At 43.4% G+C, this 72,089-nt stretch overlaps 2 protein-coding genes across 6 annotated transcripts; one reads left to right on the forward strand and one right to left on the reverse strand.

Annotated features, from left to right (window-relative positions):
- Positions 1-2,225: 2,225 nt before the first annotated feature.
- NFE2L1 (NFE2 like bZIP transcription factor 1) lies at positions 2,226-9,383 on the reverse strand. 4 transcript variants are annotated; one of them, XM_088474560.1, is made up of 6 exons: positions 9,204-9,383; positions 7,806-8,374; positions 5,594-5,785; positions 4,864-4,938; positions 4,626-4,784; positions 2,226-4,512 (listed from the first exon to the last, which is right to left on the reverse strand). In XM_088474560.1, exons 2-6 carry the CDS (start codon positions 8,298-8,300, stop codon positions 3,256-3,258), a joined length of 2,178 nt encoding a protein of 725 aa, XP_088330686.1. In that variant the 5' UTR covers positions 8,301-8,374; positions 9,204-9,383; the 3' UTR covers positions 2,226-3,255. The 4 variants fall into 4 exon arrangements, with proteins under 4 accessions (XP_088330686.1, XP_088330688.1, XP_088330689.1 ...); XM_088474562.1 differs by lacking the exon at positions 9,204-9,383 and adding an exon at positions 8,766-8,918; XM_088474563.1 differs by lacking the exon at positions 9,204-9,383 and adding an exon at positions 8,756-8,918.
- A 685-nt stretch (positions 9,384-10,068) lies between these two features.
- COPZ2 (coat protein complex I subunit zeta 2) lies at positions 10,069-41,745 on the forward strand. Of its 2 annotated transcripts, XM_088474695.1 has the most exons (9): positions 10,069-10,139; positions 16,092-16,160; positions 21,518-21,599; positions 23,050-23,141; positions 26,180-26,235; positions 30,462-30,650; positions 31,630-31,707; positions 34,541-34,592; positions 41,316-41,745. In XM_088474695.1, exons 1-9 carry the CDS (start codon positions 10,125-10,127, stop codon positions 41,409-41,411), a joined length of 729 nt encoding a protein of 242 aa, XP_088330821.1. In that variant the 5' UTR covers positions 10,069-10,124; the 3' UTR covers positions 41,412-41,745. The 2 variants fall into 2 exon arrangements, with proteins under 2 accessions (XP_088330821.1, XP_088330822.1); XM_088474696.1 differs by lacking the exon at positions 30,462-30,650.
- Positions 41,746-72,089: the final 30,344 nt, after the last annotated feature.

The following is a 72,089-nucleotide window of genomic DNA, read 5'->3' on the forward strand; positions in this document are numbered from 1 at the left end:
TTCAGAGACGCTCACAAGAAGCGAGTGCTCGTTCTGAATGAGGGCGGCCGCTTCTATTTTTAAGTGCGGCCTCCTGGTCGCTAGCTAAGCTGTGGGTTACCACCCACAGCTTTAGCGAACGACCAGGTTGATGTTCGCGATGGTCAAGACCATCGCGGCTTGCGACGAGACCCTAAGGTTGGGTCTCGGCAGCCGCAAGCCCCACGGAGCTTCCTGCTCTGATCGAGCAGGAAGCCCCCCACTGACATCACTGCTGAGGTCAGTGCGGCCGCCCGCAAAATGGCAGGCGTTCCTTAAGGAACGCCTCAGTTTGTGAAAGCACACCCCCCCCGCCCACAAAACGGGCCGAGCTGTCGATCAACATCGACAGCCGGCCCTTTTGTAGTGAGCTCCGGAGCGAGAGTTTCATGCGCAGGGCCTGAACATCGACCCGGTTGCGAGCGCTCAGCGCTTGCAACCAGGTCTGAATGAGGACCTATATCTTATAAACAGAAATTTGAGTGAGTGGGACTCACCCTCTATATGCCCTCATCAAATAGTAGAAGACATACTTCTAATACAGGAGAAAGTACAGCTAAAACAACATTTAGATGGTACCCACCCATGGGTGCTAAAGGAACCAAGGGCCTATTTCAGTAATGCACACAATGCTAATGTTCACACAGTTGAGCAATTATCAATAAACCATATATGGTTTAAGTCACATAGCATATGCACTAAGGTACAATATCGTAGTCGCTCGCAGCAACAATTTACTTGCAGTGCGATTGATAATCAGGAGCGTTTAGGCAAAGTAACCTGAAGTGGTGATAAAGAACGCAGACATGTCGTGACCATTTCTTGGGGATGACACCCTGTGACCCCGTCCTACTACAGCCTAGATCCGTGGTCTAAGCCTGTGTCCCCTATGACATGAAGAAGAAATGGCTTCGGCGTCTCAGTTCCAACGAGCATTCTAGGGCTAGACCATAGGCTTACTCAGGAGTGAGACAATCAAATGATCTTCAACCAATAATGTGTATTTGGTATGCAGATGCTTGGATTTGCAAAACTGCAGGTGGGAGTCTCAATACATTTCCCAGCCACTGCGACATTTCCATATTTTTGAATAGCGGCCGTGGCATTAGCGTTCAACGCTGAATCAGGACCCAAGTCCAGTAACATACCACTGTTTATGGGTTCCTCATAACTGGGTCAGTGACACAGTTATCAAAAAGAAAATGTAGTACCAATCTTTAATAAAAAAAAAAAAGGAACCAGAAATTTTTTACTTAATACATTGGCAAAGACTTGTTTAATACAAGGACCGTACTGAGAACCAGGGTTCTTTAATTGTGAATAGAAGAAGGTTTCACCATTAGCATCAGAAGAGGTACTTTACTATAAATATGGTTAAGATAGTAAAATTCTTACCAAAGTGATTACGGTAAACATTAATTGAAAAATTAATTAAATGCAATATATGTAGTTATTACCATAGGTTCTTATATTGTTTATTATTCATATTTTCCCAATTGCTCGTCTGGTCTCTGAAACATGAAAAAAAAAAAAAGGCCAAGTGGTAGGGTGGTTCTGTGTTTCTTTTCTCCTAGGAAATTTGTCTTTATTGGGTTGGGGGTAGAAACAACCCAGAAGTATATTTGTCACTGTATTAGGTATACATGACAAGAGTCAGAGTATCTATTGCATTCATTCATCAGATTAACACATAGACATGCAGGAGATCTTCTCTATAAACCATTTTTACCAACAAGATATTTGTAATAAAATATTAAGTTAATTTTACAGTAAATATTTGACAAACAAATTCTACAGTATACTCCGTATATCTATTCAGTGCCATTCTCATTTAATTCTGTCAGCTAAATAGGTAATTTATAGATACTTAGCAGCAGGTAATTTTGTGTATTGGTCTATACAGTCACTGGTCCTAAACATTAATTGAATGTGATTTGAGAATGTTGTAGGAACCGGCTATTCAGTGTCTCAAGTCAGCCTGAACTTTCCAATTTGTCTACATCTTAGTGGCAAAAATAATTGTTTCAGTGTGGTTGTATATGCAACTATGTATAGACAGAAAGATGGAAGTAAAATATACTTAACTTTACTTTTAAAATAACTTTTCCCATTATGTCAAACACAATATATTTTCAGCACTTTTTTTTCCTCCTTGACAATACACATGCAAAAACTGGCAATCAAATAATTGTATTGGGTTTATGGAATCTATTGTAAAATCATTTTATTTCAAATAAAAAATTAAATACAAAAGAAAAGAGAAAAAAAAAAAAAAAAAAAAAAACTTTCCATACATTGATGATCTAGTTCCAGCATGATGTATTATGGAACGTGCATAGTTATCACTCTGCAAACTCTAAACCTAACTCATCACATTAATTTTATAGAAGTAATTTAGGATCCAGTTAATAACTGCTAATCCCTTAATTAACAAAATTCTTGCTACTCAACATAGTAGTCCAAAGTACACACACACACCACCCTATCCATTTTACAGGATTCTCTGTGTGTTGCTATAACTGGTACATAGACCATGTGTGATTGGGTCATGCCCTGTCTGGCAGTTTGGGGCTCATGACAATCTTTAACATGGGAAATTGCTGGATTGATTAATTAGAATTAAACCACTACACTTTCTATGTTGCGGACAACAATCTGACATTGCATTGCCTGAGATTACAGAGCCCCATAAAACTGAGCATATTAAAGAGGATGTTGTATATTATGTGGCAACCACTTACAGAAAGCTCTGCTATGAAGAAGTGGAAATCAATACTAAGCTTATTGAGGCTCTCTACCAGTTACTTCACTGATCCCAAACCGCTTATACACTACAAAAACCCTCCTAGACCACAGTGCCCAGATGTCTGCTCAGAAAGAGCCACACTGTGACACCACTCACCCTCATGCATGTTGACTGTTCAATTGCCTACATTTTAGACATTAAGAATTAAAACAAAACATAAAAGTAGTTGTCACCCTCCCTTTGTCGGCTTCTTTAGTTTACGATTCCTGGGCATTCCTCCGCCTTTAGGCCCGACTGGCAACCTCCTCATTCTTGGACAAACGGGGCCCCGACACAGACAGGACACAGCCCCTGGCCCTCAGTATGTGTAGACATCTACCTCATCACTCACTGGGGTCAGTCTTGTGTGAAAGGTTTGATACGGAGGCCTGAATGAAAGCACAGCCCACATCCCCTGTCCTGTAATATTCCAGAATTCAAATGCAGATATATCACTTCCTCCTGTCCTTTCTCTCTGGACGCTGGCTTTGCTGTCCCTCAGCATTGCGTGGCATGAGTACTACATTGCCATTGCTGGTGTAGTGCAAGGCATATCGTTGAGGAGAGTATGCCCGACCTTCCTGGTCTCTTAGCTGGCTAAACACTTCCTGATACAGGTTCTCCACTTCCTGTTTCATCCTCTGTAGTGATCTCAAGTTTTCTCCTTTTACGCGCAACTGAGAGTTACGTTCTCTGCTTAAACGTTTCACCTCATGCTCCAGGTTCAGAATGGTGTCCAACTTTCTTTTCCGGCAGTTCTGAGCTGCCATCTTGTTCTTTCCACGTCTGCGAATATCACGCACTAAGCAAAGCTGTGCATCGCTCAGTTGGTACTTCGTAAGAAGCTCATTAAACTCCTCAACAGGCAGATTAATGATTTTTTCATTACTGAATGGTATCTTCATAGCTCTAGCCCTTTGTTCATCTCGGCCTGCCTGCCTATCTAAGAAGCCTGTTTGTCTTCGACTGTCCCTACCCATCATAGATTGTTGCTGCTCCTCTGGTTCCTCAGGCATCATATTGTAGGTATGATTGTGCCCAACATGTTCAAGAAAAGGTAAGCGCTGAAATCGTCCAGGATTTTGTGAGCTCATTCGACAAAACTTGCTGTATTCTGGCTGGTAACCACTGGCTTCTTCAGACTCCTCAGGCTCAACCATCTCAGAGTCTGAACTGTATCCCACTGCTCCCTCTTCTGAGAATGAGGATGATGAGCAGGAGGAAGAAGAGGATGAAGAAGTCTCAGACCCACTAGGAGATACTGGGCTACGGTGGGAATCAAGAGAGAGGCCAGAATCTGAATCCAACTCTTCCTGGAGTTGTGAAGCTTGTACCTGGGTGAAGCCTTCTTCTAGTGCCAGCTCCATTAGGCTGATTTCATCCAGCAAAGCCTCACCCAGGATTCCACCAAGTGGGTCCTGTAGAATAGTGCTTGATGTTTCATTGGCTGTGCTATTTAGCTGTGACGGGAAAAGAATTCCTGTTATATTGGTAAATCCAAAAGTGGAATTGAGGTCAGTAGAGTTGTGGGAGGAGAGTTGAGGCAGTGGGGACTCAGAAATTGGAAATGGATCCATAGTGGGCGTGTAGAGAGAGACGTTTTGAGAACAGCCTTGAAGAGACACCTGGTCTAGGGTCTCATTCTGCTGGAGTGAGGGGTCCAAGTTCAGGTATAAGGGATCGTCAGCTGAACTGTTGATATCCATGGGCTAAGAAAACCAAACAAGATGAGATTCACATTCAGAATATAGTGTGAAATGCAGAGCACATAGTAGTATCCAAATTAAATATTGTTTTATTAATTGTTAAAAGCACTTTGTACCTGCATATCCATAATAGACATAAGGTCCTGCCACTGCTCCTCCAGATCCAGAGGCATCTCCAAATTTGGGAGAAAAGGGGACAGGAGACCATCCGTCTGATCTATAGCCACAGGACATGGATCCACATCCAATATACTTTGGGGGGCAGGAGCTGGAAACTGCATAAAGCAGAGGTCAACCTGTATTGTTCAAGAGGTCATTAGGCACAAAAGTGAACTAATTAGAGGACACAATTACCTCAGGAGAATCAGCAAACTGGAAAGTGTCCTCCAGAAGACTTAAGCATTCTACCAAAGACATAGCTGTCTGACCCTGAAAAGACAAGAAGTATCAGTACTGAAATAACAGACAGTATGGTCACAGCAATGTCTTCGGATGGAACATTCCATCTTTGATCCATTTTTGACAGCTGAATGGAGGAGGAGAACTTACATTCTAATGCAGATGATGTAACAAAGATGGGGGAAAGTAGTGTGTACGCCATTATACCTGCTATCAGCCATCTTGCTAAGATGGCCATATACACTGCATAAGCATCTCCCAATAGAGAACAATTATCTATATGAGCTTCTGTCTCCTTTCAACTGTCCAACATATAATGGAGAAGTAGAATTAACACTTGTGTGCACATAGCCTTAAGGTGCGTACACACGTAAAGATTTTCTGTCCAACCATCCAACTAGTTGATTGGTTGGAATGAAAATCTGGTAAGGAATGGGAGTAACTGATGAGCAATATGCTCCTAAATGCCAGAAAACATATGTAAATGGACGTTCAGACAAGTTTGTTAAATGTTTGATCTAAACAATTTGTTCAAACAGTTTTTGTCCATTTTCTGGTGTTTGGGAGCAAATTGCTGATTGTCATTTGCTTTCATACCTTACCAGATTTTTATTCCAACCAACCAACTAGTTGGATGGTTGGACAGAAAATCTTTACGTCTGTATGCAGCATTAGTCTCATTTACCTCCTGGGGTACATTTTCCCCAGTCTCTCCATCCACTTGCACTCTGGAGTCCACAGATTCACTTCCTGGGTCATCACCCAAGGACTCCCAAACATCTTCATTGTCTTTCTGATGCTGGCGACTTTCAAAATCTTCACGCCCCGCTCCAAGGTCAATGTCCTGTAGCCATAGAATATCTATTGGATCAACTTCCTGAAAAATGGGAAACATAGAAACATTTTAGCAACCTCTTTGGAGATCGATGTAAATCAGGGATCCACAGCTAGTGAAAAAAGCTAACAAGTCTAGACAAAAACACACCCTGTTTATGCTTCAGTGTAATTCAATAACTGGAACATACCAGGTTGTGCCTTCACACAACCACATGATATCTGACCAAAGCATTAGGAGAAAGAAAGCCACTTATGATACAAAGTCTGATTCATAGTCCCATATTTCAGGTTATATACTCCGTGGCTAATTTGCTGTTCAATGCACTGAAGAAAAACCCCTTGTGAAGATAATAAATAAATCACTGAATGCTCCCTCTAAGAAACTCACTGCACAGAATTTCAAGGTCACTCAAGTTTACAATTTATCAAGATGTCATCAAGTCACAGTCATGTCAGCAGCATTAAATCAGCATGAACAAAATCTGAAGCAAGCTCAAAACATTAAAGCATGCAAACAAAGCACACTGGAAATGGGACATGATTTGGATATGTACAGTGAACAAAGTAATTGTTTGTAACCATGGCAAATACACATGAACACTGTAATGCCACTCAGTGTTGCCAACATGCACATAAAGTCATATGACTGTTCTGTCGTGTGACACAGATAAGCTCTGTATCAGTACTACAAGATGGGTTGTAAACAGGTTATATGACTGTCCCTTGCTCTATATTGTGCAAGTGTGGACCAGACACCTGTCACCTCTGGTCATGCTGTAAGTGTGACACAAATAACAGCTGCCGTTCCCTTCATCATTATCATATCTCTCATCGGAGGCTGCAGTTTTATTCCGTCTATCCATTCACATTAAATTTAATTTAAAGAGCAAGTAAAGCTAGAAACCGTCTGCTCCTGTATGTAAAACAGAAATACAAATGTAATAACACAAAACTATACTATAGCGTGAAAAAGCTCAAATGTATCCAACACTATTTTTAGCTACTCTCGAATGCCAAGTCCATCTAGAGTTCACATTAAAAGTTACACAAAGGCAGCTGTATTATTGAATGCTACTAAACATACAAGTACATTGGTTTACAGACAAGTACAGTAAATAGAAAACACTGTAAAAATTAGAACAAAATACAAATTTACCTCAATTTCTATAGGCTAGTTTTCTCAAAAGTAGATGTGAAAGAAATACGGCCTAAATACTTTGCAACCAGAAAAAAACAATTTACCTCCATATTTAGAGGTATTTTACACAATTCTGCTCCTTTTAATACATTTGTTGGTTTTTCCAAGTATTTTACACCATTTTCTATGTCCTCTACTTTTGAGAATATAATCCATAGAATCGGCTCATTCATTTAAGTTTTCATCCATTTTCTCTGCTCTCCCCTTTTGAGAATATTGTCCAATACAAAACCTGTCCTACAAAAGATACACAAAACTCAGTACAGGTAAGCACATTAGAGCTTACACTGTGTCAGAGAAAAGCAAGCACACTAAGCAACCATTATAAATGGGACTGAGTGACCAAGTTACACAACAAATGCCTCACACAGTCAGACAGATCAAGTGCAGCTTTAATCCCTCACACAACACTGAGACAGAGGGATCACACCCTATAGTGAGGCTCTCTCAGGGTTGTGAAACTATTTCTGTTGAAGGTTTGCTCCGCTATGCAGGAGTAAAATGTTGATAATCACACCTCAGGCCTCTGCAGAATGTGCACACCATGCCTGACGGCAGCTTCTAACTATTGTGTTCTTTGAGTATGCTGTCTTTGTACAAGAAAAAGGCTCCTGTGTTCTATGCTTAAGGTTAGATCACCATATGCTCAGACTTTGGAGTAAAGTAAGGTGACACTAATCATGTCTGCATTGCAGAATGCTCACGTTTCACGTCATACCAGCTGAACAACAACTTCTATCCCCCTGCTTTAAGTCCTGTGCAAAAACACAGCAGAGCTTATAAACGTGATTCTGCTGTGCAATTATCTGACAAGAAAACATGCTATGTGTATTAACATTGCTTTAAACCATGATTTCCTTACCTCCTTGTTTAGCTCAGAACTCTCAGACTGTGCAGTTGCTCCTAACTCCTCACCACGTCCTTGTTCTGTCTCTATACTGTCTCTGAGGCTGCTCTCTGATGTTGGGAGATCCTGGGGGCTGTCTGGAGATCTGCTAGAGCCAGTCTGAACACTGGACACGGAGCTCTCTGCGTCCTTGTGTACAAGCCATGCATCAAGCTCTGTGCTGGGCACTTGCAGCCTATCAAGTTCTCGCATACGACTTAGCAGTCTACGGGAAGTAAAAAACTGGTCCAAGTCCACACTCTTCGGGTGTACTCCATAGCCATCAGAGGTCCCGCGGAGACTGTGGAACTGAGTCTGTGTATACGCTGAGGTGGGCCCCAGGATGATCTCATGCAGTGGGGGCAAGTGAGAGGGCAGATAGGAGTCTAGGTCTACACGCACACCCATTAGGCTCAACAGAATGGTGAACTGGATTAGACCCTCCGTCAGATACTTCTTCAAAGACAGCATGTCTGGGAGCCCCGGGAAGCAGGGACCCCCAACACTCACACTTCCCAACACTTGGTGATCTGCTCAGATTTTTCCTGGAGAGAAAAAAAAAAGTGTAAAGACATATTAGAGACAGACCCATCAGCTTCTTGATGTTTCTTCACCCCCACACTGCAGGAATTGAAATTAGGTGCTTTAAAAACACTATTAGCATTAGGGCAATGATCACTGGCACTGCAGTACATGTAACAAAACCACCTTCACCCAGTAAGCTGCTAGCCTCCAGGTATCATTCACAAACCACACTTTGCTGTCTGACCTAGAACAATTAAATAATTGTCCTTCAATGATCAAAGATCGTTAAACAAAACCTGGTACAAGAAGAAGGGAAAGGGGGAGGGGGCACCCTACAGTATACACTAAAATCACCAGAAGCTCATGTAAGCTATCCGCCATCACTGTATCAGGTCTTGTACATCGGTCTACCTCTCACTCCACAGCTCGCACAGGAATATTATACTGGAGTAGTCTGCTACACTGCAGTGGCCTAGCCTCGCTGATACCCCTCTCGCCCACCAGTATTTATATATAGGAGCCGAACTCAGCAGCTTCTTCTGCTGCCCCCTGACCAAGGCAGGAACGGAAGATGGTGCAATGTGTGGGCGTGTGGCAGCATACCTTCGTGGGGTGTGCGGGTATCGGGTCACAGGCACGTTAAGGTGTGTCCCGGTATCATGCACTGTATTACCCACAGCTCAGGGACTGCGGCACGCCGGTGTGTAACCCGCTCTCCCAGCAGCATTGTTGTCCGATACATTGAAACCCAGCGAACCGTTTTCTACTTCACTGCCTCCACGCACAGGTCTCGGTCCCCTCCCACCCGGTACACGGGATCGGCGTGCCAGGTGGCCGGTATGTACGTACCTGCTCACTCTCGATAAACTCCCCGGTAACGCTCCTCTCCCCCCTCGTGTATCCACCACCCGTGCTGCACCCGCTGTCTCGACTATCACACACACTTCCGCATCACCCGGCAACACAGACATTCCGAGCACCCACCCACCAATCATACACCTGTGTACACAGACTGGCGGCTAAGTGGCACCAAGGACGGCCAATCAGAGCAGAGCCATGCCATAGGCGCGCAGTGAGAGGCTGGAGGGAGACCACACCACCCAACCGTCACTGACAGCTGAGCGGCAAATCACACTCCGCAGCGCCAACTGGCCAGCGGCGACGTCACTGACTGACTCTGCCCTACACCAATCGGCTGTCAGGCCTGCTTTCCCCTCTTTCAGCCCTACTCTGTCTCCCGGACCCGGGCCGCAATACACTGGTCACTTGTTAGCCTCTGCCGCAGCTCTGTACATAGGGGAGAAGAAGAGAGTGGACATAAACGCGCACAGGCCCTCACAGTGACTTGCAAAAAAAAATTACGTCTCACGTCACACGTTCTAGAAATTTCGGTGCGCCCAACGTCGCTTCGTAAACAGCATCCGTACGTCATAGAGCTCAGGTATTGCAGGAGGTGGAGCAGGGGCGGAGTAAGTGTCACTCACAGGCAGCAGCGTCACATGGCTCATGTGTAGTGTCCGACATTAACGTCTGCTTGAAGACCAATCCTGAGCGAGTCCTATGCAGGTGGCTCTGCCAAAATGGCTGCCGCAGGGAACCTAAAAGATTATACTGGGAACGAGCACGTTAGTCTATACCAGAGACTAGAGTCTCTCCCCTACGCCACAGCCTGTGTGACCAATAAGATGACAGATTAAGTGTAGCCGCAGACACTTAGGGGGCGGGGCCTTTGTTACAGGGATTTCTAGACAGGATCCAGTCGTGAGCAACATGGAGAATATACCGGTACTAGAACAACTAACCCGCATCCTACTCGATGTGTGATTCTTATGTATATAACAGTCCAGAACTAGTTCACACGCTAATGCACCAACAACTTTTTTAGCCTATTAATGTATTGATTTATTTTACATTTTAGAGTCATTGTCCAAGACAGTACATTATTATTATTATCATTTAATATATATAGCGCCCAGGGCAGTTTCTAGCCAATCTGGCTCCCAGTGCGAGCATTCAAAATGCGCCCCCCCCCCCCCCTGTTATAATATTTTCACTAAAACTGTCAAAAGCTTTTAGTTGCTGCGTGTGCGTGTGTCTGTATATATATATATATATCTATATATACACAGTATATATATATATATATATATATATATATATACACACATACACAGTGGTTGAAGTGGATATTTTCATGTAGGGGTATAGAGAACTAATATGTGTGCGTGCAGAAGGTGCACTCCCAAAAAAGCCCCCTCCCTCACCAGACACTACCAGCCCCCTCCCTCACCAGACACTACCAGCCCCCTCCCTCACCAGACACTAACAGCCCCCTCCCTCACCAGACGCTTCCAGCCCCCTCCCTCACCAGACATTACCATCCCCCTCCCTCACCAGACACTACCATCCCCCTCCCTCACCTGACACTTCCTTCTGTAAGGAGACAGCGTGGGTGAGGCTACGGCGGCACTTCCTCCTCCTCCGGTTGTAGGTAACCAAGTTAAAACATCTTCCTCCGCTCCTCACTGACACGCGAGCGCGCATGGTCCGACGTCGTCGTCACCGCGCGCTCGTGCACCAGACACCGGAGGGTTGATTCGATTGGTGCTACACAGGGAAGGCGGAGCTACATACTGTGAAGGTTCTCCGCTCCCTGTCAGTCTGAGCAGCATTACCGCCGCCCTGATTCCCGGCCAATACAGCTGCAAAATGGCGGCCGAGGCAGTTTCGCCTAAGCAGAAGAGGTCAGGGCGGAGCGCCCCGTGCGATTGCACGGGTCGCCCGCCCCTAGAAACGGCCCTGATAGCGCCACAAGTGTTCCGCAGCGTCTTACAAAGTACATGAACAAATAAATAACCAGTGATTTACAATACAAAGCAGGACATGGACATGTATAATAAACATTGCTATATTAGCGATCTTTACACCCACATAAGCAGCCGAGTGTTAGTTGCCCTAGTGGGGAGTAAGAGATACATTAAATTACAGTAGGGAGAAGCACAAGAGGGTAGAGGGTCCTGCTCGAAAGAGCTTACATTCTAAAAGGGAGGGGCAGACAAACAGGAGTGACACAGATGGGGTAGGCAGGGAGGAAGGAACGTTAAGTAGCAAGTTAGGATGAGAGCTGGAAGGCTTTAATGAATTGGTTGCTGCTATTTCATATGTGGCTAAAGGACCTCTGTGACGTATCCACCACGTGACTGCTGCAGGAGGCTGGACCGATCCTGCGTTACCATCCACTAGGGCATAGAGGGGGAATAAATATTTGTGGCGAGCCACCGTGCCCGAAGCGTGGCGAGCGGCCACTTTTGCTCCCCCGTTAGCATCCCCGCCCCTCCCCCTTTCAGGCCGGGTCATGTGAGTGTGACGTCACAGGTCCATCAGCCTTGTATAGTCTAGACCTAACCTTAATGAATTAGTGGGTCTTAAGAGCTTGTTTGAATGATTGTAGAAAGGTGCAGAGTCTGATGGAGAGTGGGAGATAGTTCCAAAGTATTTGTTATTCAATCAATGTTCACTGTGTATAAATATTTGTTTAATTTTACAGTTAGTTGAAAAATGTTAAGCTAACCAAAGCGGTACGGCTACAGCAACTGAGTTCCAGATTCAAATTCAAAGGGGCAGATGGATAGAGATAAAGTGGAGAGAGATAAAGTACCAACCAATCAGCTTCCAACTGTCACGTTACAGGCTGTGCTATAAAAATGACAGCAGCTGATTTGTTGGTACTTTATCTCTCTCAAAGGCTTGATACATCTCCCCTTGGAACCCTCCTCCAATCTAATTTGAGCTCCATCTCTGAGACATACAGTAGTTAAAAATTGATTGGCTCCCTGCCAGGGCTAACTTATCATGCATAACCTACCATGTATGCTGTAAATGTGTACTATGGCAGCCGAAGATAGGGTTGCCACCTCACCCCTTTAAAATTTTCGATTCTGTGGCTGGTAAGTCTCCATTTCACCTGATGTTAATCAGCTACAGAACCTGTGTAATTCACGTGTCCAGTTTTAAAGGGATGAGGTGGCAACCCTAGCCATTGTACAGGTAATTACTGACATGCCTGAATTAAAAATGTCAGCAACACCCCAGAAACACAACAGAAGCGAGATATCTATCAGCAATACTTCTCTCAATGACTTCTTCATCAGCAGTGTTTCCAATGCAAATGTGGGTAAGCGAGAGACTGGTATGAAGTGTATAGTGTACATATATTGTATATAGTTAAAGTTACCATTGTTACATTGTGTGCTGTGTAAAATAAAAGTATTGTTTCTTTGCTATTGTGACTTTCCTGTGCGATCTGAGTTTCATGATGTACTATGTTAATGAGCCCTCTATAAACAAGACACACATAAATCCAGTGTCCTCACAGCCAGGACTATAATGTTGTCATGAAGACTGGTATTTGTCAAGAGGATTCAGAGTTCATGTCAACTGTAATATACCTGATACTAAGTAACCCTCTTTTGTATTACTATTCACATTTGTGTACAATTTTTCTAAGCACCAATTTACCTACAGTATCTAATGCAGCTGCACTGCATGTTCAGAAATAAATGCTGATTCAGACCTGTCGCATAGTTGCATATATCTATGTGACCACACCGTCCATATCCATTCGCTTGTGGAAGTAGCTGGCAGTACTATCAGTGCAGACTTGCACCAGCGCTATACCTGGTGAAATAGACCCATCTGCAATCAGACGGTTCTATCCATATACAGTACATAATTCTCAATAGCCCACAATTCTGTGTACACACCCTCAGAACTCATCCTATGTATGAATGCCCTTTTGCCACATAGTAACACTACTCAGCTTCAAGTGGTTGTTCTACTTTCGTATGCTCAGCTACAGGGCATGCACAGTGTAAGCTCCATCAAGAAGGTGGACGTGTATGCAATCCTGAATCAAGCTCAGGGTGTGAAGATATTTCATAAACTCTCTTGAGTGGAGAGAGTATCGGTGAACTCTGTTATTTCATTATATTCATGGTAAATAAAGCGCTTACTCTAGCTAAAACATAAAAGATCTTCTTTAACCACTACCATACCAAGCTGATAGCTGCGGCTTCCCTTCTTTCCCCGGCCACAGTCACTTGCGGGCGGCGTCTGCAATCGATGATCCTGATAGGATAACAACAGTCTGGGTTGACTGTACTGCAGCCCTGCCTCCCTCTGGTCTCTCCCAGCCAGCAGTAGTGGATGATGCTCAGGAATGCCCACCCCATTGCTGGCTGTTCTTCTTGCAGGACTGTTAAGTACTGCAAGAAGTGTAAATAAACTGAGATTTTAAAAATAAGGCCTCTGTGGCTGATTGAGAATCGCAATCTTCTGCGACAGCATATTTTGCAGAAGTCGCATCTGCAACTTTATGCTAATGCTAGTATTAGCCCTTCTCATGTACAAGCATGTGTCTGAATGTGCAAGGACTGAGATGCCCACTTTGTGCTTCTTTAGACACAACTATCCTGTTTGGTGCGTCTTTAGGTACTACCATTGGGCACACCATTGAGTCTTGCACCTGCCCCTTGCTTGGTGTAGATTCTCTGTCAGTATGGCCTCTAATGTAAGCAATTATGCGTCTTAAGTTTGCAGCCACTGCTGTGACAGGCCCACCCCGATCCCAAAACAAACCCATAAGACGGTACATCTCCATGCGTCTGAATAGACCTTTCTCAGGAACACCCAATACTATTCCCATACATTTCCGAGAAAGTGCATCTCATTTGCAACCTTTATATACTAATAAAGGGACCTGTGTCACCTCAGTCTGCCCCGGGCTCTGCTCCTCTCCCCGCTCTGTCTGGCCTTTTCCTATCTGCTTCTCCACTCACCTCTCTGCTGCTCTGACCCACTCTTCATGCCTCGCGTCTGCTCCATCCTAACACCCCTGTGTACACTCCCTATGTCTCCAGATATCATACTTACCCAGTTCCTGGTGGCCAGCCAGGTCCTACACGTAGGCTAGGTCTGTGTGTCACATTTTCATAGCAGCGGAAGCCATTAGGGTGCATATTCCGAGTCCCCTGAGTGTCTGCCTGTCTCTTGCCCAACCCCTCAGTCCCACTCCCTGTCTTCACCCCCAAACCCCACAGCACCCCGCATTGTCCCAGCAGTGTGTTCCTCCCTCCTCTCCTGCTAGACTAAGGTTTGTCCCATCCCCCTAGCAATGGATCTGCTGGGCATGCACATGTTGGAGACAGGACAGACCTTAGAAAATTATTATATACACTAGTAAAGAGACGTGGGTCACCTCAGACTGCCTCGCTCCACACCGTCCAGCTTCCCCAACCAACCTCCCTGCGCGCCCTTCTCATCTTGTCTATCCTGCTCAATCTTGCCCCCATACTTACTCTCACCGCCCGCAGGTTCTCCTCCTTTCCTAGGTCTGGCCCATCTCCCTAGCAGTGGGAACCGTTGGGCGCCCTGGCTACCACTGCATATGCATGGTGAAGACTGGACAGACATTACAGCATATATAGAGAGAGAGAGAGCAAGCAGCATTCTGTCACAGTTTAAAAGAATGTGATGCACATGTCCATAATAAATCATATAGTAACACTAATCCCTCCTTTGGGAGAAGAATGAAGAACCAGCATTCACTAGATGCAAAGCCAAAAAGGGTTTATTCAAAAGTAAAGTACATCAGAGTGTCCACCCGATGTTCATTTCAACTGTAAAAGTTCCACTGAGGGAAGATAGATAGATAAAACATTTATTTACACACACATATATATATTGACATTGAATTTTTAGGGGTTTTTTTTTTAACTATAAAAAATAATTCTAAAAATGGCCCCAAAACTGTGGATCTCTTAAATTAGCAAATTATGTAAATAGCAACTATTTAATTTTTATTCAGTATAATTCTATTATCAAATCTGAATATTTGTTAATCAAATTATACTGAATCAGGGTTCAACAGCTATTATTTACCTACCTTGATAATAAAAAAAAAAAACTACAATTTTGGGGACATTTTTTGAAAAAAAAAAAAATGCCAGTTAAGTGGTTCAAATATTAAAACCATGTTTTTAAATAATACTCAATGAAAACCTTGATAAATCTGTAATTCAAATATGTTTTCTTCCAATAAGCTCCTCAAAGAGTTATGGTGCATACACACGGCCAGATTTTTCTTCAGATCTGAACGATAACGATTTAAAAAATTGTTCAATCGTTCATATCTGAAGGAAAATCTGACATGTCTGAACGATGAACTATGCGCGTTCCCGATGGTCAGATAACGATATCTGACATCTGATGTGTTAGCAGTCAGATTTGGACAATTCCATTTTAATGCAGTCAAAAATCGTTCATAGTTCAAATCGTTGGTCAAATCGTTCATCAGATTGTTCAAATCGTTCATCTGACACATCTGCCAAATCTGACCGTGTGTATCAAGCTTGCCTTACAAGTAGTTGTGAATTGATTTTTTTATAAACAATTTGTATTTTAGATTCAATTGTATTTTAAGCAATCCTGCAAATGTGTGTATATATATATATATATATCTCATTAGGCCTTATTTAATAGCATAATGCAAATAACAATTATGTGCTATAACTCATAGCAACCAAACAAATATCAGCTCTAAGCAGCTTAGTGTTGTCAGACTAGTGAAAGCTGATTGGTAGCTATGGATTATAATAGATTAATGATTTTGCTCAATGTTATTAAATATATCCCAAAGCAACAGAAACTAGATAATCACTGTGTGCATGTTTCCTGCAGGATCCCACCCTTTACACTGTGAGAGCCGCCATCATTTTGGACCAGGACGGGCATCGACTTTTGGCCAAAGTAATACTTAAGAGCAAATTGTTTGTGTATGTTGCCTTGCTTTTTGTACAAATAACACAAAAGAAAAATCTGATGCATGTGTTTTGTTTTTCCTTGCACAAGCTTTCCATAAATACCAATAGCATCTAAGATCAGATCTAATCTCTTAATTTATATAAATAAACAATGTGTGTTTGTTCACACTGTGTTTTGTAATTGTATATGTATCTGTAGAAATGGCGGCATTTTCAAGTTTTTGCTACATCATTCTAAAAAAAAAGTTGCTTTCCCTTACATTTAACAATTTTGCATTATGTATTCTTAGGCTTTACTGTACAATATCCCATAAGTACCCCAATTCTTTAGTTTTTCCTTTAAGTGTGCCCATTTTCTACACGTAATTGGCTCATGTATTCATATGCTTTACTATACAATACCCCATAAGTACCCCAAGTCTCTAGTTTTTCCTGTAAGTGTACCTATTTTCTACACGTAATGGGCTTAATCAATATCACTCTAATGCTGGGTACACACTGGTCGATATATCGCGAGTGCGTCGGCCAGTGTGTACAGGTGATATGTTTGTGAACGATGTCATTCACAAACATTGCTTTGGCGCTGTAGCGTAGCCAATACCCATATATCTGCAGATATATCTGCACATCGTGCTGTGTGCCGCCCGCCTAAACACTTGCTGCAGAGGCCGCGGGTGACTTGCAGCTCAACTGGGTGGGCACACGTATATTCCTGCCCAGTTGTGACGTCAGTGACAACACATCGGGCACACAATTGATAAGTGATTATGCACTTACCAGTCGTCTGATAGGACGGCGGATCGGCTGGACGTAGTGTGTGCCCAGTTTAGGAAGTCCCTAAGATCTAGTGATGTCACTGGAAGATGCCTGGGTGGGAGAATTAGCTAAGTGAATTCATAAGATAAATATCAGAATAGCCCTCATAATGGCTGCCTCCACTGGGCACATTGTTATAAAAGCCTGGTATATGAATACAAAACTATCAATTTAAAACATATTCTTTTTAGATTAAGATTGTTGAGAATAATTTATTGTGTAATTAAATGAAAAAAGAAGAAGCTGCCGACGTTGCATTGTAGCACCTTGCATGCCGATTGAGAGACTCCGTTGCACACAAGTGTCACAGATCAAATGAATCAGCAGAGTCTCCCGGTGCGTCATTTGGCATATCTGGGAATACAAGTAAAAAAAAGAAACCTGCAAAAAGTACTTGTGTTACCTGCACAATAATTGCAGTCCATGTGTGACTGGACCCACTGGGCTTGTAAAATACACAGTGCACCAATTTCAGCTGTTTTCTGATATTCATATGCAGAAGGTTAAAAGAATAGTGCAGTGGTCAGACAATTTGTTAAAAAATAAAAAAAAATATGCCAACTAGATCTGCATGTATGTTGCCAGCTTAGGAGAAATGTCGGGGATAATGTTAATAGTACAACATGACTGAAGACAAATAACAATGCTAATTTAGCGTTTCCCAAACTCCGCCATTACAGTCCAGATTTTAATGATATTAAATGGAGGTACTAATTAAGTCACTTGTGCTTAAGCATGGATATCCTTAAAACCTGGACTGTAATGGCAGAGTGGGAACCTCTGGTCTAGTTATCAACACATATACAATTCCAAGTGATGTTTACGACTGTCATCTCTACCACATCATGATAGACATAAAGAATATTGTACACTTTAATCGTATTTTTATGCAGAATATTTTAAGATGCATGCAACACAGCATAAACACAATTGTGTAATTTTATGTAAGGCATTAAGTGTTTAACCCAGATGCTAAATTAATTATTTGTGTCAGAAGGCAAAAGAAAACAGACTTCTTTGTGGGGCACTCCATTTTATGTTTGTATATATATAAATATATATATATATATATATATATATACACACACACACACACACACAGTATATATATATATATATATATATATATATATACACACATATAAAACAATATTTTTTAAATATAACTTATTTCTACACTAGTAAAAGTATAAACAGGAATCCAAATGTTAAAATAATTAACAATAAATAAGAATTGCAACTCTTTGCAACTACCGCCTATACAATGTATCGTGGACAGGGGGCTACAGAGAAAATGCATATTTCTCTTTCGGGGCTATGGTGATTGTTTAGGGGAAATTTTATTTGCGTTGCGCAGCTTCAGGAAAGGCATTAGGACTTGTGAGCTGTTTGGATTAATGACCTCCATAAAATATCCCCTCAAAGCACCCTAACTGGCTACGGTTATTGGACCATTCAGAGGATACATTAGAGACCTGCTGACATTAAGGGCCATAGTCAATTAGATGCGAAAAGTCCGTTATCGGCTATAATTTATCACCGATGATGTAATTTTCGCCAGTTTCGCTTATCCCCATATTCAATTTCAAAGACTTTTCGCAGGTGTGAAAAGTCTTTGGAAAAAAACGAGGATAAGTTTTCACCACTGTTTAGATGGCGAAAAAAAGTGCAGAATTAGGGTTTTAGGGTGCAGAATAAAAAAAAATATATTGCAGCCTTTGGAATGACCCCTTAATGTAATCTGTGTCAAAAAATGTAAAAAAATTCCTTAGGACACCCCAAAAAATTTTGGGGGTAAAAACAAACAAACAAGAACAAACTTAAAAACTAACGAAATAGCCTCAGGGGGGGTCCCCATGTATGCGGCAGGTATTTTCTAGAATGCGAGTGTTTGCGGCAGGTGGATTTTTGACGAATTTTAAAAACTCACTTTAGGGACTTATAAATATGCTTGCACTAGTTATTTTTCCACAAAAAAAAAGATAAATGCTATTCTTCACCACTTCTTCACATGCGCATTTATGCATCTGCCGCCGCTATTTTAAAACCCTGATTACCTTCAGCAGGCCAAATCGGGGGTACCCATAGTGATCAGACCATCTTTTGGGGGGGTGACAGGCTGATTTACCCTAAAGTGACAGTACTTTACGATACTTACCTTTCCGCGAGGTCCCGTTTTCGCCGGATCCTAATTGAATATGGGGATAAGCGGGCATGCGCCCGGTACTTTATCCCTGCAAAAAATGTTGATGATAGCGAAAAGTCCGACCTCGGACCTTTCGCCTCAAATTGAATATGGCCCTAAGGCTGGCTTACAGCAGGTAAGAGCCGTGAATACCACACTAACACGAGCTGCCACTGAATTTGGCTGACAACAAAAGTGAATTACAGCCAGACAAAACGGAGATTCAGCAAACACAAACTCAGCATGATGTACCATATATTGGATGTGTTGAACAAGATAAATTGGCCTCTGGCAGGTGAGAGCTGCATAGGATTGCCATGAGACTATAACCTATGTCTGCATTCAGTAAGTGGGAGCTGTATAATACCACTGAAAGCAGATTTGGCTATTAGCATGTCCACTGACTGATTTACAAACTGCCAGTCTGGTGATTTTTTCAGCCTGCTAGACCCAGTAAAGATATATGAGAATTGGGGATTGTAAAAGAGGCAGTAACTTAATCCTTTCATGAAAGGTGATATTTAAGTCTGGATCCTATTTTAGACCAGAATCGACAGAAATACTGGTATCTGACCAGCTGGACTATACAATTTTATCCTATTAACTTACAGAAGGAATAACAATTTTTACTGATTCAGAAGGTGTAGTATGATAAGTACTGATGGTGATTCTGTATAGTTATGCAAGCTTGCTAGTTACTTGTAGAAGTATGTACTGTATGTATGTAAGCAATAAATGTTTTTTTTATCTTTTAATTATGTACTTTTGTCTCCATCAATCTTATAGTGGCTGGTTTGCGCTACCTGACTTTTTGGTTTTTTTAATTTTATTTGTGGTCAGGTAATCGTGTTGATATATTCAAACAGTGTTACCTTAAATGGTTAGTAATACAATTGCTCAGGGAGCTCTTGATAGTTTATTACCTAGAGGTGGTGTTGTTAGTAATATAGGGCCATATTCAATTAGAGGCGAAAAGTCAGAGGTCAGACTTTCGCCATCATCAACGTTTTTTCTTGGGATAAAGTATCGGGCGAGCCCGCTTATCCCCGAATTCAATTAGGATCCGGCCGAAAACGGGACCCGGCGGAAAGGTAAGTATCGTAAAGTCCTGTCACTTTAGGGGAGCCTGTCACCCCCCAAAAGATGGTCTGATCACTACGGGTACCCCCGATTTGGCCTGCTGAAGGTAATCAGGGTTTTTAAATAGCCGCGGCAGGTGCATAAATGCGCATGTGAAGAAGTGGTGAAGAATAGCATTTATTATTTATTTTTTTTAAATAACTACTTTCATCAAATTTGGGGTACATGAAAATGGGTGCAAGCATATTTTTAAGTCCCTAAATTGATTTTTTGTAATTCTTAAAAAAATCCACCTGCCGCAACCACCCGCATTCTAGAAAACACCTGCAGCATACATGGGGACCCCCCGAGGCTATTTTGCTAGTTTTTAAGTTTGTTCCCCAACATTTATTTTTTTACACAGCTTACATTGTAGGGACATTCTAAAGGCTGCAGGCTATTTTTTTTTATTCTGCACCCCAAAACCCCAATTCTGCACTTTTTTTCACCACCTAAACAGTGGTGAAAACTTATCCTCGTTTTTTTACAAAGACTTTTCGCACGTGCGAAAAGTCTTTGTAATTGAATATGGGGATAAGTGAAGCTGCCGAAAATGACATCATCGGCGATAAATTATCACCAATAATGGACTTTTCACCTCTAATTGACTATGGCCCATAGTATAAGTTGTTTCATAAAGTATTTAATCGTAGGAATAATTAGGTAGTTATAAAAGAAGCCAAAGACAGAAAAAACTCAAATATTCTTCTCGAGGAGATTTTACCAAAAAATAGCACAAAATCACAGAACAATCAATTAAGGCTTGTATTGTAACTTACAAGTAATTGATGCATCACAGCCCTACGGTTATGTCCGCACCTTTGAGATTTAATTTATCCATATCTAAACACTTGTTGGTTTTCTCTATGATTAAGATTTTATAATGCTTACACTGAAGATCTAGGGGCCTATTTATCAAGGAGTTTTAGCATATGCAACGAGTGATAAAACTCGTTGCGTATGATAATGGTGCTCTAGCCAATCAGCTTCCAACTGTCTTCTGTTTGAAAACTGACAGTTGGGAGCTGATTGCCTGGAGCACCATTTATCATGCGCAACAAGTTTTATCACTCGTATATGATATAACTCGATAGTGCGGATTAAGTTTATTTTCCTTTATAGTACATTAAATATCCCATCTGTTCCTTCTAATTTTCTTTCATTAATTCCCATCTTTCCTCTTTAATTTCCAAATCCTCACCACACTGTTTCTTTTTCTTTAGTATTATGATTACACATTCCCGTCCTTGTTGGAGCAGAGAGAATTTGAGAGAAGGATTTTCTACAAGACTCAGAGATCTGAATGTACGAGACTTGGTTGGATTATGCTTTCCCTGCATGCTTTGTATCTTGACACCTACAGCATAGACTTAATCCCAACCCATTTCGTCCAGGAAATGTATGTCTGCTACTGAATTTAGCTCTGACTGTCCACTGAATTAACCTGAATAAAATAATTAATAAATTGGTTAACTTTAACTAAGCCCAGATTAATTTATTTAGAAAGTCAGTGGTAAATCTGGCAGCAGACATGCAGTATATCTCACAAATAAAATTGGTTATATTGATATCTTTGCTACAGTACAAACACATGCAATATAACACATATGCCATAAAGTGCAAAATATGTGTCAGAATGTTCTAAAACATGAATCAATGGATAATTTACAATTCCCATAAAATGTAAATGCAGAAGAGGTTTAAGGAAACCTCACATGATAAACATCTATCTATCCTCACAAGATAAACCCAGGACAAAAAGCAGAAATAACAAGCAAATCAAAAAGTATCCTTCAGCTTAAACATTTAAAAAATTACTATTAAAGACTTTTATGGTGTACAACTTCTTAAGGTCAACTTATTTAGAAACTGTCCAGCTGTGGTGTTATGATAGCTTTACATTTGTTGGGTTTTACTATGTCATGTTTAGCTTGCCGGAGCGTGACTGCGACTTTATATTAATGCTGTAGTTAATGATATTCGTACAGAGACACCTACCGGCTGCGGCCCTAATTTGCTACTGTGCGCATTAAGTCACAGCATTGGACGCAGCATCGGAGATTGCACCAGCCCTATGTCAGGTTCAATTTTTCAGCCTGAACATGGGCGCCTGAGTCAGTGCAGCTGCGTCTTAAGACACAGTGGCTAACCGCAAGAGGCCCGTGTCTGGCTAGCTGCCCCCCTATTACCACCCAAAAACACTCACCGAATAAGCCTCTCTCTGATTCAGAGACGGACACAAAGGCGAGTGCATATGCAGCTCTGCGTGTCAGAAGAGCTCCCAAGCCTGCGACAGGTCAGAACTGCCGCAAGGGTAAGATGGCCGCCGATGTGCCGATATTTACGTAGGTATGCGTCATCGCACACAGGTAAGAAGGCAGCAATGGGCGTCTTTATGCCCGTGTGATCTTTGCAGACATTAGCATATTTTCGCTGCTGCATTCCGTGTGAAATCGCAGCTGCGATTGCATTAGCGTCCGTCTCTGTATCAGGTCCTAAATTCATTCTGCGGCTCCCAGCAGTAACCATCGGGACTAATGTGCTGTGCCACTCAGACACATTTACAGACTGAAATGATCAGCCACTAGCACGCGGCATCGACACTGTGCGCACCTGTGAATCAGGCCCTAAATGTAGTTTTAACACACATATTAACAGTGTGAATAAGATTTGCATTGTTTCTCCCTGTTACATGTATGTAGAAATCAGTATATGTTGCCATTAGTTCACCATTGTGTCTTTTTGTGTTCCCCAGGTGAAGTGATACTTGTGGACGGAGTGACTGTACTCTCCCAATGTTTATCTGATGTCACATGCTACATTATTGGAGGGCCTGATGAGAATGAGGTAAATGGCAAAAATGGCAACTTGTCATTCATTGAATGCTTGTAGATATTTAACAGAACTAGTAAACCAAAAAATGCTATTTATTGCATACAAAAGAAGAACACTTGTATATGCAAAAGCTTGGGGTGTTACGATACTTCAGGTTTTTATTATAGCATGCGGTAGTCCTGAATATTGTGGGTGCATCTCAATGAGTTGTGTCAAAAAAAGGGTCGGTCTTACACTTATGGTGATATGGACTTGCCAAATAAAGGTGTGGTTTGGGCAGCCTGGGCAGTGCTATGGACAGATCAACATGGGCGTGATTTATTGTCACAATTGAAATGTTGGCATGTTTTGAGGGTGGAATTTTTCTTATGTATGCTAGACTTCCTGCCAGCAAAGCGATTCCGGCGAGTCAGCTTAATGTTTTCAAGCACCAATAATTTAAAAGGCTTAACCAACCGCCAGGATGGCTCTCCAGAATCATGTCCATGCCTGCATTTTGCAGGCTATTACATTTTCCACATAGAATAAGTAACTAGTTATACCATGTATTAAATATGTAAGTACATATTCCTCACTGTAAGTACAAGTGGGTTCAAAGGAAGGCAACCTAATTAATAAATGGAATGGAAAGGTGACTTTTTGGGGAGGCTAGAAAAAAGTAGGTTAGTTTACTTTAGGAAAAAGTTGCTTTACATGTATCCTAATTAAGTAATATATTGAAGTATATAAAAAATATATCTGCCTACATTTTTTGGGGTGATGTAGAACATGGGGGTGGGGCTGGGTTCTTTTTGTGATTTCTCGGAAAATCTGGTCATATTGGTCCTGCGAATCCCAGCATTATGCTTCCTGTCCTGCCCATTTCAATAGAAGTGAGCAGGATGTGGGAGATTCACCCCGAAAAATTTGGGAGTCTCAGAGACGTTTTGAGAGAGTAGATCTGTATTATTTAAGACTTGTATATATGTATGACTGAAGGCCAAGTGCTTTTATAAATGGCACAGAAATCTAAGGTGACTTCATAAAGGATCAGTTTAGGGATGAACAATCAATCATAGGTTCTATGTTGATAATCCAAATGAATATGGAATTGGCACTTGCAAATCGAATAAGGCAATAATCAGGGAAATAAAATCTATATTTCTTGTTATCTATATATAATGCTGTGCATGCGCAGTTGCAGGCTCAGCACTATAAGTCTGCACCAGGTCTTGGGGGGGGGGGGGGGGCTGCTGTTGTATATCTTATTTTGTAAGAGTCTTTCAGAAGACACCAATACGTTTTTGGTCGGCCTCCAAGAGAATCTCAAATTGCTGCTAGGACAGTCTTAAACGAATTGAAGAGAGAACTAGCATGGGAAAAGCAGCTGGGTGGCTGGGAAAAATAGATTGCCTAATATATATCGTGCACACCTTATTGCTAAAAAAGTTATATTAGATATCAGGTCGGAATATAGATGGTTCAAATAAATCGATCTGCAATGCCCATCCCTAGATCAGTTTGTATTTTATGTTCAACTGCCCTTTAAAAGGGAAATATTGCTTATATAAAACTAGGACTTATTTCAATGGAATACATGAGCATGTATATTATAGTCAGACAGCCTTATTTTTCTGTGATTTATATGCATTAATATGAGAGGAGCCAGTGATATATTATGGAGTAAACTAATGCTGGTCATACACTAGTACGAACAGCATAAGATGAGATTTCCCTTGAACTCCCTGGCAGCTCCCTTGCAGTCCTGACCGCACGATTGACACACGATGTACATACGATCCCACGATACGACCGATCTGCGGTTTAGGAGGGAAGGTCATTGAAAGAACACACACTTCTTCAAAATGTAACTCAAATGACGCCGGTCGGACGCACGATGCATCGCATGCACAAATACACGGCACCATCTGCATACAATTACGATAGATAATATGGGCTGCACATCTGATCATACGATATGTTTTAAGAGTGGCGGGAGCGCGCATTGGATCGGATCCTACCTAAATCCTACACGATTTTGACACAATTCATCGTCCGACGCGTCTAAAATCTGGCAATCGGCCCGAAATCGTGCTAGTGTATGGCCAGCATAAGATAGTCATACATTTTAAAGTAACACTGACCAATGTAATGTAATGTGTGGAATGAATGAATGCTAAAGTGAATGTCTCCTACACACAATGGGGGCAGCCATTTGTGAGCTCAAAATTGTTACAAGAGTACAGTTTATCAATTAATTTGCTACCAGTGTCTAATGAATATTTGTTGTGCATTGCCTCAGTGGTGTCCTTAGTCCCTGGTGATCCGAATATTAATTTGACTCACAAAATTAGCTTATTGCATAAGGGCAACAGTCGCTCTAAACTTAATCCAGTGGTTTCCAAACTGTGCCTCGGGACATTGCAGGGGTGCCTCAGGTTGTTGGTCCAGCACCAAATCAAATGATTTATGGTCAATGTAGTATACATATGTGGATAAACAGAAGCGCAAACCTGTCCACCACCACATAACTGAGCCTAAGGACGACATATAAGCACAATTTACTTCACTGTAATAAAAAAAAATCTGAATTTCTCAGTAACAAACTTAACCTTAGGGGTACCGTAAAAACAATGCTGATACTCTTGGGCGCCAGTGATTCAAAAAAGTTTGAGAATGACGGTATTAGTTAAAGCTGGCCACACACTAGACCAACTTACATCCAACCATCCAACTTGTTGATTGGTTGGAATGAAAATCTGGTAACGTATGGGAGTAACTGATGATCAGCAATTTGCTCCTAAATGCCAGAAAACAGATGAAAATGGTCGTTAAGACAAGTTTGTTAAATGTTTGATCTAAACTATTTGTTCAAACAACAGTTTTTAGTCCATTTTCCTGCGTTTGGGAGCAAATTGCTGATTGTCATTTGCTTTCATCCTTTATCAGATTTTCATTCCAACCAATCAACTAGTTGGATGGTTGGATGTAAGTTGGTCTAGTGTGTGGCCAGCTTAACAGTGTTTGGGTACAATTTCCCTTTAAATGATAATTGTAGTGTCTGTCTCCAGCTGCTGCTTCTCTCTGCACTCACATGTATATGTGAAACCCTGTGTCACATGCTGCGGTGAGTTGAACATATTTATGTGCATGGAATGCCTCCTCCCATCTTGCTCACTCCTGCATGTAACCCATACATATTTCACTAGGACTCTGCACAATCGTATATGTATGTTAGCAAGCACTTTTTGGCTAACTTATTATTAATTTCATCCACTGGAGTATTGCAGTTTTTTATTAGCACACTGGTATGAGACTATAAAGATTTAATTTGTAGACATATTTTAAATTAGACATAAAAATAAAATAATGTTGACATTAGCCAGTTTAACTTATGTATTGGTGTTCCTTGTTCCCACTCCAGTACTAAATGTGTGTGCATATGTCATACTTATGGCCTAACTCAGAATTTGTAAAATAATATCTAAATGTGGTCATAATTTTAAAGCTGCATACACACACAAAGATTTTATGAACGATTATCTGTCAGATTATCTGTCATATTTTTTAAAGTGTAATGAACGTTTTTTTTTAATTACAAACGAATTTTGTAACTTCCCTTAATGAAAATCGTTCAGTTGTCAGTCAGAATGAACTACAAATGGGAACGCGCATGAACGATAATCGTTCATCGTTATAACTCAAACACTAAACAATGTTTTCAACGATTGAACGATAACGACGTCATTATAGTTAAATCATTTAAAAAATCGTTACGTGTGTATGCACCTTTACCTTTGACTACTCTGTGTGTAACTATATTAGAGTTAATATATCTGGATGTTACATCAGAGGTCTGTGTTGTTTCGTATATATTCTATACTAGTCTCTTTAGTGCATTTTATTTCATGTATGGAAATACATTAAAGTAGTACTATTAGAATCCATTTTTGAGAAGACCATTGTCCCACAGGATTCACTAAAGCACTAGAACTTGGGGAAGGAATGATTGGGGTGGGGGGTTGTCGGCACTATCCACAGAGCCATGATTCGCTAATAATTCTGCCATCTTTCGACAATGGGAGGAAGAAAGAGCAACTGGAAGGGACCTAAGGGAGGTCATCTCAACAGAAGTGAGGTGAGCAGAGACAGTCCCTGCCTGTTTGTCCAGCACTGTCCGGAGACAAGAGGATACCTGCATTGGGGTAAAAGCCAGGCAGAAAGAGACAGTGTTGATTGTGGAGGCAACATGCAGAACACAGAGCTCAGGGGGAGTTACAGCAGAGATGCCAGGCTGTGGACTTAGGGACTGTCCTGGGGACAGATGCTGGGTTGCACTTTGTGTCACAAATTATGATTTGGTCCCAGAAACAGTGAAAATATTTTCATTGATGGATCCCTGGGACCCACAAAAATATGCAATCACTGATATGTTTGCTATGAAGAACCGTAGCTAATGAATATGAATGTGACATCCGTAACTACCAAACTGAGAAAAAAGAGAGATAATGGGCTTTATTTCCAGCAAGTTGAAAGTGAAAATTTAAAGCATCACTCGTACTCAGTGTAAAGCTGTGACTGTGAGTGACGTTTTACATTTTCACCTCCAATCCATAGGAAAGCAGCGACTTACAAATGCCGCCACTTTGCAAATAATGACCAATATATCTTCCCATGTAGTTCATCTGATATATTTGTGTTCACTATGCACCTGTGTGGGGATACATACTACATTTATTAAACTTACTACAATAGGTAGAGAAAAGATTTACCAATTATAACAGTAGTAATTATTTTATTTATATTGCGCTTTTCTCCACTAGGATTCAAGGCGTTTAACAGATAGTATGAACCTAATACAGAGGTTTAGATTTGCATGAAATACCGAAATCATGAATATAATACAATGGTGTGGCAGCCATTTTGGGTAATCCGTTCAAAGGATTATTCATCCTACGCACAAAGGAGCTAAGTGAGGCAGCCATTTTAGGTGCACTACATAAGATTACACTGGGCAGAATAGTGGTTACTTAGTATGTATCCACCAGCGCAAAGTGTCCCCAACAATGTGTCGGAAGCTGCTGGGCACAGAGTTGTCCAAAAACTCAGGAAATTAGTAGTATAAATAAGAGTGATGTGTCCAGCGCTAACCTTGTGATAGAGTAATATAAAGAAACAGGATGTAGAAATATGTTAGGCTGTAGATAAGAAAGAAGCACAAAGCAAATATGTAAAAAAAAGAGGAGTAATTTAATTAAACTGGGTATGGGGTAAAAAACAAGGAGTCACAATGCTCCCTTGTGCAATGTCCAAATGTCCAGTATAGCAATAGTGGAATTAGGAGGATATGACCTATATTGTATACATGGGTTATAAGAGAGCTCCTTTAGGGTGCCTCTTTCCGTAGTACACCGGGGGTGTCTACGTGAACCTTGTTGGCAAATATAATGGTGCGCCTGCAGCGAGGGGAATGCCCCTAAATAAGGGGGTAATGTCCTTCCTTGTATCTGGGTTGTAGGTTACATAAGGTAACCGTTTGAGGGGGTCCCTTTCCGTATGACACTTGTGCCTACGTCTCCCTCTTAGCACTATAGTGATAACCCGTCTTCCCGTATTGGCATGTGTAGTCTCCAATAGGTGAAAATATTGGAGAGTGCTGTCCTGTGCATATTAGTGAAGGGTGTGGGTAAACCCTTAATCAGGGCGTACCTACCGTATGAAAGATCATACGTCCCCTTACTAAATGTGATGGTGTGGCAACGTGGGTATAATAACAGTGCAAGACAGGGGCGGCGTCCCGCACTCCTGTCCCTACCGTGAGTATGCTCTGTCTCACTGGCACGGCGTCTCAGATCGCCTCCTGCTGACACACGCGGCTTCTGGTCACCGCTCCTTCTGGTCAAGTTGAGAAAGGCCGATAGGCTGAAACACGTTGTGCCCACACGTGACACACTTGCAGCTACCCAGCATATTCCTGAGCACCTGGACGGACGACACAGGGAGCCGGCGCACACACGCATGTGGAGACTGTCATCTATCCCGGCTTACAGGCACCCTGGAGGAGGAGCAGTGACCAGAAGCCGCGTGTGTCAGCAGGAGGCGATCTGAGACGCCGTGCCAGTGAGACAGAGCATACTCACGGTAGGGACAGGAGTGCGGGACGCCGCCCCTGTCTTGCACTGTTATTATAACCACGTTGCCACACCATCACATTTAGAAAGGGGACGTATGATCTTTCATACGGTAGGTACGCCCTGATTAAGGGTTTACCCACACCCTTCACTAATACGCACAGGACAGCACTCTCCTATATTTTCACCTATTGGAGACTACACATGCCAATACGGGAAGACGGGTTGTCACTATAGTGCTAAGAGGGAGACGTAGGCACAAGTGTCATACGGAAAGGGACCCCCTCAAACGGTTACCTTATGTAACCTACAACCCAGACACAAGGAAGGACATTACCCCCTTATTTAGGGGCATTCCCCTCGCCGCAGGCGCACCATTATATTTGCCAACAAGGTTCACGTAGACACCCCCGGTGTACTACGGAAAGAGGCACCCTAAAGGAGCTCTCTTATAACCCATGTATACAATATAGGTCATATCCTCCTAGTTCCACTATTGCTATACTGGACATTTGGACATTGCACAAGGGAGCATTGTGACTCCTGGTTTTTTACCCCATACCCAGTTTCATTAAATTACTCCTCTTTTTTTTACATATTTGCTTTGTGCTTCTTTCTTATCTACAGCCTAACATATTTCTACATCCTGTTTCTTTATATTACTCTATCACAAGGTTAGCGCTGGACACATCACTCTTATTTATACTGGGCAGAATAGGCAATGCCTAGAATTGATGACACGTAATATTTAGAGATAAACATACTGGGCAAGATCCTTTCTAAATCAGAACCATGCTGTTCATTCTACACAATACAATACCAGGCGAAATTGCCATGTTGGGCACACTACATTGGTTACAATGTACGAAAAGCAATACATGAAAATAAGACATACAAGGATAAGATGAACAGTGACTAACAAAGATACCCATTGCATATATAGTTCATCGGGTTGAACGGGATGAACAATCCCATGTGACCCTGCCAGGTAAGTGGTTTAACTCCAGTTATAACTCTGTATCCTTGTTATGACATCCTTAGAATGCAGCCTTCACAATGCCAGGCCATAATAGAGATGTGGTTAACAAAAATACAACAAAACCATTCATAAACACAGATTAGTATATCCACACACTTCTCTAAGTGACACAAGAAGTGTGCTTGAGAAAGAAGAATGGTTTTAATAAGTGCTAAACTAATGTTGAAAATTGACAGCTTTTAGGGGTCAGTCTACTACTGAGAGCTGTCCATATTGTATCCTTCGCCCTATGTCACGCTGGGAGGCGGTTTTCTGGAAGCTGAGGCCTGAGGCTGCAGGAGGAAATGGAGGCGAGGGGCCTGAATGTACGACCTCCGCATCCACGGGTCTTGGTCGTTGGCGAGACCTAGACAAAAGCATTCCCAGGGGGAGGTTAGTAATGAATCCACCTGTGTACCAGCTAGGAGTAGTTCGTAACAGGGCTCAAATCTGGCCTGCTAACTGAGCGTCCAATGTCATTACATCACTTAGAGGAGGTGGTGTGGCCAGGGGCGCTGAGAGGGGTGGGGAGCGGGTACTATTTACCTGATGATAATAAGCACTGACCCGGCTTTCCGGCGCAGGTGAGCAGTGCTTCTTCCCCTCCCTCCCACTCCGTGACCCTTTTACCTCACTCTGCAGCGGTCCGGAGGTAGGGAGGGTGGGTGGAGTGTGCTGCTTCGTTCTGTCGGCCCAGCAGTGGACGCTTGAAGATGATGTAATCTCCAAGCGCCACTGAAGCCAGCCAATCGGGCAGCATGCGGCACGACCCGGGTCATCGTGACATGGATCACTCCATTTACACTGCAGGGTGACACGGGAACGACCCGTGCTCAAACTTGCAAGTTAGCCGGGTTGGATCCCCGGGTCACTGGACCCGGGTTGTTCCATTTACACCGATAAAAATCCCGGGTTGATGCGCGTTTACATGCTTCAACCCGAGATTTTTAAGTTATTGTAAAAGGGGTATAAGTTTGAAAGTTATTTTTTTTAAACCAGAAGAGCTGGGCCATGCTAGTTTCTGAGCCCGGTGATTGGTTACCTGTGGCTGCAGGTTACTTTTGCCTAAATATCTTATGCAACTGTTGGAAGCTATCCAGAGTGAGTAACTAGGGGTCAGCAGTTACAGAAAGGGAATACAAGCAGTCAAAAGTGGTTCCTGTGGTTGAGCACGTCCAGTCGCAGTGGTCTAAGTTAAACATAAATAATGACCATCTTCTTTAACCTATAAGCCCAGTCAACTGAGTGTGTGATTTTGCCCTTGTTGGTGTCACACCTGTAGAAGTTGTTGCTGTACATCTGTGTAAAATGTAAATGACACCCATAATGGAAATACTAAGTTTGTGACCACGTCTGTTTTTTTCCACTATAGGAAACACATTGACAGAATTTTGTTGTTGGAAAACTTGGACACAGCTTTTCTGATACTTGATGAAATAATAGATCAAGGGTGAGGTTGCCAAATTGTCAGCTATGCTTATGTTTCAGGGTAATACAATAAAAAAATATATAAATACACTATAGCAAAGAAAAAAACTATGTAGTGATAAGGATTGAAGACTATCACTGTAATAAAGTTAGTAAAGATCTTATACTCAACTTAAGCCAGGTAAACACTTATCCAACTTTGCTGGCATACCGAGAGTCCGATTTGGTAAGCTATACACACTTACCAATCGGCCCGCTCAATTTGTCAGGTCAGACATTACAACAGGACGGGCAGTTGTGAAATCAGTGTTGGTGGTCCCTCCAGGACCACTTTTATGTGTAGCTTTTCATTAGAATATTAATATGCTCACTGTAAAATAAAAACACAGCAAGTCTCATATCCCAATTGTTTTCCAATAAACAGCAAGAATATGTCCCAGTGAGCCTCATGTCACAAGCTCACTTTATCTCTTGTAAAAATCATGAGTTCACTTCTGAGTTTGAACAGAGATCAGCACACGTCCCTCCTAACTTCCTAGACTACCACTAAAAAGAGCACTATAAGCCACTACTGGCTCCTCCAGAGCTCTGGTTTCAGGGAAATATTATATATTTCATGCTATAAATCCTGTATAGCTCCTTATGATACATTAACTTTTGAAATAAACGGCACAACTTTTTGCAGGTTTTACACACTTTTCTTTCAATATTATATACTACTTTTGCAGTTAGCTTAATTGGTGGTTTGCACTGAACTGGTCATACACCGCCTAAAACATTTTCACAAGTAACAACTACCACCCCTGCAGTCTATATAAAACAACACTAGCCAACATATAGTAGATAATAAATCACAATAACCAACATAGCAACATAATGATGTAATGTTTTCTAACTAGAGAAATTGCGTAATTCAATTATATTTTTTTTACTACATATAATAAAATGATAATTTAATTGTAGCCAAATCACTGTCTGAACACGAGCTGGTTAAATGCCAAGTTCAGTAGGCCTATTCACATACACAAACACTTTGTCTCCATCCTAAAAGCATGGCAATTAAAAGAGTGGTGAGTTAATTTAGTGCAAGCATTTCTGGTAAGTGCCTTATGAATTAGTAAAGGTTTGTGATTCCCACATCTGGAACTGGCAGCATTCTGGGCTTTGTTCAGTCATCTCACAGTCTGAACTGACTCCATGGTCACAGCAGAGATGAGCAGTGGCCGATTTTACCTAGGGCCTGCAGTGAAATCGGCCACCTCCAGTGAACTCCCAGTATGTGAATTAGTAGTGGCTGTTTGCCACTAAAAGCGCTAACTGCTAATCACACGTCAGACAGGCATTCCCAGGGGGAGGTGTTGCATGCGCAAGTTTTCTATTGTTTTTTTATCTTGCGCATGCACAGTGGATATGGACCACTGCTGAGGCATTCTACTTCAGCAGAGACATTTCCCCCCCACCCCCCATTATTAAAAGTTAGGAGCCACCGCTGGAGATACGTAAGTTGAGCTTGTGTTATTGTGTAAGGGAGAATAGGCCCGGTGTCATAATATGAAGAGAGGAATGGGAGCAAGCAGGAAGCCACAGACTCAATAACAAAATAATTATGCCTCCTGGTTTCTATAAGCAACTGCAATGCGGGAATAACACTTCATTTCATATTGAACTCTAGGCTGCGATTCAAATCTTTTTCGTGCCCCCTGCTGGGCTTCTATACAAATAGGCGCCCGACGGAGCAATTACATTTTTTTCACCATTCGGGCGCCCATTGGTACTTAATAAAAGCGGCTAAACCCATCTAAAGTAGTGATTAGGGCGGCCAATCAGCCGTTTTGGCGCCCCAAAAAATGGACTTTGCACACATTTCTTCTCACATCTCAGGAGGCTGCGAGGAAAAAATGTGTCGCCTCACAGCTTTAGGCGTCCGAACGCAGCAACAATTACATTTCTCCGTCGGGCACCTATTCGTACAGAGGAACAGCAGGGGGATGTTTAAAGCAATTGAATCGCCCCCTTTATATATTGCATTTGGGTGTTGGGACCCAATGCAGACTAGGGATTGCCTTCAACCGCTGATGGTTCTGCCATCAATGGTGGGGATTCAATGGTTATCAACCATTGAGAGAGTCCCGCAATGGATTTTTTCTTTGCTGTCTGGCGCTGGGTCACGGAGCCTAGCTCCTCCCCGTGGGGAGATGTACTAAGCCTTGGAGAGTGATAAAGTGGAGAGAGATTATGTACCAACCAATCATCTCCTAACTGTCACAGGCTGTGTTTGAAAAATGGCAGTTAGGAAATGTTTGGTTGGTATTTTATCTTTGTCCACTTTATCTCTCTTCAAGACTTAGTACATCTCCCCCCCAATGTGAACAGTAAAGCCAACGCCCCCAGCTCTGATAGGCCCACTGCATGGTGGTTTCCTCCTTGATAGTTTTATACCATCAAAGTTAACCGCCAATGGTAACATTGTTGGTGACCCGCTATGTCCAACCCTAATTCAGACACATGCCATGCTGGGTTCTGGAATCAGAGGCTGTTACTGAGAGCCTGGTTTCAACGACAGCATCAGAACATGGTCCTGAGTCATTATCATGACAAAGCTCCAATTTATGTCTTTCTACGAATAGTCGTTTTTTAACAGGACTTGGAGAGGCATTCAGCAATCTGGAACATGGGTAAATACACCAGCATATTTTTATATGGGCATGACAGAGACCTTCACCAATGTACTGGGACAAAAAAAGTATGCAATAATCCTGCAAGATATGGATTATTTTTTTAATTCCTGTGTCTTCGATTAATACTATGTGCAGGACTATATCTCAGGCATAATTATTGTAAATGTTGTTTTTCAGGGTCATTTTGGAGTGTGAATCCCAGCAAGTAATTCAAAGACTCAGCTTCAAGGTGATAAAGAGTTACCCCTTAATGTTGTCTTTTATCAACAGTCATTACATGATTTTGCTTCTAGCACCAGACCCCTGCTTTCCACTCTTTCATTTTCAGACACCATTTATATGTTCTCCCACTTCAGTTTTAAAGTGGACAGCCTGGGTAACAGCCTAATTACAATATAGAATTGTTGGTGTGGGCAGAAATTCCTGTGTCACAGAGCTCATGTGATCATGCTGAGCCAATGTACTGAAAGCTGGCAGCGTGAGTTGTACTGAATGTTCAACAGGAGTACAGTGAGCATTCTCCTGCCATTACATGGGCTGTTCACTATTTTAATGAAGACTCATGGCTATTGACAGGGGCGTCTTAAGAGAGGAGGGGGCCCGTGTGCACTCCCCGTGCGGGGCCCCCTCCTCTCTTCCCGGTGCCCGGCAGCCGACTGACGCGGCTAGCCAGCCACCAGAGCCTTAGCAGACTCCGGGCACTAGAGTGTGCCCGGAGTCTACTGCGCATGCGCAGAATACCGGTAAATGGCCGCGGCAGCCATTTTTCTGGCGTTCTCCGCATGTGCAGTAGACTCCGGGCACAGTCTAGTGCCCGGAGTCTACTGCGCATGAGCAGAAAAACGTAAAAATGGCCGCGGCGGCCATTTTCCAGTGTTCTGAGCAGCTCAGACACCCGATGTGGGACCACGGACAGGTAAGTTTAAAATAATATGGGTGCAGATATGGGTGCAGTGTGCGCGGTGCGGGGCGGTGCACACACTGCACCAATTATAGATACGCCACTGGCTATTGATACATTCACATAGTATATTTACTCTGGCACGGCTTTCTTCCCACTGTGGGCCTGATTAATAGAAGGACGCTGCAAGCACAATCTCTGCGTTTTGGCTACAATATGCAAAAGCTGCAGGAGGCGTCTTAAGTAATAAGGTGCCAACTGCCGGCTTCTCTGATCGGATGCTGCGTCCGGAGACTCTGATCAGTTATGTGAACATTGACCATCTGAGTAACCCTCAGATTACTCAGGATGGGCGGGTATTTGAAGCTGCCTGGGCCAAGTGAATCTGCGGAACCCCACTCCCCATATTCTGGGACGCTGGCCATAGCAACTCCTTCCTCATCTCCAAATGGCTGCAGCATGTCAATCATACAGCGGTTTGGAAGCAGCGTGTGCGATCTTGCAGAATGAGATCTGTACATGCGCAGTGCACATCTCCCACCATTAGAGATGTACGTAAACTATCAGGTTTGCAACATCTCTGAATCAGGTCCCATGTGCTTCTGTTTTCTGTGGTATCCCGCACCCTACTGCCATGTCTTTCCCTGAAGACCTTCTATAATGTCCACTATCCATTTTGTCTAGGCAAATCTACCATGTTCACCTGCCTCCATTTCTTATTTATCACTGACTTACCCAGAGAAGTACATCAGGACTTCCAGTCATTGAAATATTATCTTTATTTTGAATTAATAGAATAGCAACAATAAAAGACTGAAAACTATAGAGAACAAAGGGACTCAGAATTTTTAAATAAAGTGTTGCAGTCCTTCCCAAACCGGTAATTAGTCACGGGGGAAACCCTGAGTCTAATTGAATAACCCCCATAGGCTACGCATAAAATAAAATACATTAGCCCCCACGTGAAAATAATTCTGTTTGTATGCTTTGCAAAAAAAACACATAGGCCCTACAATTATACCCAAAGATACATATTCAGGGATAGGGTGACAGCACTTGGTGACAGTGAGAGGATGACGGCACTGGGTGACGACAGGGAGAGGGTGACAGCACTGGGTGACAACAGGGAGAGGGTGACGACAGGGAGAGAGTGACAGCACTGGGTGACCAATAGGAGACAGGGAGAGAGTGACTGCACTGGATGACAGCAATAGGTGACAAAGAGAGAGTGACAGCACTGGGTGACAGCAATAGGTGACAGGGAGAGGGTGACAGCACTGGGTGACAGCAATAGGTGACAGGGAGAGAGTGACAGCACTGGATGACAGCAATAGGTGACAAGGAGAGAGTGACAGCAATAGGTGACAGGGAGAGAGTGACAGCACTGGGTGACAGCAATAGGTGACAGGGAGAGAGTGACAGCACTGGATGACAGCAATAGGTGACAGGGAGAGAGTGACAGCACTGGGTGACATCAATAGGTGACAGGGAGAGAGTGACAGCACTGGATGACAGCAATAGGTGACAGGGAGGGTGATGATGAGAGGGTGACGACAGGGAGATGGTCACAGGTAAAGAGTTGATGACAGGGAGAGGGTGACAGCAATGATTGACAAAAGGTAGAGGGTGACAGGGAGAGGATGAGAGCAGGGTGAGAGTGACAGCAGTTTGAGCAGTTTCTTCAGTCCTTTGTGCAAGGTCTTCTTGATGACAGTGCTGTGGATGCCTCACGGGTAAGAGGAATGGTGTCTGCAGCCAGCCATCATTAATCATCAGCCTAACATCACCTTCCTCAAATTCAGCCTCTCATCACCATCCTCAGCCCAGAAGCTTCCCGTCACCTTCCTCCGTCCCCAGCCCCATCACCTTCCTCCATTGCCAGGCACAATCACCTTCCTCCGTCACCAGGAACCATCCCCTTTCTCTGCATCCAGCCCCTGTCACCTCCTGCCCCCATCACCTTCCTCTGCCTCCAGCCTCCCTCATCTTGCTCTGCCCCCTTCACCTTCCTCTGCCTCTCTCATATTCCTCTGCTCCCTTCACCTTCCTCAATCCCCAGGAACCATCCCCTTCTTCTGCTTCCAGCCCGTCACCTTCTACCCCAGCCCCATCACCTTCCTCTGCTCCAGCCTCCTTCATCTTCTTCTGCCCCCTCACCTTCTTCTGCTTCCAGCACCCATCACCTTCCCCTGCCCCAGCCTCCTTCATCTGCTTCTACCCCTTCACCTTCCTCTGCTTCCAGCCCCTGTCACCTCCTACCCCCATCACCTCTGCCTCCAGCCTCTCTCATCATCCTCTGCCCCCTTCACCTGCCTCCTGCCCCATCACCTTCCTCTGCCCCAGCCTCCATCATCTGCTTCTGCCCCTTCACCTTCCTCTGCTTCAAGCCCCTGTCACCTCCTACCCCCATCATCTCTGCCTCTAGCCTCCCTCATTATCCTCTGCCCCTTCACCTGCCTTTGTGACCTGTCACCTTCTGCCCCCAGTCCTCATCACCTTCATCTGGCCCAGCCTCAATCTTCTTCTGCCCCTTCACCTTCCTGTACGTCCAGACTCCAGCAGCCCTGTCACTACTTCACACCGCTGGGGCCCACCTGCTCCTATCGCCACTCCCTCCAGCAGCGCGCCACATCCAAAACAAAATTTATTGACCATAGGGGACGGCCCGCTGGCTGCTGTCGGCGGGTATGTTCAACAAAGTTTGTTTTGGTTGCGGCGAGCCTCGGCAGGCTTCCCCGTTCAGCCAGGGCCCAGGAGCTGGGATTCCAGGAGCCGGGACTGCAGTCTTTTCGCGATAACGCTGCAGTGGCATATAGTATAAGTCACAGTGACTTATTGTGATGCCGGCTGCGCCCTCACAGTTTGGCGCCGTACGCAGCTGAGTACCTGGCGTAACGGGCCGGCCCTGACTGTACTACATTGATGTTTGCAACATACTTGTGTGTGTGTGTATTATATGCAGGGCTGCCATCAGAAATGGTGGGGCCCGGGACTGACAAAATAGGCAGGGCCCCACCCCACCCCCCCCGGGTTATTAGATCCAGTCTCTGGCCAGCATCTTGTTCCCCCCCCCCTCCCCCCGTTATTAAATCCAGTATCTGCCCTGCATTTCTTTCCCCACTCCGCCCCCAACTCCCCTCCCCCATTATTAGATGCAGTCTCTGACCAGCATTTTTTTTCCCCACTCCACTCCCTCCCCTTCACCGGTTATTAGATCCAGTCTCTGCCCGCTGTGCACACCTTATTTGTCACTTACCTTATTTCCTTGAAGAAGTCTTCGGTTTCTTCTGTGCCTCTTCTCCAGCACTGCAGACACTGCTCCAGCTCCTCTCGATCCGCGGCTCCTCCTTCCTCAAACTCTCCCTCCAGCGGCGCGGCGCGACGTAATGACGTCACGTGCGCCAACTTCAATGCAGAACAAACTTTATTGACATACGGGGCAGGTGAGTGTTGGTTGGTGGAGGAGCGGCCCGAGCGGGCCTGCTGCCTCTTCCATTTATGTGGACCGGGGTGGCGGCCGGTAGTTTGGGCTGCAGGCTGTGCAGTGGCGAAAGGAGTCAGGCCCCCCCCTCCTTCAGCCAGGGACTGGGCCCAGGACGGCGGCCCTGATTATATGCATGTATATATAAAACAAATATGGTGGAGGTTGGAATGGTTCCCATAAGAAAACCCATACCTATCGGCATTGTTAACTGGAAAATTAGAAAAAGTGAGGCCACACCCCAATACTCCAAAATCATTCACAGTTCAGAGAACGAGATGACAACTTTGCCCAGTAGGTCACATCCCATTTATATGTAGGAGATCAGGACATTTGGTAGCAAGCAATCCTGCATGATCCTTTAACACAGGGGTGGGGAACCTTTTTTCTGCCGTGGGCCATTTTGATATATATAACATTATTCGCGGGCCCGGTGCAGGCCACGCCCCCTCCGTGTGACGTCACACAGGGCGGGCCACAATCATCGTGAGTACAGCAATGCTGAGGATGCTCCGGGCAGCTGTAAGGGCAGTTCTGTGACCATCTGAATCCTCCTAAGGACGCTCCAGGAGGCACTGCTGCATAGATTCTGGCTGCAGGGTGCCATTTTAGGCACCCTGCTAGCCAGATGAGGCTAGCAGAAAAAATCTCCGAGGGCAAGACCAAATGATTCTGTGGGCCTTATACGGCCCCCAGGCCTGAGGTTCCCAATCCCTGCTTTAACAGTAAAGTATTAATTCTTGGATATATATTTTTTTCTTTAAACATTTTATTTTGAAATGGCAAGTACAAAAATAAAGAAATGTTCATCAGAATGATATTAACACAATACAGGTTGAGTCTCCCATATCCAAAATGCTTGGGTCGAGGGGTACTCCGTATTTTGGAATATTTGGATATGGGAGACTCAACCTGTAGTAGATATAAAGAACAAAAAGAAAAACAATAAATCAACTGCATGTAATTTTTATTTGTTTTGAAAGGTAAAATGTAGTATAGGGAGAGAGGAGAAGAGATGGGAGAGGTAAGAGGAGGAGAACAGGGCACCAGTCAGGGGGAAATCAGATCCCAAGGAAGGAACCAGAGGACAATAATGAAATAATAACAGATACATTGATAACAGGCGTACTAACTGCAGCATAATGGGAGAAGTCAGGATAGCATATAATAAAAAGTTGTTACAGTGTAGGAGTAAGGATCCCATATGGGGTTATATTTATTTATCTTACTCTGAAGAAGACAAGTAATTTGCTCCATGGAAGCAATAAACTAAATGTTGTTCTTCACAAGCTGGATCTAAGATCTGTTCAATAAGGTTATGATTATCTCTCCAAAATTTCGATATCACAGGACATCTTTACCAAATATAGATAAAATCCGCCTTGTGCCCACATCCTCTCCAGCATAAAGGTGAGGAGACAGGGACTATCCTGGATAGCTTCCTAGACACTAGGTGCCATCTATAATAGTCTTTATATAAGATTTCCTTAATCAGGGTAGAGATAGATGTCCGAGAGACCCCATCGCTAATCCTTTTCCATATGTCCTTGTCTGTAGGCGGCCCCAGATCCCTTTCCCAGTCAAGCTCATGCCTTAAGCTGGGTACACAGCTTTGCGATACTCGGCTGATCGAGTTAAATGCTCCCACGAAGCTGAGCCATGTGCACCCTGCTTGAACCCCCATGAGCCCCATACACACTGAGCTACAAATAGCTTAGTATGTACGGGCTTCTATGGGATCGGGAGGATGGGCAGATAAATATTAAACAGCACATTAGATGCGACCTCCCAATCCCAACAGTTGTAGGAGTGTTTTAAGCTGTTTATTGGCTAACGCTCCTACATACATATACAAGTGTTGGTATGATCCCCCGATATCGGGGGATCGAACTGACGATTGTATAGGTGTGTACCCAGCTTCTCGTCGCTGCAAATAGCCCCTCTTGGCGTGGAAGGTCCTGTGTGACTCTGCTTGCACCGAGAGTCTGAATCTGTATACGAAGTACTACAATGCAGTGGCCGCAGGTTTTTTCCACGCCAAGTTCCACTTTATTTACAGACTCAGTCGCACACAGATATACAAGTATTGCATATAAAATTAATCAGTGCAGTCTCCTGGTGAGTCTTAGTCATATCGCATTGCGACTAAGATGCATTTTCGGTCGAAATAGATGCAAAAAAATGCTTGGCGCAAGCAGAGTCGCATGGGACCTGGCAGCTCACTCACGCCAGGTGTCATGGCATATTGAGGCTAGATGTATGAGGACACATCTATAAGTGTTAAATATAAAACAGAAATTATACCTCATCTATTAGAGGTATAGTAACGGGTTTAGGCCCTGTAGCACTACAGATCTAGGATACTTTTAAATACATTTAAAATTAGTGCAGCTTGACAATCTTTGGCCATCTGAACTAATTAGAATTATAATCATGTACAGTATGCTTACTAACATCCTACACCTTTCAAATTATCTTCCTGTATTTATTTTACTGTTACCCATCCCAAGTCTCTCTTTACAAGATCCAGTAACATCTTGTCACATTCACAATGTCTCTCTTCATTACAGACGGTCTCAGAACCAGCATTTGGCTTTGTGCTGTTTGATTATATCACAGGCAGCAATGACGAGAGAGAGTCCAAGAAAAAAGCAGTGATGGAGTAATTGTGGGTTCTTAGCTGAGAGTGATGGCAAGGAGTCATGTGACCCACCACGCCTGCTTTCTGCAGTAACCTGTGCTCAGACCGTGACAGCTGTTTATATATGAAACGCTTAGTAGAACAAGTTCCCATAACAAGGATATTTAGGTGTTGGAAGAGGTTAACAAATACGAAGTAATATTTTTTCATAGATAATAGAGGATTGTAGAGGATTTCTTTTTTTTGTAGTGAAATAAATTACAAATATCAATTATATTTATTTGTACATTTAAAAAAAAATATTTACAGCATAAATTGTCTTTAACTGATTTATTTTGACATGCAATTTACACATTAAATTATATACATCAATAAAGTGGACACAATGATCATAATGTGCATCCTGCTTTACAATACTTGTGATTGCCCATAATTAATGGGCTAAAATACACTAACTCACAATCAAAGTACCTAAAAAAAACCATCCATAAAATGCATTTGTCATCAACCACTCACATTTAATCTGTGAATCCTTTCACATAAACATGGTTTTGTGGACAATTCGTATATTACATCTTTCTATGAGCGATTGCACTAAAGGCCTATTTTTAAATTAATGAGTAATCCTGTAGCACCATCTACTGTTCATATTGGAAACTGCAATTTATCACAGACAACGCATACTTCAGATTTACCCATTATCATTTCAAAAGAAAATCTAATAAAAAAAACTGTTTTAATAATATATGCACAATGTTAAAAGTAGTTAATTATTCATATTAGTTTCAAAATGTATACAACCATAATCAACATGTTTCATTGCATTAACAGTAAGTAATTATGTGACTATAATATCTATAAATGGTAAATGTTTTACAACTATTCGTCAAAGATTCCCAATTTTAAAGGTCAGAGGAATATGCTGTACTGTTAGTACGGGACAGCAAAGTAAAAAATTATTACTATTCAATATGGATTGAAAAAAATGAATATATAAATAAATTTGGTACTTCCACAATGTTAATACATTAGCCCTTTATACTGTAAACTCATTACTGAATCTACCATCAAGTGAGACAGTGACATAGGTCTGGCCCCTTGGACATAATTTACACCATAGCCCTCATCCATGTTTATTTTATCTACCTTGTTGGAAACCACATTCTTACAATGCCCTCCAAATTCAAAATCCATAAGGGAGGAATGGTCATTTCCAGAGAAGAAATTCTCAATCTCCAAAGGGTCTGGCTAAAATATATCTGATAGCAGAAAGACAAATAAAATGTTGTGAATCAGCCGCAAGGTGGATGCTGCTATCACTAGGGTGGCCAGGAAGGTCTTCTAGAGTAGATGACTGGATCACAATAAAAAGATCAGATGGACCATGAACATGAGACTGTACATAAAATAACTCCTTTAGTGTATTGTGCTGAGATCAGCTATAGCTATAAATTGTCTATAAGACATGGAAGATGCTCTCTTCAAATATACCTTATCTAGCCAATATGTACAAATATGACAATCCATGATTTCATGAAGCTACTCGCACAGAGTATGGGATTATTTGTGGTGCCTAGTGTTTAGGCTCAGACAATGGCAGGTAGAAATGCCCTCCAAGAACAACGTCTGCTTCTTACTATCGGAAGGAGAATTGCAGTTTTGTGCCAAAGACTATAGCAGAGAGACTATAGCAGAAAGACTATAGCAGAGAGACAAACATTTCTACCTCTGATCAGATGCCTGTGACAGACAGTGGAGTGTGCTGGGCATTATAAACAGGTGGTTCCTTTCACAACAATATAAAAAGGAAATGTCACACAAAAAAAGGCCTTCGGAAGGTGCAGGGTTCTATAGTTACCAGTAGGAGGCAGCCTTGTAAACTTTTGGCCTGTGAGGACTCCCATATCTTAGGACCTATAGATTTAAATAAATCTTAGGGGATATTTTTTTTTCTTTTCGGTTTTCAAAACCATTTTTATTAATACAGCGGAGTACAAAATAACAACATAAAAGAGTACAATCATAGAAAAAGTTTGATCAGAGGTGTATAAAATAAGATGAGAACCAGTAACTATACCAAAAGATGAATAACTTATTGTCTGAGGTGCAATGAAAACCAGGTATTATGCTGCCTAAACATGAGCATAGTCAGGTCTAAAATTGTATCCATGTGTATTGCCGCATTGTAAAATAAAACAAATAGTACAATGAAATTGCATGTTTGGCACTGAAACAAAATGAACAAAGTTTTCAAAAACTAATAATAAATAGAACATACACGTGCCCTCCATCTGGTCGTCCGGAAGAGCATTCAAGTCTCCTGGTCCTCCTCCACGTCCACCCAGTGCCGCCCACTTCCCAGGTAAAGTTAGCGGTCCGCAATGCCTATGACGCAATTCGCGCTGAATAGCGTCATCATAGCCACGACTGTCCCTTTACAATACCAGTAATCTCTGCATTGTATAGTGGGAAGTGGGTCCACAATGCAATCATGCCATCACACCCCCGCACCGCCCACATATACTGAGCCACGCCCCCCAGTCCAGGTTTTAAGGATAGACATACTAGAGCACAGGTGACTTAATTAGTTTTTCAATTATTTTGATTTAACCATCTGTGCTCAAGCATGGATATCACTAAAACCAGGACTGTTAGTGTGCCTTGAGGACAGAGGTTGGGAATCACTAATCTAGAGTTTTATAAAATCTGCAAGAAGGGATTGTTCAAATATCGAGGACTTAGAATATGCAGGAGCTACTTTGTAGAGAATTCTGAAGGAACTACTCTTAAAGAATGTCATAGCAGAGTTATCGGGATAGAGGCATGGGAAGCATATATTCTACCCAGCTGAGCATCTTGCGATAAAGCTATAAAAGGTGACACAGGTACCACAGCAAGGTTGTATCTTCAAATGAATGCCATATTAGTGTCAACCATAGATACTGTTCATTAGACAAGTGTATTTCTTATGACTATGGTCGAAAGACAATAGGAATCTCAGCCAGCGGATTTACCTGAAGAAAGACTAGGGAGCAGAGGCGGCTCCTACCTTTTACTTTCCAGGGGGAATGCCTGATCACCCACGGATATCTCTTAATACCTGAACTGTTGGGGAGCCTTGAGGACCGCGTTTGGAAACCTCTGCCCTAGAAGCTGGATACGGCTCAAGGCAGAGCAATGGCTTCCTATTGGAAGCGCTTTCTGCTAATCGCGGTTTGGACTGGCAGTCCCTGGCCATAGTTCATACCTTCAGACTTTACACCACATGCATCTACTGAACTAGATGCTGATACACCAACAAAAAGTCATCAAGCTTCAATATGTGGCGTAGAAGTTGAAAGTGTACCAGAGGATTTTCGTAAGGTACCATAAATATATTTTTGGCAGCATGGAAAGGGTCCCAGTTAGAGGAATGTGAAATAGCTTTTCAAGTACTTTCTCAATCATGGTGTGGGGAAAAAAATGTGAGCACTGTCCTAGAAAACGGGGGTATGTTGACCCCGTTTTCTGGGCATGCTAGAGCCAGTGGATGTGTTCTTGTATGCAGCTTCACTGGCTTCAGCTGCGTGAAAACACCGGCCATCCTGTGTAACCTCTTCTGATGCAGCTGCGGATCACAGAAGCCGACAGGAGGCATCTATGTACACAAGACCATCCTGCACCTTTAGCATATTATTGCACAGTCGCTACATACAGTACAGGGTAGTGTGCAAAATCATACAACTTTAAATAAGGCCCAAAGACGGTCTGTCTAAAAAAAAGGACTATTTATCGATGACCATCATTTTTGGCAGCTCTAAAGTCCGTCGGTTTTGAACTTTTAGATCAAAACCGACAACAAATAAAAGTAAAAAAATTACCACAAAACAATGGGACACCCTCCCAAACAAGCTTGTGGAAGGTGTGTTTGGGAGAAGCACTGTACAGACCATTATGATCTGTGCAGGCTTTGTTAGGTTTAAAGGTCGTTTGGGATGGTTTGCCAATGTTTTATGCTCAGTTTTAAAAACATCCATTCGTAAATCTGCGGATCCTATTCTGGTCTATATGAAAGCATCGATTGTTGGTCTGATGTTCTAATCTATAGTGTTCCAAAGTCAGGTTAATTTTCACCCCAGATCTCTCAGGAAATCAGAGATCATCTTTGTTACATTCAGAGTTGTTTTCTCATTGCTTAGTCATGTCTCTTCCATATCAAGTGATACAGAAAATTATGTAATTTTCTTTTCCTGGATTGTAGACTCAGGGCCACATGGGCCTGGGACTGAAGATGTTAAAGGGCTTATACTGAGAGGGGCAGGAGCGGTAACCAGTGCTGTGTGAGTGTGCATACAGTCAGCCATACTGTCTCCTAATTACATAAAAATAGAAAAAATGCACAATTTTGTGAGAAAACTAGAAAAAGAATTTTAATACTTATAATTTATGGCTGACTGTGTGACCAGCTAGGCAGCTGGTCATCATCATGTTCATGATGGACCTATTTTTAGGAGCACCCGTCACTAGCCGGGTCTCGCGCATGCGCACGATGGAGCCGGCTCCGTCGTGCGCATGCCCAGTGGGCAAACATCGACCCGGTTGGGAGCGCTTAGCGCTTGCGACCGGGTCTGAATCAGGCCATGTGTCCAGGGCCGCAGTATCGGATCATATGTGTGATCCTTGGCCGGCTGAGTGAATATGGGGTCACGCAGGCCGGCCATCGCAGATGTCCGAAAGAGGCCAGGAAATCTCCCTCTGCTGACGGAGATCTTGGCTTCTTCCCTCCTCCCCCCAACGGCTGCGGGCACTGCCCCTCCCAGCCCACAACGGCAGCAGACTGTCAATCAATGACAGACTGCTGCCGCTCTGCACCCGATTTGTCTGTCCTGCGCACACGCAAATTCCTGACTATCGGGAATCTGCATTCAGCATTACACTTAAGTGCAATGCTGAATCATCGCAATGTAAGGTATTTTTACTTTAATCTATATGTTATATATGAAAATAATGATAGATAGATAGATAGATAGATAGATAGATAGATAGATAGATAGATAGATAGATAGATAGATAGATATGAAATGCAGGTAGGATGCGATTTATAACCTTAATAGGCTGATCATGTAACTTGCTATAGAACTATCAGTTATCAACTGTATCTGTTAATAGGTCTACCGACCTTGTAATTTAAGTATATTTTACCTAAATGAAAGGCAGATAAATTATAGATTATTAATAGATAGCAATGACAAAATACATGCAGAATGTAATTTTTCACCTCAGTATACTGGCCATGTGACTTGTTATATCATAAACAGCCTTTGTGATGTCATTCAGCTTTTGTAGAAAGGTCACCATTTTCAGAGCCAGATTAATGGCCACATGGACCTGGGGTTGAAAATGTTAAAGGGCCTATACTGAGAAGGGGAGGAGCTGTAACCAGTGCTGTGTGGGTGTGACCAGAGCCAAGTGCGTATGTACATGCAGGGTTATTAAAGTTTACTCTGCGGTTCCCATCATTGACTTCAATGGAGGGAGCCGTTCATTGGCTGAGAGACGGGGGCTAACCTCTCTCAGCCAATGAACACTCAGATACGGCTCTACAAAGGCTCATCTGAGCGTTTCATTCGGGAGGTAACAACCACCCTGGTTGTTACCTAGTGTGTGGATTTTTTAGTTGTTTTACCAAGACCATGGTAAGACCTACAGGGACAAGGGGACCACTCCAGGTAATGTAGGTGAGTGTGTATGTAATAAAACTTTATTTTCACGGTGTGTGAGTATTGTGTTTTTTTAAACATTTCTTTACAGGTGTACTACAGGTACCAGCGGGCCCTTAATGCCCTGCATGCTGGTACTTGTGGTTCTCCAAGTACCAATATGCGGGGGAGGCTTGCTGGGACCTGCAGTTCTACTTGTAAAGACAATGTTTGCTATTCTTTATTTACACTACACCACATAATCAACCCAGCACCCACAGCCCAGGGGTGCTGGGGATAGAATGGGGTGCCCTGGAGAGGGGGGTCCCTTTATTGGGGGGTTCCCCAGCTCCCCAGGGATCCCCGGGCTGGGCTGACTAGCGGTCAGGGCTGAGGCTGCGGGTGGGGGGCCCGGTGAAAGGGCTCCCCTGGCTGTGGCATCAGCCCCCCGCTAGAAAAAGTCAGGTGCTAGTTCTGGAAAATACAGGAGAACCCTACTCATTTTTTTCCCCTGTATTTCCAGAACCAGGACTGGATCAGAGTCCATTGCTGGTTGCACAGAATATGGGTTACCCCTACGTCGTTTCTCCACCATATTTTGGCAACCAGGGCTGGTTCTGACTAGCCCGGTGCTGGTTGTGCTTAAATATGGGGGACCCCTACGTCGTATGTCCCCTGAATTTAAGCACACCCAGCACTGGGTCACTAAGAGCCCGGGGATGGTTGCTCTTTTGGGGGGGAGGGGGCACGCCATTTTTTATTTTTATTTATTTTGCAATATATATTTATTGGTTTAAGATGACAAAACAAACAACACAGGCAAAATACAAACAAATGGTACAGCAGTGCTATGTAAAATACAAATATACACTGAAATATATTTTTCGAAACATATATAGAAATCAAAACATAATATCAGTATTTCACAATCAGAAGAAATATAACCAAGAGAAAAAAAAAAACAAATACCACTACATACAAATCAAGCACACCAAAGAAAAAACAAAAAAGACCAGACTGGGGAAGACGGAGTAGGAATGAGGGGTACCTTGAACACCAAATATTCAAATCAGAGCTGTAGCATAGTCAGTGGAAGATTTAAACTTGAGCCAAGGCAGCCAAGTGGCACTAAATTCCCGTATTTCTCAACTCCAAGACGTAAATCCTCCATGTCCATATAGAGATCTATTCGGGCAAACCATTCTTTAAGTGATGGAGGAGCCATTGATTTCCAGTGAATAGGTATTACAGCTTTCGCTGCACTGTTAAGAAATTTGAGGAGAGACTTTTTATACTATGTTAGCAGCCAAGAATATAGGTTTAGTAGCCAAAAGGAAGGATCAGGGGGAACCTCATGTCCTAAAATTGATGCAGAAAGGGAAATTACTTTCTCCCAGAAGAGGCGTAATGCTCGGCAGTCCCACCATATATGTAGGGGCGAACCTTCTGCAGAGTTACATCGCCAACAACAATTAGACACAGTAGGGAACATTTTAGCTAATATTTGAGGGCACCTGTACCAGCGCGTGATCACTTTATAATGAGTTTCAATAACTGAGTAGCTGGCGGAACTGGCAAAAGAGTTGTCAAAAATCTTAAGTCTATCCTGAGGAGAGTAAGAAACCCCCATATCGCATTCCCAATCATCTAGAAACTTGGGTATGCATTCTCAAATCAACAAACTACAACACAAGGAAAGGGAGTGGGTCGGAAGAGTATTTACTAGGCACATTTTCTCAAAGGAGGTCAATGGTCTACTGCAAGCCAATCGCACTCTTCCACTTTGAACAAAATGCTTTAGCTGAAGGTATGGCCAAATTTCTGCCGCCGGCAAGGCCCATTTGTTCTGAATGGAGCCAAAGGGTATGACCCTACCAGATTCCACAAGCTGACCGACGCGGGAGACCCCCTGCTCTATCCAGTTGTGAAACATATGTCCAGAGGTACCTGGAGGAAAGTCGGGATTATCAAATGGGGTCAGGGGTGTAAAAAGAGAAGATATCCATGAATATCTCCTCAGTCTGTTCCATCGAACCAGGGTAGGGCCTATTGTGGGATGGGACAGACCAGGAACATTGGACCTCCATGGATATGTAGAGAGGACTTTAGAAACCAAATGGCTTTCCAACTGAACCCACTGTCTAGCATCCCCAGCCCTCGTCCAGTCCATTATGCGAACAAGCATGATTGCATCATAGTAAGTGGGAAAGTGCGGAAGTTGAAGCCCCCCCATTGTCTTACGTCTAAATAATATATCATATTTAAAACGGGGTTTGCGGCCACCCCAAACAAAGTCCCTCACTATATTGTGTAACTCCTGGAACCAGTGTTTAGGTATATTTATGGACAAAGACTGAAGTAAGTACAAGACCCTAGGGAGAACATTCTTTTTAACTACACTAACCCGTCCCAACCAGGAGAGAGTTTTATTTGTCCAGGTCTTTAACTCTAATCGCAAGGTCTGGAGCAATGGTCTAAAATTGTGGTCAAATAACTTGGAGAGTTCTCTATCTAGGGTGACCCCGAGGTATTTGAGGCTAGACGTGTGCCAAGAAAATGCAAATGCATGCTTCAGCGAGGCGATGGCGTGTGAGCGAGCTGTTAGGTTCACTGCTACAGATTTTGAGTAATTGACCTTGAAATTAGACAGAGCACCAAATCTACTGAATTCCACTACTAAATTAGGGACGGAGGTAACTGGGTTGGAAAGCACTGCTAAAAGGTCATCCGCAAATAAAGCTAATTTGTATTCATTCTCCTTAACCCTTATACCTGTCACGTTGGGATTAATCCTAATAGCACGCGCCAGAGCCTTCATGCAGAGCACAAAGATAAGAGGGGATAGAGGACAGCCCTGTCTAGTGCCATTTCTAATCCCCACCTTATCAGATAAAACCCAGCTAACCCTAATCCGAGCCGAAGGGAGGTGATAAAGTGACATTATTCGATGTAGACATTCAGCACTCAGACCCATGTGTGTCAGGACTCCCTGCATAAACAACCACTCAACCCTATTGAACGCCTTTTCGGCATCAGTGGAGAGCAGGGTAACTGGAGCTGAGCCACCTGTGGCCATATGTATTAGATCTATAACTTTAGTGGTATTGTCCCGAGCCTCCCTCCCCGGGCATCCCCGATCTGAATGTATAAGATTCGGAAGTAAAAGATTAAGCCGATTGGCAAGGAGTTTAGCAAATAGTTTAATATCTACATTGAGCAATGATATAGGGCAATAGCTCGAACATTGGGCTGGATCCTTACCCACCTTAGGGATAATGGTGATGTGTGTCTCAAGGGCTTGAGGCGAGAACAATCGGCCATCTGCAATAGCGTTAAAACCAGGAGCATTTTTGGGAGCAATAATTTCTGGAACGACTTATAGTATACAACAGAGAACCCATCTGGGCCCGGGCTTTTCCCGGATGGGGTCGTCTTAAGGGCCCCCTCCAACTCGGACAGGGAAAAGGGGGATTCCAATCAGATCCTATTTTCATCCGTGATAGTTGGGAACTGTATGTCGTGAAGATATTGGCCTACCAACCCTCGAAAAGTGCTAATCTCATCCGGGGACTTAGGGTCACCCAAGTTATGTAGCTTAGTATAGTATGATTGAAAAGTGGTTGCAATATCATGAGAGAGTGTGCGAGTTCCACCCGAGGGAGCATTAATAGATTGGATAAATAGACAGGCACTTTGTGTTCTGAGGGCTCTAGCTAAGTACTTGCCCGGCTTATTACCCCACTGAAAAAAACGTCTTCTACATAAGTGAAAATCACGCCTTACTGAATCAAAAAGAAGTTTATTCAAGGCTACCCTGGTAGCTGTCAAGTCAGAGAGAAGCTGGGAAGAGGGATGTCTCTTATGAGACGTCTCTAAGGACTTGAGTTTCTGTAAAAGAGCCACTTTCTGTTCCGTTTTTTCCTTCTTCAGCACTGATGCCAACTGGATCAATTTACCTCTGAGGACACATTTGTGAGCCTCCCAGACCGTAACGCTGGAGACCTCCGGAGTTTCATTAATTGAAAAATATTCCTGTAAAGCCGACTCCAGTTGAGTCTTACAATGAGGGTTAACTAGAATTTGTTCGTTCAAGCGCCATAAGCACTGCTTATCAAAAGGGTATGAGGTCAACAGTGTCACGGAGATAGGGGAATGGTCGGACCATGTAGTGGGCCCAATGTCAGACTGCTGAAGAAGGTGAAGGAACCTATGCGGTAAAAACAAATAATCGATTCTAGAATATACATTATGTGGCTGTGAATAAAACGTATAGTCCCTATCACCGGGATGTTGGAGCCTCCAGGAATCTATCAGCTGGTGTTCATGCAGAGTACGTCTTACCTGCCTATGGCTCTTGGTGGAGTGTCTAATGGAGGGTCTTGAGATATCAAGCTCAGGTTGAACAGACCAGTTCAGATCCCCACCAATGACAGGAATACCAGACACCAGAGGGTCTATCTGGTCGAGAATCTGAGCAAGAAACACCAGCTGGTTCTGGTTGGGTACATAAACATTAATAAAAGGGTACGACTGGCCATACAGAGAGCATCTAACCATATGCACTCTACCCTCTATCAGCACAGTATGTGAAAAATCTTGGAAAGGCAATGTCTTTGAGAACAGCATGGCTTATTTTATTTTTTTACACAGGTTTTGTTTTTTTACCGCAGCAGCACAGAAGGGTCTCACGGACCCGTCTGTGCTCTGTGTCAATGACACAGATGCAAGTAGCACGGCTCTCCTGGTCAGTGCATGCATCTGTGTCATTGAAATACACAGCAGCACAGACGGGTCTCACTGACCCGTTCGTGCTGTGTCAATCATACAGATGCATGTAGCACGGATCTCCCTGGTCCGTGCTACATGCCTCTGTGTTAGATCGTGCACGATCTAATGATTATGCAAATCATTTGATTGTGTAGGATCGATAGGGTGAACATTGTGCAGCTTTTGCTGCACATCGTTCACTTCAGCTGCCGGAGAGATTTCAAGGGCGATTGCATACGATATCGCATCGTATGCAAATCGCACCGTGTATGGACCGCTTAAGTTTATGTGGAGGCCTGGAGCTGTAGCTCCATTCGCCCCATTCTTAAACTGGCCCTGTGTAGACTTGTTACTCACATTACCACCCTACTGTCCAAAACATAAGATGAAAAACATTTATACTGATAAGAAATTGTCACATGACGAGCAGTTAACCCTTTAAATCTCACTGCCATGCAGGGCCGGATTAAGGGGGGGCGACAGGGGCGGTCGTCCCTGGGCCCCCACACTCGGAGGGGCCCCCACTAGCAGCGGTGCGCTGTCTGCGCCCGCCACTTGTGTCCCCTCCGCTAGTGTAGTGTAGACTGCGCATTGAGCGCAGTCCACACTACACAGTGACATACACACAGCCGCCGGCACTGTCACTGCATAGGGGGGGCAGCTACAAGGGTCACTGTACAGGGGGGCCACTTCATGAGGGCACTGTATTGGGGGGGTGTTTGCTACTGGGGGCAATGCATAGGGGAGGGCTACTACTGGGGCACTGTATAGGTGGTGACTACTACTGGGGGCAGAGCATGGGGGACTACTACTGGGGCACTGTATGGGGGGGGACTACTACAGGGGGCACTGCATAGGGGGGACTACTACAGGGGGCACTGCATAAGGAGCACTGTATAGGGGGGACCATTACTGGGGACATTGCATAAGGGGCACTTCTACAGTAGGCATTGCAAGAGGGGCATTAAGGTGAATAGAAAGAAAAAATCCTGGGGTGACGAGAAACTGTGGTATATAGGGGGCCCCACAAGTTTGTTGCCCAGGGGCCCCCACAGACCTTGATCCGGCCCTGCTGCCATGTCCATAGCTTAAGTAAATATAATTCTGGTTAATTGGGAGTGAATTTTTATATTTTCAAGTGAAGTTAAACTGTATGTACCAGCAGTCACCTGCTCGCCTCATTGTGGTGCTTTTCATAACAGCCCAGAGACATACTTGCCGACTTTCTGGCTACCCCTTCCGGGAGGGGCCAGTCAAGTCGGCGCTGCAAGGGGTATGGTGGCGGCAATGGTGGGCAGTACAAGGGCATGACAGCGCGATCATGTCATTGTGGCCCCGCCCCCACTATACAATGCTGAGATTACTGGCATTGTAAAACAGGGGGCGGGGGTTACAATGATGAAATTTAGAGCAAACCACGTCATCGGCCCCCTAGGACCGCTCACTTTCACTAGTTAAGTGGGCAGCTGCGGGGAGGGTAGGAGGGATTATTTGTGGGTGGCAGCCGAACCAGGAGACTTGCCCTCTCTAACGGAGGGCAGGAAGCACCACCCGATTTTCGGAATGCTTAGAGATGAGTCAATGAAAAAGTGACACTGTAGGGCTTATACATCAACTTTATTTAGCAATAAATCAGCATGTTTTTTTAATCTAGGCAATGAAAGTAATTGTCTGGTTGCTATGATTTAATGTAAATTTTGCACCTAAACATAATGTTAGTAAATGAAGCCTAGCATATATGATGTGCCCTGTAGGGCCATATTCAATTAGACTGCTGATGATGTCATTTTCGCCATTTTCACTTTTCCCCATATTCAATTTCAAAGACTTTTCGCAGGTGCGAAAAGTCTTTGTAAAAAAACTGGGATAACTTTTCACCATAGAATAGGTGGCGAAAAAAAGTGCAGAATTGGGGTTTTGGGGTACAGACTTTAAAAAAGTACCCTTCAGCTCTTGGAATGTCCCCTAAAAGTTATCTGTGTCAAAAAAAAATCTAAAAAGTAGCATAGGACACCCCCAAAAAAATTGGGTTCGTTTTGGGGGTGAAAAAAATAAATTGGGGGACAAATTTAAAAACTAGTGAAATAGACTCAGGGGGGTCCCCAAGTAGGCGGCAGGTGTTTTCTAGAATGCGGTTGGTTGCAGCAGGTGGATTTTTTAAGAAATTTTAAAGTTCACTGTAGGGACTTCAAAATATGCTTGCACCCATTTTCATGTACCCCAAATTTGATGGGACCACTTAAAAAAACGAAAAAAAATAACCTAAGTGCTCTTCTGCAACACTTCTTCAATGTCGGGAAAAAAACACCTGCTGCAGCTATTTAAATCCCCGACTTTAATTTGCAGGCTAAAACGGGGGTACCCATAGTGATCCCCCATGTTTTTACAGTTTTAGGGGGGTCCTACAATTTATTCCAGGTAAATTTTGGTTTTTTTCGCAGATCCCACTTCGCAGGTTCCCGTTTTCGTAGCTTTTATATTGAATATGGGGATAAAGCGGGCACGCCCGATACTTTATCCCAGGAAAATCTCCGTTGTGGAGCGAAAAGTCCAGCACGGACTTTTCGCTTCCATATTGAATACCCCTGTATCTGTCCAACCAGCCAACTAGTTGATTGGTTAGAATGAAAATCTGGTAACGTATGGGAGTAAATGATGATCAGCAATTTGCTCCTAAATGGCAGAAAATAGATGAAAATGGTCGTCAGACAAGTTTGTTAAATGTTTGATCTAAATAATTTGTTCAAACAACAGTTTTTGTCCATTTTCCGGCATTTGGGAGCAAATTGCTGATTGTCATTTACTTTCATATCTTACCAGATTTTCATTCCAACCATCAACTAGTTGGCTGGTTGGACAGATAATCTTTACATGTGTGGCCAGCTAAAATCTATGACAAAACACGTTAGAGCAGGAACTTCAGACCCTCCAACATGACCCGTTCCATTAGGTACAAAATGCTCTTCTCCTGGACTTCCCTCTTAATTTATGATTGCAGCCACCTGTGGTGAAACACCTGTCTCATCAATTACCTAATTCAACACAGGTGACTCCAACGCCTCGGCATCTGAGGAAGCCGGTGGCGTGATTCACATGTACCCGACTCTATGCCTGCAAACCGAGACGGAGTTTGCCCGGCGGAATATATGTCTAATCAGGGCCGTAGGGAGGGTGGAGGCCGGTGCCTCTGTACAAGGCGGAATCCTTTAGCGGCACCGGCCACGAACTGCCCAGCTCCGGAGAGGTCTGCAGGAAGATAGCTGTAGTGCTGCGCGGCGCACACCAGCAATGCTGAGGAATATCCCCGCCCTCCACCCACCTCCCAGAGGAAAGGTAAGTGCTCAGGGGGAGGAGGGGGGCAGGGGTGAGCGAGAGGGGCGGCAGTGCTGCACAGGGTGCACTGCTACGGCAAAGTGTCTAATATCATGTGGTAACCAGACCACAGAGTGAAACTTCTTGGTACGAGTCACATCCAGTACCTGGTGTTTTTTATACCTTTTTATAATTAAAACTTTTATGCACTATGGAAGCGCCCCCTGTTCTCTTTATCATATATATATATATATATATATATATATATATATATATAACAACAAAAACATAAAAAATAAAATTATCTAAAAAAAATAAAAGTAATATAAAGAAGGGATAGGTAGATAATACCAATATGTTTAGCTGGTTTACATCTGTTCTAAAGCTCTGATCAGCTACTGGTTGGCCCACTTCAAGTCACTTGAACACAAATACAAGTTTTTACTTGAACGCAAAGTCACTTGAACACACTTAAAACAACTGTTGTGATCTGTATCTTCCAGCTTCAATATTATAATACAAATGTGACAAAAGTGTAGCAAATCATAACATGATCAATATGTGACAATTTTAAGATGTAGCTGTTATAAAAAACATGACCAGCAGGGGGCACAAAATTATCACACAGCACATTTGCAGCTTAAAATGAGGAAACCTTACTAGATACAATTCCAGAAGCTGTAAAGCAGTGTTTCTACTTCAGCCCTGTACCCAGGGTTGTCTTAACAGCAGTGTGGGCCCTGGGCAAAGCAATGCACTTGGGTCCCTACCCACCCATTCAAGGGAAAAAAATTTAAATGGTCAATAAAATTAAACTCTCCTGCATGCCCATCAGACCTCCCACACATGCAGAGAGACTCTGGGCCTGATGCAGACCTGGTTGATAAGCTGAGAACGCTCGCTAGGGGGTAATTATCGCACATCTGCGCATGCGTCAAAGTACGCATGCGCGGACCAGTCACTGCGGCCAGAAATCGTGTGCTCGTAGTACACAGACTGGACGCTACTTTGAGTGACAGCGCTGTTTGTGGGTGGTGACAGGGGAAGGTGCTTGTGAACGGGGGAGTGGATGTGCGAACGCAGGCGTGTCTGAGCGTCAAAATGGAGTTTAATGGGTGTGCATAATTAGCAAAGTAGCGTCATTGAACACGTCACATGGTTGTATTTTAGCCATGGCTGTGTTTAGATTGCATTGCTTGCGGTGTGGTAAGGGCTACCTCAAGGGCTGCGTGCAGCTCCGATGGGTCTCGATCTTCCCGAGTAATCACACACTTCCTGGAGATAAGGTGGGCGGCTTTATACTCCTGTGTACGCTCACTGCTGTCGCCCTCTAAGACAGCATACGCGAGACCCGGACAACGACAGCCAAGCTGTCGCTCCGGGTCTCGCGCCAAAGGGGGCGTGCTGTCGATGTTGATTGACAGCATGCCCCCTTTGGTGGGCGTGCCGGGGGCGTGGCTGCCAGACGGAGGCGTTCTCATGGGAACGCCTACCGTCTGAAGTCGGCCCCACTGACATCAGTAGTGATGTCAGTGGGAGTGATTTTGGCTCTGATAGAGCCAAAAACACTCCTGGTTTTGCGGCAGCGAGACCCTACCGCAGGGTCTCCGTCGCAAGCCCGACCATCGCGACCATCTTTTTGGCCGCTCGCATATACTGTGGGTGGTCACCCACAGCTATGCGAGCGGCCAGGAGGCCGCTCCATTTCCATGTAGGAGGGTACTGATTCAGAGCGAGCGCTCTGGTCAGAGCGTCCGTCTCTGAATCAGGCCCACAGTGCACCTGCGGCCGTCTTATAAAAATATCACAAATTTACCAACTGGCCATGGCTGCAGGGGGGCGGGTTGGTGGGCCCGTACAAGCTTCGGGCCCTTGGGCAACTGCCCAACAAGCCCGATGGAAGAGATGGCCCTGCCTGTACCACCAACAGAGTATATCCGGAGTATTCATCTAATCATGCATATAGGTGAATTAATCTGTCATTGGATCATTGGATCAGTAAGGTGGCTGCTAGAGACAGAACTGCACAGGAAGTGGAGGATGCTAAAGGGGCTACAAACAGACCCTCCAACATGACCCCTTCCATCAGGTACAAAATGCTCTGCTCCAGGACTTCCCACCTGATTTATGATTGCTGTCACCTGTGTTGAACTAATTGATGAGAAGGGAGCTTCATCCTAAATCATGTGGGAAGTCCAGGAGCAGAGCAGTTTGTATCTGATGGGAGGGGTCATGTTGGAGGGTCTGCTTCTGCTACAACCCTCATGCTAGATAGATTGGAAGAGAACAAGACAAGGCTAGGACTTGTTGAAAGACAATTTTATTTCATATACTAAGTATTATTTACATTATATCTATTTATATACTATGTCTCTTTATACATGTTTTTGCTGAGGCTTTGCTGAGTGAAGGAATGGGGTGGCATTAGAACACTTCAGTGTTTTGGTTTTGTCTCAGACATCCTACTGCAGCAGCATTTACACTTTCTCTATTTAAAGCATTTATTTAGCACTTTCCAAATGGTCCTACCTTGGTATTAGTATGTAGCTGTAAACTCAACTAAAGAGGAAAGGTTCCTATCTACTCACTATTGGCCTGATACAGTTTCACAAACATTAAATTGAACAGGTGCCTTTTATGTGGATTTTCAGTTGCATAGATCTTAATGCTATAAATGGCATCTGCTATGGGCATATTCCCTAAAGGCAAAACAACAAGGCAGGAGCACAAGAGCTAGCTCACCAATTGATTAATGAGAAAATCAGATATCAATGAAATATACATTATTTATTAAAAGGTATATCTCATCAATAATTGCAGATTCCTAATAGTATAAAACTTCTGATGATCCACTAAAACAGTTCCATCCCCTGCAAAGGAAATAGTACAGATATGATTGTGTGTCCTCCGCGTTAGTGAACTTAGCAAACTGCGACCATTAAGAAACAGCAAAGAGTCCCTCCTGAAGGCAGTACGTCATTCAATATTTATATGTCCTATGTGAATATCTGTTTAGGACAGTTTAATTAGTGCCAGACAGGCCCATACAATGTTTATAAAAACACTGCTGAGCACGAAATGTTCTAAGAGAGTCAGGGGTCCATGTACTAATAATCGCGGCACTGCCACAATTATTATGTATCCATCTCGCCGAGAATATTTTCATTTTTAATTAAAATATCCCGGCTATGTACCAAGGGGAATTTGCAGGGACAGCAGTTGCGGTAACCGCAATCCCTGCGAGTTATGTCCCCGGCTTTAGGAGAAGTCTTTCACTGAAGTGAAAGACTTCCCCGGGGGACGCTGCGCATGTGCACAGTGTCAGCTTCCGGGGCCAGACAGGGGCTGGGAGAGGGAGATCGAAAGATATCTCTCCTGCACCTGGAGCCCCCATAGGCTAACAGTAGTTTACATCATCTGAAGATGGTGTAAACTACCGTGGCTAAACTCCGAAAAGCTTAGCTTTTTGGAGTTTAGTACATAGGGAACAGATCATAGTCTCCATTGATAATAATGGGGACTGCGATCTGAAGTGCTAATTAGCACCTCGCTGGAGATTTTTGTGAAATCTTCACCACCCTGTCAATGCCCCTAGGCGACTGTAGCATGTCAATCATGCTGAGACTTGGTGGCAGAAACGAGATCTGCATAGATCTCAGATCATCGGAGATGTAGGTAAACCTGAATCATGCCCTCACAGTATGGGCTGCATAGGCAAACGCAGGGTGGGGGGGTCCGTCTGCCTGGAAACCCCCCTCCCCAGCACACACCATGACCACAATAGAAATAGTAATATAATAGAATGTTATTAGTGCTGCATGTTCTTCTCAGTATCACAAATGAAATGATTAGCACCACCTGTGGATCTTTTAAAATGCTTCAACCAGTAATAAATATACCTGTGCACCAGCTAGGAGATGTGGAAAACATGCACTGTTAGGGGTGCACTCCTATAGACCACCAATAGGGTTAATAATTAATACTGTATAATAATACACTATCCAGTAACCGATATGTACATATATGTCCAGGGCAGTACTAAGTTCTTCTGCTGTTCCTTCAGACTCCCGGACTTGCTCCAATGCTCAGGAATGGTGCCCACATCTGACATAACAACATTCAGCTCAGACAGGATATCCCTACTGCCACATCTAATGGCTTATTGTGATCACTGGTCCTGTATATGATGGAATTATGCAACACAATATACTTTGTATGTAACATATTAAAGCTGGATAAGTGCTAATTATGCCCTCTTCATGGATTAGCCACACTCACTCTAAAATCAAGAAACCCCCCTCTAGAAATCCTGCGTTTGCCACTGGGCTGGTAGGTCCTGGGGAGGTAGATCACACATATAATGACAGGGGGACCCCACACTGTTGATCTCCTGGTTATGGTAAGGCATTCTTTGCAGGGGGATAAAATACTTAAATACTTAGCGCTCCCAAAGTAGCCTAAATGAAGAAACGCTGCTGCCAATAAATAGAAGACTCTTAAAAATAAGTTGGCTGTACTGTCAAGATCACATTAAGTCCCACAGAATTGAAGATCAATAGGTTTATTATTGAGAATAGTCATATGTATACAAAACATTAAAACATCCTATATCACAGAAATTCTCTAAAATAAATGGCTCAATGTTGCTTGTAAATAATAAACTCTATAGAGTGGTCTCGTGGTTTAGAGACCTCACATAATGTTAAAGGAATATTGCTTTATTTGTAGCAGCAAATAAATTGTGGAGCCAATAAAGTTTAAAACAGACCTTGTCACGGTATACAGTCGGCATCCCGACGGTCTAATCCCGGCTAATGACAGGCGTCAAAATCCCGATGCCTGTCATTTTACCTACGCCGGGAGCCCGACATCCCGATCGAAGGTAAGCCAGGCACCAGGCGTGGACAGCCGCAGGGGGGGGAAGCTTTGATAAGGGTCTCCCAGGGGGGACTTAGGGTTAGGCAGCCTCTCGGGAGGGTTAGGCTAGGGGAAGGGGGGGTTAGGGTTAGGCACTTGGGGGGGGTTAGGGTCAGGCACCCCTAAGAGAGGGTTAGGGGAGGTTAGGTTAGTTTGTACTCACCTTAGCTGCTGTCGGGATCTTCACCTCTGTCGGGATTTGAACCATGTGGCCACCGGTAAATCATACCGATCCCCTTGTCACTGTGGAGATTGTGTCAGTGAACAAGTTCAGTGCTGACCAGGGTCCATCTGAGCTGCGGCCCTAAAGCTGTCCTGAGCAGGGCGGCTGATTCTGTTGTTTTACACTATCTTGACCTGTTCTATAAACTGACAAAAAGCATAGCAGAATAACGCTTTATATAAGACTTTATTTTCTCCACAAATTTTTGCCTATACAAATAAGGTTCCTTTAACATTATATGGGGTCTCTAAACTACGAGAATTGAGACCAATCCAGACTATAGAGGTTATTATTTACAAGCAACATTGAGCCATTAATTTTAATGTATTTCTGCGATATAGGATATTAAATGTTTTGTATACATATATGAATATACAAGCACAATCGGGTGCTCAGGTTACCTTTATATATTGCTTAAAATGGATAAACCCTGTAGTCCAGGAATGTGTATGGATGCTGCTGAGTAAGAGATACTGCTAATGGCTCTTCCTACAGATATCCAGGACTCCTTCCTTGAATGGTTCCTGTGGGTAGAGGCAGAGTAGCACGGGTTTGGAGCCAGCACTCGGAGTAGAGAGGTGGATGTCCTTAGCTCCACATCAAGATGTGGAAATATTTTGGTTCTTTTTTTCTCAGAAGAATAAGACATTAGTTTGTCGGATATTTATAGGGTGTGAGTATTTCTCACCTCTAAGGGGGGTATCCACTAGACGATAAAATCGTTCAATAATCGTTCAAACATCGTTTGAAAATTTGGTCTTTTAGACATCTTTTAGACATCTATCATCGTGCAAACATGCTGGTCAACCTGACGATATCGTCAGGCTCAGCATGTTTCCAGATGATGGATGACCCTGCACTGAACGTCTGCTCGTTCAGTGCAGGCACATCACACGACTGACAAACGACTGCACGATTACAATGTCATAATCGTGCAGTCGTTTTCAGATCTTGTAGTGGATGCCCCCCATTAAGAAGTTTGTATTTACTCAAACTGTTTGCAACATCTCTGCAGTTCACATATGATAGCCCCAATATCAAGTCCTGTAAGCTGACACCATTATTGTTATCTTCATATCACAGGCGTATCTCTATTTTTAAAGTATGTTCATGTAGTAGGCAATCACCATCTCAGCCGAGCTACATTACATTCAATGTACATGGAGATGGGACTTTAAACAAAATTGATCACTAATAAATTTGCATGGGTAATTTATTGGGCTGCTTGGATAGATCATAATCTGCATTTTTGATCTGTCAAATACTGTCCCTATATTACTCCAAAGTGATCATTGCAATACTCAAAGATCTATATTCCCTTTTTAGAGTCCTATCTGAGCTGCATTCTGCTACCGTGTGATCTCTGTCTAATATAAAGTGTAAAACTTCCTAAACAGCTATAGGATTCTATAAAGCCATAAGACTATAGGCTCCGCTCTCTACAATGGACTGATATCAGGCTCCAGCTGCTAGGGGCTGCTTCCTTCCTTGAGTGCTCTACAATGGATTGCTACTAGATTTACAGCTGATGCAGGCTTCTCCTCCCCTAATGTTTCACTCTTCACTCCAGTGTATGAATTTATTGGCCTCTATACTCCGGGGAAAGAATCTATCTTTATACTGCAACTTTCTGGTGCTTTGCTTCTGCAGATGCATGAGATAGAATACACTTTGCACTTATTTTATTAATCACAATCTTCTATTCCAACTACATACGCTTTGTGCGATTATTGTGAAAGTCCACTCAATGCACCACCTACCACCCCATTTGCCCCCGACCTTCATTCATTCATTTTAGCTTTTTCTTTCTCCCAGTTCACTGCCTGATGCTCATTTAGCTTTTATATAAATCAGGAAGATTTCATAATTTATTATTATAAAATTTGAAAAAATAAAATATACAGTATGTACTTTTTATTTTTGCATGCAGGTTATGTACAGTGTATGCTTTCTATTATATGCCTATATGGAAGAAAGAAAGTAGTTGAAGTCAGTGAAGTAACAGGAAAAGCTACCTCTGAGATTACTAAATGAGGAATACCTTTAAATAGGTCACTGAGTTCTGAAATATCAAATGGGATATTGGGATGGAAAAAACCCAAAAACATTTTCAATTAGCCTGGAATTTTACTGTGGTCTAGCATACAGCTGAGACTATTTCTGTATGCATAAGGCCACCCAACTCCAAGCAGAGTTTCCCACCACCCAGAACAAATATTAGCCTCTCCATAGAAAAATTCAGGCTTGCTGCTCAAGCCATGTGTGTGGTGGGCAATGGCTGGAGAAGTCGTTTTTACAGCATTTTGTTTTTTTTACACTTTACATTCATGAATAGCTCATAAAGTAAAATGTTTTTGGAAAAAGTGTGGTTTTAATGTATCATTTAATGTAGAGTTAGCATTTCTGACACAGTTGGATTGTTTGATTCTAACCATGGCCATATAAGTGTGGAGTTTGTATGTTCTCCCTGTGTTTACATGGTTTCCCTCCGATTGATCCAGTTGTCCATCACTATCCATAAACACACAGGTAGTGTAACCGGTGCTGACAAAAATACACCCTTGTGTGTGATTGTGTGGAAGAAGCTGCTGTTAGAGATTAAATATTTAGCTACATATTGTTTTTAAGCTATTCAAGTCATTGTTCACCATAAAAAAAAAAAAGAGACTACTCCACCCCAATGATTAGGCCCAAGAAAGGGAAGATACACACTGTTAGATTTTCTTTCAGATTTGAACAATAACGATTTTAAAAAACTTTCATATTTGAAAGAAAATCTGACGTGTGTGCCGGCAACGATGAACGATGCGCGTTCCCGCTTGTCAGATAACAATATCTGACATCTGATGTGTTTGCAGTCAGACTTGGACGATTCCATTAATTTTAATACTGTCTGAAATATTTCAAATCAGTTAATCGTTCATCTGACAGTTCTGACCGTGTGTATGCACCATTACAGTGCAAACAATCTGACAGTATTATAGTCAGAACTTTATTATTATAATTTATTTATATGGCACTACAAGTGTTCCGCAGTGCCTTAGAAAGTACACAAACAAATAGGTGACCAGTGACTTACACTACAATACAATAGATAACAATACAGGATAAGGACATGAATAATATACATTGCTTCATTAGCAACCATAACACCCACATAAGCAGCAGAGCATAAGCAACCAAGTGTTAGGTGCCCTAGTGGGGAGTAAGAAGCAGATGAAAGTAAAATAGGGAGAAGCATAAGCAGATTAGAGGGCCATGCTCGTAAGAGCTTACATTCTAAAAGGGAGGGGGCAGACAAACAGGAGTGACACAAATGGGTCAGACGGGGAGGAAGGAACATGTAGCAGCAAGTTAGGATGAGAGCTGGAAGGCTTTGATGAAGTAGTGGGTCTTAAGAGCCCGTTTGAATGATTGTAGAGAGGTGGAGAGTCTGATGGGGAGAATTCCAAAGGAGGGGAGCAGCACGGGCAAAATCTGGGAGGTGGGAGTGGGAGGAAGTAATCAGTTGGCATGAAAGGCAGCGTGCATTTGTTGAGCGAAGAAGGCAGACAGGAGAGCAGTGGCGTAACTAGGGTATTTAGAGCCCAGGGCAAATTTGAAAAGGGAGCCTCCCCCCGATGCCTTTGGCGCGCGCGTCGAAAAAATGGGCATGGTCACTTAAAAATGGGGCGTGTCAACATGACACATCCCTTTATTTTCACACTGAACATTCCTATCCATATGCACCTTAACCCCAGGAGTACCCCTTATACAGTACCCCCAGTATGGAGTTGTGGTCCCTCTTATGCAGGCCCATAGTAGTGCCCCTTATACAGTATCCCCAGTAGTGTTCCCCCCAAATGCAGTGCTCCATGTAGTGTTCCCCCTTATGCAGTGCCCCCAGTAGCAGTCCCCACAATGCAGTGTGCCCAGTAGCGGTATCCCCTTATGCAGTGTCCTTTATATGGTGCCCCCAGTAGTAGTCCCCCCCCTATGCAGTGCCCTTTATATAGTGCCCCCAGCAGTAGTCCCCCCCCATGCAGTTTTCCCAGTAGTGGTCCCCTTATGCAGGCACCCAGTAGTGATCCCCCCTATCCAGTGCCCCCTGTAGTGGCCCTTCCTATTATTGCCCCCAGTAGTGGTCCCCCGAGTGCAGTGCCTCTACTAGTAGGCCCCTTTTATAATTCCCCCAGTGGTAGTTCCCCCCCAAGTAGTAGTCTCCAGTAGAGGTTCCCCCTCCCGATTAAGTGCCCCCAGTAGTAGCCCCCCCCCAGTAGAGGTCCTCCCAATAATGGTGCCCCCACCCCCAGTAGAGGTCCTCCCAGTAGTAGCCACCCCCCTCCCCCGTTCTGCATATAGGTAAAAAAAAAAATATATATGTATATATATATATATATAAAAACATACTTACCTGCTGCTCCGGTCCGCGCCGCCGCTCGCCAGTCCTCCCGGGCTGGCGCGCTCAGCATTATGGGACAGGCGTCATGACGTCATGATGTCAGTCCCATTACCCACTGCAGGAGCCGGACGGAAGAGGGTGAATTCCAGGTTTCAGTAGTGGCTAGGAGATTCAGGGAGTTGGAGATGAAAAGGTCATGGGTGGGGACCAGTTTATTACAGACTGATCTGGCATTAGAGCAGACGTTCCCAACCATGGTCCTCAAGGCACACTAACAGTCCAGGTTTTAAGGAAAGCCCCACTTAAACACAGGTGTCTTAGTACCTCAGTTATTTTGATTTAACCATCTGTGCTCAAGCATGGAGATCACTAAAACCAGGATTGTTAGTGTGCCTTGAGGACCAAGGTTGGGAAACACTGGGATAGAGGGACAGAGTTTGTGGGAGAGATGTGAATGAGATTATCAGGGTTGCTGTAGCGTGAAGGTGAGATTAATTTGGGGACCATGATGAATAGTGTGGTGATCATGCAGGCTCCAGTGCTAGGAGGTGAACCTGTAGGAGGTGGGCAGAGAGGGGGAATGATGAGATGTGGATGGAGGTGGGGAGAAGTGACAGGAGATGATAGCAGTGGGGTAGTAGGAACCCGGATGGGTGTAAGAGATTGAAAGTGGAGTAATGGGAGAAGAGGGGGAGTAAGGCACACAGAGGAGGGGAGATAAGGGGTGGAGGAAGTGGAGGAGACCAGGAGGAAAGGATAAAGGTGGAAGCAGGGGGTAGAACAAAAGATTAGGTAGACCCTGAGTGAAGGCAGGAGTTGAAGAAAACATGGTCATGGTAAGGTTGAGGTAAATATGGGAAGGAAAGGTTAAAAGTAGGAATGAAGAAAGAATGTAAGAGAAAGTGTAGATTTCCAGAAATGGAAGTAAAAGTACAGTGCCCCTTATGCTGTGCCACTTCCCCTATTTAGTTTTTACCTCTCTTCACACTCCCACATAGTCACTGGCTACCTGCCACTGACTGGATCTAACTAGATCCAGCAGGCGCACAGGCTCATCACATGTTGGCTGACATCATGACGTCACCCGCGCACTGCATCACTGGGAACGCTGGTCTCTGAAGTGAACAGAGGCTTCTTTAGTCTCTGTTTACTTCAGAGACCTGCGTACTCAGTTGCTGCAGCAGGCTGGTCGGGAGCTCCGCGAGCTACTGGTAGATCGCGATCGATCTATTGGCCAGCCCTGAGCTAGATGATATAAGACTAGGCAAAAAAGTTAGAGACATTATTAGAGAGTTAAACGGACATTCACACAGATATAGTATGCATTAAGATTATATGTAAAGCACAGAGCCAGCACAAATAGTAGAAAGTGAGGCACAAGATTTATGTAGTGACTAGACAGGCAGTCCAGAGATGAAATTCCAGGGTATGTAGTCGGCAGGATCGTGTAGTAAGGAGATTGTGAACTTACATCATGCTTGCCGACTATCTGGCTGCCCCTTCCGGGAGGGAGCAGCCAGATCGGTTTGACGGGGGGGCGTGGCCAGCAAACGGGGGCGGGGCCGGCCAGAATAGAAGAGTTTGTGGGTGGAGCGGGGGCGGAGCCACGCGATCGCGTCATTTTGGCACCGCCCCCGCTACACGCTCCCGATATTACAGTCAGCGTGAAGCAGGGGGCGGGCCCAAAATGACGCGATTCGACGTGAATCGCGTCACAGGCCCCCCGCTGCCGAGGATTTTCCTGTTATTGCGGTGGGGGGCAGGGGGGGTCGGCAGCTGCCGGGAGACTTGCCTGCCTTCCCGGGAGGTCGGGAGCGGCACCAGATTTTCGGGAGGCTGCCGACCAAATCGGGAGGGTAGGCAAGTATGACTTACATGTGTTGATCCAACTTTGTCCAAAATAAATTTAGGTTGTTGATAGTGTGATAAGTTGTGTAGAGTGTAGAGTGTAGAGAAGTTGTTTTCCTTCTGTTTCACTTCGGTTTAACGCCAAAATTATATTTAAAATGTAAAGTGCACTTTTGAATTTGCCACTTATGATATTCAGCACTCCAGCCTACATATGAACCTTACATAGGAGACCTGGCTTGTGAAACCACTGATTACTAACAACCCCCAAAACGCTCCCACTAATATGGGTAGTAATAAATTAACTTAAACAAACAGCCCATAACACTAAGCTAACATCAGGGTCTATACATCAGTGTTCTCCCCAGGCTGTTTTCTGCGGGCGCATTGCCCGACAGAAACAGCCTACCGCCCAGCACTTTCACTCGCCGCATTCCCGGTCACCCTCGCCGAGGAACGCTGGCCTCTGAAGTGACCGGAGGCTAAAGAAGCCTCTGATCGCTTCAGAAGCAAGCATTCCCAGTGATGCACTGTGCGGGTGGGATGCAGCGGTGGGAGCGTGAGCACCGAGCATGTTAAGGTAAGTTCTGGGCTGGGGCCAGTCTCGGAGCACTGCATAAGGGGCACTATTTAAGCCTGGGGGCACTGCATAAGGGACCAGTCTGGTGGCACTGCATAAGGGGCACTATTTATGCCTGGGGGAACTGCATAAGGCACATTATTTAAGCCTGGGGGCACTGCATAAGGGGTAGCCTGGGGGCACTGCATAAGGGACCAGCATGGAGGCATTGCATAGGGGCACTACTTCAGCCTGGGGGCACTGCATAAGGGCAAAGCAAAACTACAGGGGGCAATGCATAAAGGTTAAAACTACAGGGGGCACTGTATAAAGAGCACAAATACAGGGGGCACTGCATAATGGGCACCTTTGACTGAGCGCCAGTGGGGGAGCAGCCTGAGACCTGTCGGGCTGGAATGGTAAGGGAGATACCCCTTTTCCCGGCGCGCACATAATTGCGAAGGCCCCCACCCGGCTACTTCTTGATACCACCCTGCTGGAAACAATTTCTGGGGAGAACACTGCATCAATAAGCTAACAAAAAAAAAATCAGATAGAGATACTATGCAGCTATATGCTATTTAACATTACTTATAAGTTAAATACTGAGAGGTGCAGTCAATTACCTAATACAAGTTTTGAGGCTGGTCAAAAGAATTGCAATACAGCAAGATGCTCCACATATATACAGTATGTACAGTTTACAGTATATTTAATATAGCTCTAGTGTGCGTGGCTCAGAACATCTATGTTTTCTGAAGTGCTGATGTTTATTTTAACCACATAGCCTTCACCAATTTATTTTTATTTATTTTCATTTTACAGCCTTTTAAGAATGTCTCGTGTTATTTCCAATTATCTTCCACTTTGTAAAACAAAAAAACTCAAACTGTGTTCCTCCTTTTACTCTCTCAGACCACAGACCTGACATAACAATACACAAGATTCTCATTGGCTGCTGGGCTTACACTGCTTTATGATGAGTACACTATGATGTCATGGGATAGGTCAGAGGCTGTGGGAGATTTATTCTATCACATTACACAATAAAAGTCAATGCAATGCTCATACAAAGGGGTGATGAAATCATACAACACTAACAAAAAAAGAAAGTAGAGATAAGGACAACATGCTGGATAACACTGGCTGTCAGCAACGATAGGTTACCACTATTGGTACAGACAACATGTACAGAAAATGTCAGTCAGACATGATAAATATCATTTTACCAAGCTAAAGAAGTCATGAGTAAAAGTTTGATACTGCTGCTACTAGCAATGACACCCAGCAGCAATCAATAACCATATAAAGGATTGATCATATCCCTTATGAAAGAAAAGCAACAGTGACCAAGCTTTAGACACTAAAAGCACCAGCTATGCTGTCTCTGTCACTGCATTCACCATAAGACTGTACAATTCTTACATTGAGCTCATTTGAAGTGCTCAGTGCACACAGTATCTAGCCCCAGATGTATTTTTTGTGGCCCTGTATAATAAATTATAAAATTTAAAGTGCATCTGTTACCAGCTTCTGACATTTGTTATTTTGCTTGACTAGATAGATTATATATGCCCTCTCCAAGACACGGCACTCAGTTTTGGCACAGTAGGGAACGGCACATAATGCTCAATCCCTTCCTTTGGCATAGTGCCCAAGGCAATATTTAGTAAAGCAGAAACAAACATGGCAGATCTTCTTTAAAATATCAGTTAACACCAGAAAAAGAAAATGCTTCATACACATTAACAAATCTCTATTTACTGGCTTTTTTTTTTTTTTGAAATCACAGGCAATGAGCAATGTTACATATGACCACTGTATTTGTATACCGCAGTAAATCCTTTGCAATCTAAAGTGAGACCAGTGTATTTCTCAGTGCCTAATGTACATGTAACATGCGATGAAACCCATGAGGCTGATGGTTAGAAAATACTTTGGAGGTTCTGTAACAAAGCGCACCTTTATAACCATCTCAGAGTACAGCATTTTTACATGTCTTTCCCATCCACAATGTCGCCTTGTGTGACAAAGGCCAAACAAGGTTTATGGGACTGCTAATAATCCATGTGTAACGTAGATAAGTAGAAATATTGGAAATGCTGTTATTAATTGGATCATTTCAAATCAGCCAGCCATACTTGTATTATCTGCTGTCAGGATACTAGTCAGGTACAACAGAATGGTAGTTTTAATATCTGAAATGCAATGGAATAGGAATCTTTACAGCTGTGTGTGATTATTGTGTGATTATTATTTGTAGTTATTTAAATTGAAGTCAGCATCTACCTATTATATTTGATTATGCAGCAATATAGAAACATAGGGTTCATACATATGAGTGCCCAGAAACACTGTTTAAAAGCATAGACATAATTATGCAATTCTCAAATTGCATGTTCTCACAGCTTGCCTACTTAATGAGTGTTCCCACAGAATTTCAATATATTGTGGTGAGATAACACACACACAACAAGAACTGAAGTGAAGCAAAGCAATCTCTTACCAGAAAGTCTATGTGTACACGTCCATTCACTTACATTATTTTGTGGACTATTAGCATTATAATACACTTTAAGGGGCAAATGTATCAAAGCTTGATGTGAGATAAAATTGTGAAATATATATCACCAACCAATCAGCTCCAAACTATTATTTCTTAAACACAGCCTGCAAGATGTAATACCCCTTTTCCACCAAAATTCCGGGTCTGACCCAGAGTTGGAACAGGGTTCCTATCCGGATCGTATCTGGAATTTTGCCGGCGCCGACTCGGGATATTCCCGAGTCGGCGCCGCTCACACCAGAGTCGGGTCTGCATAGACCCGGCTTTTCCGGTGTGTAAGTGGTCGCTTGGAGATGATGGCTAGCAGCGCACTCCAGGTCATCGTGACCCGGAGTGCGTTGTTCTCACAGCATGGTTTCACTGGCTGCTCCCGTGTTAAACCCTGCTAGTTACCTCGGTTGGATTGCCAGGTCACTCGACCCGGCGATCCAACCCTCTCCCCTTTTACACCAGGGAGCTACCCGGGTTAACCCTTCAATAACCCGGGTTTTAGCTCAGGTCCAAAAGGGGCATTAGTTAGAAGCTGATTGGTTGGTGATATATATTTCACAATTTTATCTCACATCAAGCTTTGATACATATGCCCATAAGAATGTGTATTAAACACTAAAGGTGCATACACACACATAACGATTTTTTTGGACGATAATCGATAACGATATCGTTCAACCGTTGAAAAGATCGTTCACTTTCTGAGTAAAAATGAACGATTATCGTTCATGCGGGTTCACGTTTGTAGTTCAGCCAGACTGACCGACTCAACGATTTTCAGTAAGGGAATATGCAAAAATCGTTTGTAGTTCAAAAAAATTGTTCATTACATTTACTAAATGAACGATTTTAGTAATCTATTTTCGTTCATTTTTCCCTTGAAAAAATGAACGAAAATCATTTACTAAAATCGTTCATTTACAAAATCATTGAGTGTGTATGCAGCTTTAAATGTAACATTAGTATGTATGACTTCTTGGAGTCAATCACAGCTAAATAAATTGCATATTACTTTTACATTATACAATTAACCTGGATTAAATGACTGTTCTAATGAATTCCACCAGAAACTTGAATTATTAGCAATAATCCAGACTCACAGTGTTACTGTCATTTTAAAATAAATCTGGAGACATTTTGTGGGAGTTTTCATCCATAATTAAAAAGGTAGCGGGGACAGGCGTTAGGTTTGTGGCTGGAAGAGAGTCATTTAAATAAACACTGATCAAAAATACACTTGTTTAGGTATTAGTTATTCAAAGTTCTAGGCAAAAAACAAGCCCCCATTAAAGAACCTTTAGAGACTTTATTATTATTATTCATATTTTCTCTCTCTCTCTCTCTCTCTCTCTCTCTCTCTCTCTCTCTCTCTCTCTCTCTCTCTCTCTCTCTCTCTCTCTCTCTCTCTCTCTCTCTCGAAAAGGTTGGGATAATGTTGACATTATATGTCACAACAATTGCTTTGTAAAGAATGCTGCCAACATTGTTTGCTCTAGTGTTGCTAATACATATCTATTATGCAGACTATCTGCAATGCTGTGTAGGGTGGGGTGTCCTCCCCAGATTTACATACAATATACTCATGCACACATACATGAACATAAGATAAAACAAAGTAGCAGACTGAATCAATAGAAGGGGGTGGAAGGGACAGTGAAGCTTTAACAGTCTGTCTGCAGCTCAGTTTTGTTCTATGACACTTTCATTGTTCCCCATACATCTCAGTGACTGACATGCCAACAATCCCCCAATAGGAGAGGTGCCAGCTGTCAGCCCAGGTCAGGAGGTGCTGGTGACAGCCTTGTCACAGCTTCAGATGTTGCTTTGGTTTCATAGAGACCATAAATGATCAACATGAGAACTAAACGCAAGCCAGATATATACAAGTCATATACCAGGGGACCAATAAACAGACATTGAAAGCATTGGCATATAACACCAATCAGGACATAGGAGCTTTCAGCCAACCAAGAGAAGTGTAACAACACAGTAACCAGACTAGAAGAGAGAAAGGACAATGACAGCAAAAAAAATGTAGGGGCCCATTTTATTAAAGACTGCGTTTCCAATGCGATCTGGGCGCGTTATTGGCACCTATGATAGCATTGCAGGATGTGATCATAGTGCTGGGATGGAACAAAATGCACCCACAGGGGACAGGGGCTTCAAAAGGAGCCCGTCCCTGCGATGTGCTGTGAGTGAATAGATCGCTGAGCCGGGACTCCTGCACATGCGTAGCGACCATTGCCTGGGGAGGGTTCCTATAGAGGGTTGCGGATAGATTTGCGATACGTAGCCCATAGGCTACAGCGTCTTACACCGGATGTTTGAGGAATACACTGCAAATATTAAATGATAAATAACCACTTCCCAGGCAACGTTGTATGTGATGTGACCAGAGCCAGCTGTGCTTCAGCTGGCAAGGTTGCATTACATACGATCATGCCACCCCACTGTGCCC

The sequence above is a fragment of the Taudactylus pleione genome, unplaced genomic scaffold, assembly GCF_031769625.1.
Source record: "Taudactylus pleione unplaced genomic scaffold, aTauple2 ptg000155l, whole genome shotgun sequence".
NCBI lineage: Eukaryota > Metazoa > Chordata > Amphibia > Anura > Myobatrachidae > Taudactylus > Taudactylus pleione.

Bases quoted from the DNA above. Each gene is read 5' to 3' on its own strand.
- NFE2L1 (XM_088474560.1), bottom strand. From the start codon at position 8,300: ATGCTGTCTTTGAAGAAGTATCTGACGGAGGGTCTAATCCAGTTCACC. The intron at 5,786-7,805 runs GTAAGGAAATCA...CCCATTTTTCAG, and splicing joins GTTCTGAGCTAAACAAGGAG to GAAGTTGATCCAATAGATAT. The intron at 4,513-4,625 runs GTACAAAGTGCT...TGGTTTTCTTAG, and splicing joins TGTCTATTATGGATATGCAG to CCCATGGATATCAACAGTTC.
- COPZ2 (XM_088474695.1), top strand. The intron at 26,236-30,461 runs GTGAGTTGAACA...GACAGCTTTTAG, and splicing joins ACCCTGTGTCACATGCTGCG to GGGTCAGTCTACTACTGAGA. The intron at 34,593-41,315 runs GTGATAAAGAGT...TCTTCATTACAG, and splicing joins TTCAAAGACTCAGCTTCAAG to ACGGTCTCAGAACCAGCATT.